Consider the following 71,779-nt stretch of genomic DNA (forward strand, 5'->3'; position numbering starts at 1 on the left):
TGTTTACATAATTAAATACCATGTGTTTATTTACATTATATACTATAAAATGCATATAAAATATATAATACTGTGCATACTATGTAGATTCATATGTAAAATATATAGTAGTATATTTAATACTATATATTTATACTACTATGTTTTATATAGTGTGTATAGTTTACATGTATATATGTCCTATATATACTATCTATAGGTTTGTATATAAAATCTATGATATGTATTACTATATATATGTGTGTGTGTATGTGTGTATAATATTATGCGTTAAAAATCAACTCAAAAAATTTTCTCTTTCCCTGTCACATTCAAGATCCTGGCATTCCCTGGCTAATCCGAGATTGGTAAGGCTACTTGAAAGTGGAGCACACAACTGAGCTGTTAGCGCAAAAGAATGGAAGGATACCGCAGGAATGGCCTTTAAAAGAAAAAGAAAGAAAGAAAGAAAAAAGAGTGGCAGGAAAGACTGCAGCTTTGGAGCCAGCACATTTGTTTTCAAAACAAATATACAACCCCCCCACCCCGGACACTATCTGGGTGACTGCAAAGTTCTCAGGCTTTCCAAGCTTTTAGTTTCTCCTCTGTAATGCTCCCCACCGACTCCCCGAGCCAGGAATATAGTGAGAATTAAATTAGGTATGATGTGTATAGTTCCTTCGGGGGGTGGTGGCGGATGCTAAGCACACAGTAACCTCTTATTCGAGGTTTATTTCCATTACATCCTAGCACCATGGGAGCCTCCTGTTTGGGGGTGACCCTAAGGAGCAGATACTCTTCTTAATTTGGGGGGATGAATGAGAATAGATAGACCCAGTCCACCAAGCTGGCTCACTCTTTCCAGTTATGTATGCTTCTGGAGCAGCTTCGCAACCGTCATAGGATGTAGAGCCTAACTCAAGGAAGACCTAGAGAAGAGATTCTAACAAGAAGAAAAGAAGCTTGACCATCAGAGAAGGGAGATGTGTGTGTGCACACACACGCATGTGTATATATGTTGGGGAGTGGTGGTTGATCAACACTGTCAGTCAAAATCTACGCCCTATATTGCTGTTCTTGGAGTTCACTCCTTGCTCAAAACTCAAAAGGAAAAGGTTATGATGACACTCACCACATCTGCATACTATCCCTCCCTGCATTCTGCATACTAAGTGTATGCATACTTTCAATGGCAGGCTGAAATAGCTGTCAGAGAGACCTGTGAGTTGTCAGTATTTAAGGTGGACCATTTTTTGCTACTTAAACTCACCTAAACCTTCTTAGGTCGAAAAAAATTTGGTTTGGATCAAATTCTTACAATGTTAGCCTGCCTAAGGCTTTGTAGCTATGCTTCAGGTCACACATAGATGTCTTAGCTAATGGTAGTTAACATTCATAGTTAATGGTAGTTAACATATTTTCGTATGTTAATGGTAGTTAACATATTTGCCCCTGAATTTTATAAAATAGTCCAGGAAAAAATACAGAGGAGGCATAGTATATTTATCAGAAAGACTGCCTTAGAATGCCTGAGTTCAAATTCAACTTTGTCGTTAGATAAGTTTATTACCTTCTCTATGTCTCTCAATTTTCTCATCTATAAAGTGGCAATAGGAGTTCCTGTTGCAGCGCAGTGGAAACGAATCCGACTAGTAACCATGAGGTTGCAGGTTTGATTCCTGGCCTCGCAAAGTGGGTTAAAGAGTCAGCGATGCCATGAGCTGTGGTGTAGGTCACAGATGCGGCTTGGTCTTGTGTGGCTGTGGCTGTGGCACAGGTCAGCAGCTATAATTGGACCCCTAGCCTGGTAATCTCCATATGACACAGGTGTGGCCCTTAAAAAAAAAAAAAAAAGCAAAAAGATAAATAAAGTGGCAATAATAGTACCTATTTTATAGGTTGCGATGAGAATTAATGATACTAATATTGTTCTTAGAAAACTAACTGCCATGTTGTAAATTCAAAAATTATATATATAATAATATATTTAAAATTATATATATATAATTTTAAAAGTTATACATATATTTTTTATCCACAGCATGGCACAATTTTGCAATTGTTTGAGCATCAATAATACTAATAAAGATAACACTTTCTATGCACCTGGCATTATAACAACCATTTTCACTCCATTTCACCACCATCCTATGACTACAATTACAATCATTATTACTTCAGCAATAAAGAAATGGAGATTGAGAATTGAGACTTTTCCTAGGACAGCCCTATAGACTGATTATAATATATGTGCCCTGAACACACATAGACACACACACACATGAAAATATCAATTGAACTAAAATCAAAGAGTTTTGTGTTCCTATACAGTGAATACAATTCAAATATGCCACCAAAGATTAATTATTTACTAGTATGTTTTATGAATTTTAGATAGAAAGAGTTTTCACTCTTGCAAATGATACTTTCTGGGTGAACTTCATACCTCTGGGGAAAAATCAAAAATGTTTACTATACACCTTGCTGTTCTGATAGGCACTAGATGGCGTGCTGAACCAACAAGCTCATTTTGGGGACTGGTATGTAACACTTTCTCCAGGCCCTTATGAAATTATTAACTTCTAGTTATAATTTAATAGTTTTCCAATCTTTTTTGGTGAACAGAAATTTATATTCTCCTTTCAAAGATGATGATCCTGAGGCCACTGGGAAGCCCTGAGACTTCAGCACATCTATAGGCAGGCAAGAACAAGGGAGGGACTCTTGTCTAAATAATCCAGAAGAAGCAGGCTGGATAATTCATACATTTCACAAAAAAATTAATTAAGCCCAGCTGGGTTTGAGGAAGAAGAAAGTAAATGAGACAGGCTCCATCCTTATAGTGGGATTTGGAGAAAGGGAACCTAGAAAAAGATTTGGCTGTGAAAAAAGGTTGGAATGGACATGGAAAGGAAGAAACACCCCAGGGGTGGAGGTTAGACATGGAGTCTTACAAAAGCAACCTTTTTTTTTAATAGTCGCACCCTCAGCATGTGGAAGTTCACGAGGCAGACTGAATCCCAGCCACAGCTGTGACCTGCACCACAGCTGTGGCAACTCTGATCCTTTAACCCACTGCATCCATCCACCTGGGAATGAAAACCTCACTTCTGCAGCGACCGGCCATTGCACTTGGATTCTCAACCCTCTGTGCCACAGGGGGAGCTCCCAAAGCAAACTTTTTTTTTTTTGGCTTTTTTAGGGCCACATGGAAGTTCCCAAGCTAGAGGGTTAAATCAGAGCTGCAGCTACTGGCCTACACCATAGCTACAGCAACAGTAGGATCTGAGTTTTATCTGCGACCTACACCACAGCTCACTGCAACTCCTGATATGTAGGATACTTAACCCACTGAGCAAGGTCAGGGATCAAATCCACATCCTTATGGTTACTAGTCAGGTTCATTACCGCTGAACCACAGTGGGAACTCTCCCAAAAGCAACTTTTAAAATAATAAATTAGGAATTCCCTTCATGACTCAGCAATTAACAAACCTGACTAGGATCCATGAGGATATGGGTTTGATACCTGGCCTCGCTCAGTGGGTTAAGGATCTGGCATTGCCATGAGCTGTGGTATAGGTCACAGACACTGCTGGGATCCCACGTTGCCGTAGCTGTGGTGTAGCCAGCAGGTGAGGCTCCAATTCGACCCCTAGCCTGGGAACTTTGTAATGCTTCGTAATGCTTTGGGTGCAACCCTAAAAAGCAAAAAAAAATAAATAAATAAAATACTAAACTACTTTTCTTTCCATTTTTAAAGTAAAAATGACCACAGTGAAAAGGAGGATGCCAGAGGATTATGCAAAGATAGTAAGTAACGCTGGGACTATCCTGGTTAGGCTATATGACTATATGGCAATGATGATACTAATCATTATAACACACTTATTAAATACTATGTGCAAATAGGGATAACATGATTTAAAGTGCTCATGACTTTGCAATGTGCTTAAGATCAACCCAGCACCTTCTTTGTAACACACATGCCCCAAACTGGGCCCCAAGAAGTGGACAGCACTGAAGTATAGATTGTATAAAAGTCCAATTAACAGTTTAATAAATGGATTTATCCTGGCCTCAACCCTTCCCTGCCCAGAGGCATTTACACTGGAGGATGTTGTTTTCACCCAACAGGTACTGGAAAACGCTCCAAATAACTGCCCTTGGGGGCATTGCTGGTGCTCCTGGTTGCCTGGGTAAGTAATCATTTACTTTGGGTTGACATGTCACTCAGAAGATTTCAAAACTCATTCACTTGCAGTATTTTGATGAACAGAAGTGATTATTACCTACAATTAACAGTGACAGTATTGAGAAGCTGTGAGACTAGTGTAAAGGCCTAGAGCAGTCATATACAAGACTGGCTACTAGGACCTTTGGAGTCAATACTCTTTATAAACTGTCAAAAAAACAAAAACAAAAACTAAAGAAAACAAAAACAGAACAAAACAAACAAACAAAACAAAGGAGTTCCTGTCATGGCACAGTGGTAACTAATCCAACTAGGAACCATGAGGTTGTGGGTTTGATCCCTAGCCTTGCTCAGTGGGTTAAGGATCCAGCATTGGCATGAGCTATGGTGTAGGTCGCAGATGTGGCTCAGATCTGGCGTTGCTTTGGCTGTGGTGTAGGCTGGCAGCTGTAGCTCCAATTTGAGCCCTAGCCAGGGAACCTCCATATGCTGCGGGTGTGGCCCCAAAAAAGAAAAAAAAAAAAAAAAAAACCTGTCAAATGGACAGGAAACTCGTGGTTCATTCATTCACTTCCCCAAACAATAAGCAGGAGAAACACAGATAACTACCTCATGGTGCTTACAATTTAGAAGAGGAAAAGACATGGGAAGAGAATGGACAGAAATGTTTTACGTCTGTCAGTATTGGGTACAGTAGACACCAAAGGAGGAGATAGCCAATTTTACCAAATCATGGGAGTTGAAACAGTCTAATGGAGAAGGTACTTCAATTGTGTCTTAAAGGTAAGAACAAATTAGGTAAAAGAAACCCAGAGACCTAGAGAGAGTAGATACATTTTATCTTTTTTTTTTTTTTTTTTTTTTGTCTTTTCGCTATTTCTTGGGCCGCTCCCGTGGCATATGGAGGTTCCCAGGCTAGGGGTTGAATCGGAGCTGTAGCCACCGGCCTATGCCAGAGCCACAGCAACGCAGGATCCGAGCCGCGTCTGCGACCCACACCACAGCTCACGGCAACACCGGATCGTTAACCCACTGAGCAAGGGCAGGGACCAAACCCCCAACCTCATGGTTCCTAGTCGGATTCGTTAACCACTGAGCCACGACGGGAACTCCACATTTTATCTTTTTAAATGACTATCATTTTAAAAAAAGATAACCGTAATATAGGCAATCTGTGAGAGGATGCTGACCTGACACCTGATTGGGAGCAGCATCCTCAGATTAAAAAAAGTCATTGCTAATATTAGTAAGTAATAATCATAAACGTAGTTTGGCTTGGATTCCATGCCAGGCACTGTGCTGAGAGCTTCATTTATCAATTTTTTATTCTTTTTCTTTTAATTCTAAATATTATTTTAGGAAATAGCTGTTATTTCCTCTTTTCAATGAGCAAATTGAAACAAAGAGTTTATTTAAGTGGCTTTGCAATAACTTTGCCTTGCAGATTGATTATAATCTGTGTGTCTTTAAAGAACACATATGTATACTCATCAGAAATGAGACATGACAGGGCAGTTTACAAAAACTCAGGTTATACTAAAGTAAGCAAGAGTAGACTCTGTTGTTTTCCTCATCAGTAATGACAAATATATATAGTGACAGTTTCCACTGGAAAATATTAAATACTGAGGACATTTTCTTCCTTAAAGTTTCTAAATCTCCTAAGAGAGCTGAACAATTGATAAAAGTAGTCTTGCATTGGCCTCAAGCTCTTCCCAAATGAAAGGGCATTTATAGCATGGTATGTCATTAGTTCTGGATGACAATTTATTTTTTTTCTTTCTTTCTTTTTTTTTTTTTTTTTTTTTGGCCGTACCTGCAGCATATGAAGTTCCTGGGCCAGGGGTCGAGCCAAAGCCACTGAAGAAGCAAGGCCAAGTAGTTATGTTATAAGCCACAAAGAAGTCCCTAGATGGCAATTTAAACCAAAATGTACTTTATAGAGTTTATTTTTAAACTGCCAGGTCTGTTATTATTACCTTCCAGGAGTGTTTATATATGTTAATAGTTGGAAGAATCATTTAGTGATCAGAAACTACTACCCCCATTTCAAAGATTTGCAGATTGAGGTTCATAGAGGCTAGAAGCACAGTTAAATGTTTGGAACAAGGAACCAAGTCTTTAGACTCATAATTAGAGAGATAACATTTGCTCTATGAAATGGAATTGTCAAGGGGGTTCCCTGGTGGCTCAGCAGGCTAGGGATTTGGTATTGTCACCACTTTGGCCCTGGTTCCTGCTGTGGCATGGGTTCGATCCCTGGCCCAGGAAGTTCTGCATGCTGTAGATGTGGGCCAGAAAATGGAACTGTCAAGAGAATCACAAGCTATGAAACTCCTCACCTTCTTCTATTACTCCTACTAGTTACAGATACAAGAAAATTCCACAGCACCATTCATTGGCTTTTTACTCAGGCACATCTCCTCAACTTGAATATAAGCTCCTTGACGGCAAGGTATTTTTGAAAATGAAATGAGATAGCATATACATAAGGTTTATCATGGTTCCTAGCAAATACAGTTTACTCTTGCCACTAATATATCTCATAATTACTATTTATTATTATTATTATTGTCTTTTTGGTGCTGCACCCACGGCATATGGAGGTTCCCAGGCTAGGGGTCGAATCAGAGCTCTTGCCACTGGCCTACACCACAGCCACAGCAACACCAGATCTGAGTCGCATCTGCAACCTACACCAAAGTTCATGGCAATGCCAAATCCTTAACCCACTTAGTGAGGCCAGAGATCAAACCTGCATCCTTATGGATGCTAGTCAGATTTGTTTCCGCTGAGCCACGAATTCCTCATTGCTTTTTTTTTGACGAAACCAACCCGCAGTCAGGCATGCTGAATGAAGACATGCCAGTCTCTTCTCCTTCTCCAAACCTCATTCAGTGACAGTAAAGAATTTTACAAAGGCATGAAAAGATGAAGAGAATGAGAGAAGGAACAATAACCCCTGGAAACAGAATTTTGGAAGTTGTACAGCAGAAGGAAGAATGCTATATGCCTCATCAGACTAGAGAAATCTATATCCACCACTTTCTGGGGGAAAAAACCAATAAGAAACGAATAAGCTCCCTGCCCAAAAAAACTCTAGAAAGACTTAGCTCTTTGAGACACCAGGTACCTCTGAGGTCAAGGTTATGGGCAGGAATGAAAACAGGCAGATTTGTTAGAAATCTATGGAAGGAGCATTTTGGTGCTCAGATCACCTCCCTGCACTAAACAGCCAGGTGACTGCTGGAGCCAAAATGAGCAGAAGACTGATGAGTTTCATTTGGCCACACTGAATCAGAGGGACCCTGGATTCAGGGGTCTCAGGTATAGCTGATGATGAGAATACAGTACAAAACTGAAAATAGGACTTTAAAAGAAAATCCATATCCTTAAAATTAAATTCTCCCAGTCCCTTTCCACATTTGTCTCCCAGAATACCAACACCCTGGCTTCTAATTCCCATCATTTCTTATTTCAACAATTTTTTATTGTGTCTACTGTATATAATACACTGAGCCAAGTACTATAAATGTATTAGTTTCCAAGGGCTGCTGTAACCAAGTACCACAAATTGTGTGGCTTAACCAACAGAAATGTCTTGTCTCATAGTTTTGGAGGATGGAAGTCTGAAGTCAAGATGTTGACACGTTTGGTTCTTTGTGAGGCAAGGATTTGAATGGGTACCTATACCTGGCAAGAGTGCTCCAAAAAACAGTACAAGGTCACTAAGCTCATTGTTTAGGAGGAATGTATTGTTTCTGGTTCTGTCTTTTTTTTGTCCGCGCCCCTGGCATGTGAAAGTTCCTGGACCAGGGATTGAACCTGCGCCACAGCCAAGACCCAAGCCACTGCAATGACAACACTGGATCCTTAATCCACTGAGCCACAAGAGAACTCTAGAAGGAGTTTAAAGGAAAGAGAAAAGGAAGAGAGTTCTTCCAGATCTCTCTCTTGTAGCTTCGGACATTTCCTAACTTGTGGACGCCCATCTTTTCCCATCACTCTTCATATTTTCCCTCTATGCCTGTCTATCTCTATCTACACTTCCCTCTTTTATGTGGACAACAGTCACATTGGTTTGGAGTCCACCCTATTGGCATCATTTTAACTTGATGACCTCTATAAAAACCCTATCTCCAAATAAGATCACATTCAGAGGTACTAGGGATTATACTCCAATGCATTTTTTTTTTAAGAGGGCACAATTCAATCCATAGCAATAACTATGCCTATGAATCCGACAAAAGCTTGCACAGAACTTACATTCTTGTAGAAGAGATACCAACAGTACCTTAAGATAGTTTGGCCTCAGCCCTGAAGTAAATGGCAGAGACATTTCCTAAGATTGCAAATGCAGATTTGGTTAGAAGATAGAAAAAAAATTCAGATTCTAGGATTTTTAATCCACTCTTCCAGTCTCTGCTTTTAATTTAGCTATTGAGATCATTTACATTTTTGACATGTTAGGCTTTTTCTACCATTTAAGTATTTGTTTTTTGTCTTCTCTTTTGTTTTACTTTGTTTCTCTGTTTTATTTTCTTTTCTATGAATTACTTGAACCTTTTTTTTTTTTAGATAATTCCATCTTGATTTATGTATTCTATATTTGAGTAAATTGCTTTGTATGATTTTCTCAGTGGTTACCCTGGGTCTTACAATGTATTTGACGTGTCATATTCTACTAAGATCTAGGTTTTATCCCCTTGAGTGAATCATGGATAGTCCATTTCCATCTAGAACACTTTATCTCTCCTATTTTGTCTTGAACATCAAATGATGTTTAATTTTTATTTCCATCATCAAATACAATTTAGAGAACTCATGAGAAAGATAATCTATGGTGTTTATCCAAATTTCTGGTCATTTCATTGTTCATTCTTCCTTTCTTTTCTGTTTCAAGAACTTTCTTTAGTCTGCTAGCGAAAAAAATCTTGTTGTTTTCCTTCTCTATCTACATTTTTTTATTTCCCTTTTATTTCTGAGAATGTCTTTTATTTCCCTTTTGTTGCTGAAGGTAGTGCCTAAAAAGTGTGTACCAGGTTTCCTGGTAACATAGAGAGCCAGGAAGTCTTTCTAAGTGGGTTGCAGTTGGCTTCACAATCTAATCTCGAACACTTTGTCACTCATTTATTCTATCCACACAAATTTATTGAGTGAGTATTTATACCAGGCAATAGCGTTCAACATGAAAGAGCAAGGTCACTATGCTCACTGCTTAGGAAGAGTTTAAAGGAATGACAAAAAGGAGAAAGGGGAAAGAGCTCTTCCAGGGAAGAGAAAGGCTTTGTGTAGATATAGACACACATATAGATATAGACATACGCATATGCATAGATATATCTAAATTGAATAACAAGATTGGCAAGGTGAACCTAGACTTTTTGAAAATGCATAATGAATTTTCAAGTTATTCAATATTTAGATATTAAATATTTAAATCAGGAAATCATTAAATATACCTCCCCCAATCAGCAACATCTCTGCATTTAAAGGAGTTCCCGTCGTGGCTCAGTGGTTAACGAGTCCGACTAGGAACCATGGGGTTGCAGGTTTGATCCCTGGCCTTGCTCAGTGGGTTGGGGATCCCGCATTGCCTTAAGCTGTGGTGTGGGTCGCAGACAGGGCTCGGATCCCGCTTTGCTGTGGGCTGGCGCAGGCCGGCAGCTGCGGCTCTGATTGGACCCCTAGCCTGGGAACCTCCGTGTGCCGCCGGAGCGGCCCTAGAAAAGACAAAAATAAATAAATAAAAAATAAATAAAAAATAAAAAGTAGAGGGAGAGGAGTTCTCTTGTGCACAGTGGGTTAAGGATCCACAGTTGTCACTGCAGTGAAGTGGCTTGGATACTGACCTGCAGTAGGTTCGAGCCCTGTCCTGGGAATTCCTATATGCCGTGGGCGCAGCCTAAAAAAATAAAAACCAAAGGGACAGTTGGGTCACAAGTGTTTCCTAAGCAGGTACTCTGAGCTGCAGGAGAGAGAGTTCAAGTACAGGCGATCCGTTTCTTTTCCCCACTGGCCCCGGAAAAGGATCTCACTGCCCAGGAAGTTTCATCTGGGATCCCCGCAGCCTTGGCAATGGCTCCAGGGTGACTTCTTGAGCCACCTCGGTTTCCCCGCCCCAGCCAAGCGGCCGAAAAGCACCTGGAAGCGCGGTCCGAGCCGGGAAATGGGCCCACAAGCCCGGCCGGCGCTTCTGCTCCTGATCCTCCTGCGGACCGTGGCCACGCAGGAGCGAGCGCCGCGTGAGTCCGGGGGCTGCGGGCCAGAGAGGGGCGCGGAAAAATCGAAAGTAGCTTTTCTTGGGGCTTTGGAATTTGCTGAATTCGGAGCGACTGCTCAGCCGGGTGCGCAGGCCCCTCCCCCAACTTTCCCCGGAGGGGACACCGGCCACTGGGGGTGCAGATGCGGTTCCCGGCCGGCCCCTCGCCCCCCGCATCTCGCCTCCCCCCACACCCTCGGCCCGCCCGCAGTCCCTGCTCTAAGAAGTGACACTCGGAACCACCCACTCCCTCCCCCGACCTTGACGCTTTTAGATGCAAATCTTTTCTGCTGGAGGCCGAGCTAAGATTAGGGGTCCTTGGAGTCGGGTCTCGGTTTTCTTGTATCTGTAGTTGGTTGTGTCGTTTCCCTTCTGATCATCCCCAAACAGGAAGTTCTTCTCACCCAGGGCGACCTTGGCCCGAGCGCCCCTTGGTGTTTCCACACCCGGGCGGGCTCAAAGGGCTGGAGACTTTGCGCTGACAGGACGCACGGCAGAAACAGCCGGTTTTCCACTTCAGAAACACTGGTGCTGGCAAGTGGGGGTGTGTGGCGGCTTGTGGGGGGATCTGAATCCTACCCCGACCCCACCCCTTCTGCTGAGACCAGGGGCGGAGGCCACCGCGGGGTAGGTAGGAGGCTATGGAGGGAGATTGCCCAGAGCCTTAATCTTGGCGATTGATTCTTCGTTTGCCTGGAAAAATGACATCTCGGTTATTTTTGAACTTTTTGAACTGAATCTAACAGTTCCCCTTTTCATCCAAGGGGTTGTTGAGTTGCACTGTTAACAGTATTGGATAATTAGGCAGCCTTTACTAAAAGATGCCAAAGTGATGGCAATTAACATGTAGGGAATGCCTCAGTTTTAAATCACCTTCATGTCAGTGATCTTGTTTGACTTGACTTTGCATTTGGGAGATTGGCGCTATTAACGTGTTGATTTTACCACTAATGACCTCAAGTTAAATCCTTTGCCCAGGTAACAAAAATTCTGTAAGCAGGCTCTTTTTCTGATGTTAATGAAGTATTAGCACTGGTTGTAACCTTAGCTGGCAGAGTTTGCTCTGTTGTCTGGCAAGGCTCCGGATGCTTTACACACTGTGTAGCCTCAGCACCACATTTGGAGGGTAGGCAGTATGTGTGTCCACACTTTATAGATGACTAGGATGAGATAAGACCTGCTTACCGGTAACTTTGTTCAATGTCACTCTGGCCTTTGAGGCCACTTCATAACTGTGATTCTTAAAAGACACACTACCTTAGAGGTTGAATTGTACAATTTGATGAACAGAAATATTCACTAGTCACCAGCAAAGAAGAAGCATCACCCATGCGCTGTGATCTTCTGGATCCAGGGGAGTGAGCAGGAAGCTGAGTCCTCTGATGTTTTGCTTGCAAGGAGGGGATGACAATACACAAAGGAACAAAAGGATATAGAGCATCAGGTAGCAGTGGGTGCCCTGAAGACCTGTGAAGCAGGCAGGTGGGGCAGGCCACTCTCCCTGGCTGGCTTCGGAGCAGGGATCTGGAGGAAATAAGGGTGATGCTGACTGGGAGCAGCGCTTCCAGGACAGGACAGGAGCACCAGGCAAGGATGTGAAACTTCAGCACCACTGATATTTTTTTGTTGTGAGGACTGTCATGTGCATTGTAGGACCTTGAGCAGTGTCCCTGTCCTTTACTCACTGGATGTGAGTATACTCTTCAGTTATGAAAACCAAAAATGTCTCCAGACATTGTCAAATGTCCCCCAGGAGATGAGCTATCCGGGTTAAGAATCACCAGACGAAGAAGAGCAAGAGCACAGGTGCAGCGGAGTTAGGGGTGGAGGGGCGGAGGCCAAGAACAGGTGATGGGCTCAGCACAGGAGCCTCAGGCAAGTCCCCAGGGGTCCCACAGGCGGCAGTGCCATTCTGACCAGGGAGTGACATCGCTGGCATGGCTGTTGAAAAGATTGCTCTGGCTGCTTTGGGGAAAGTAGAGTGAAGGGAGCAGCAATAAAAACAGGGTGAGCAGACAGACAGGAAATGATGGACTGGGCCAGATGGGAGCAGAGGTGGTGGTGAGAAATGCTTGTATTCTGGATACGTTTTGAAGGAAGTTGCTGAAGGATCTAAAAGGATCGCGTGATAGAAGGAGAGACGTCGAAGGTGATTCTATTATTTAATTACTTTATTTTACTGTATTTATTTTTATCGGCCCAAGCAATGGGGTGATAGATGATGCTATTGCTGAGATGGTGAAGGCAGAATAAAAAGCAGTCTGAGGGAAATCAAGAGTCTGGGTTTGAACTTGGTAAGTTTGAGATTATCCAACTGGTGGTATCACATAGGCAGTTAAGCAGTTGGAGTGTGTGAATCTAGAATTCGGGCCAGAGACAAAAATCTAAAAGTCAACATTTATTCATCTAACAAGTAGATATTAAGCACCTACTACATGCCAGACAGTTTAGGTAGCATTGTGGATGAAAACAGAGTACATAACCTTTTTTTTTTTTTTTTTTTTTTTTTTTTTTTTGGCTTTGTATGTGGAAGTTTCCAGGCCAGGGACTGAACTTGTGAACTTGTGTCGTAGCGGTGACCAGAGCTACTGCAGTGACAATGTGGGATCTTTAACCCACTGTGCCACAGGAGAACTTCAAAAACAATGGACATATCTTAAGTAAAAGATACTTTATTGCTAAAAATTGCTAACCATCATCTGAGCGTTCAGAGAATTGTAATCTTTTTATAATAGAAACATCGGAGATCAGTGATCAGAGACCACCATAACAAATTTAATAATAATGAAAAAGTTGGGTAGGAGCTCCCTGGTGGCCTGGTGGTTAAGGATTTTGTGTTTTCACTTCTATAGCTCAGGTTCAATCCCTAGCCCAGGAACATCTGCATGCCATGAGAGTGGCCAAAAAATAATAATGAAAAGTTGTAAATCTTGCAAGAATTACCAAACTCTGACACAGAGACACAAAGTGAGCAAAGGCAGTTGGAAAGATGATAGCAATAGACTTGCTTGAGGTAGGGTTGCCACAAACCTTCAATTTGTGAAATATACATGATCTGCAAACTGCAATAAAATGAGGTCTGCCTATACAAAGGAAAAGGTTTAGAGATGAAAATAGAGGGAAAAAAACCAACAGTAATTCCTTTGGACTTGGATCTAAGTAGCTCTGAGCACCAACTCCTGAGCTCAACTGCCCTAGAGAGACACATGATGGGATTTTCTAGAATCCATTGCCTCCAGGGGAGATTACGTGAGCACTGGGACTGAGGCTGGGGGCTACAGGGATGAGGTGGGCAGTGGGGGGGGGGGCATCCACACAGGATGGACAGAGAAGAGAGCAGATGGCCAGCCCTGGGGAGGGGAGGCAGGCACCAGCGCTCACTTTCACAGGGTGGGACCAGACACAGCTGGCATGAGTTAATTCAGAAGATGTGGAGACAGAGTTCCCATCATGGCTCAGCAGGTTATGAACTGGACTAGCATCCATAAGGACACAGGTTCCATCCCTCGCCATGCTCAGTGGGTTAAGGATCTGATGTTGCTGTGAGCTGTAGTGTAGGTCACAGATGTGGCTCAGTTCCAGCGTGGCTCTGGTGCAGGCCAGTGGCTACAGCCCCAATTACCCTAACCTGAGAACTTCCATACGTGGCAGGTGCAGCCTTAAAAAGCAAAAAAAATAGGAAGAAGACATGTGGAGGCTCTGCCTCTCAGCCCCTCTTGACCCACAGAGAAGGCCTATCACCCTCTCCCCAGGGCCACACTCCCTGCTCTTCCTCTTCATGGGCGCCTCGGAGCCAGATCTCGGGCTGCCCCTGTTTGAGGCCTTGGGCTACGTGGACGACCAGCTGTTTGTGTCCTACAATCACGAGAGTCGCCGTGCAGAGCCTCGCGCCCCCTGGCTCTCGGGTAAGGCCTCCAACCAACTGTGGCTGCAGCTAAGCCAGAGCCTGAAAGGGTGGGATCACATGTTCACCGTGGACTTCTGGACCATCATGGACAACCACAACTACAGCAAGAGTACGTGGAGTGGGGCCTCGCCTTGTCTCCTTGTTCTGGGGGGAGGCATCAGAGGGCCAGGAGCTTGAGAGCTTTGGGGTGGGGGGTGCAGGGAAGAGGGCTGGACTTTGCTTCCTGAGGTCATTCAGTCCCATCACAGTGGAAACAGGACCTGCTCCTTTGGTTTCAGTAACGAAGCTGGGAGTGTTGCCAGAGTCCCACACCCTGCAGGTGATCCTGGGCTGTGAAGTGCAAGCGGACAACAGCACCAGAGGGTTCTGGAAGTATGGGTACGATGGGCAGGACCACCTGGAGTTCCACCCTGAGACGCTGGACTGGGGGGCGGCAGAGCCCAGGGCCTGGGCCACCAAGCTGGAGTGGGAAGTCAGTAAGATCCGGGCCAAGCAGAACAGAGCCTACCTGGAGCGGGACTGCCCGGAGCAGCTGCGGCGCTTGCTGGAGCTGGGGAGAGGGGCTCTGGACCAGCAAGGTAAGGCAGGAGCACCCTCTGCTCCTCTTGTGACAGAGGGAAGGGGGATGCAGGGCACGGGATCTTGGGTGGGGTTTCAGACATGCCCAAGGTTGTGTGACACTCTGGCAAGGAGCCGAGGTCTGAGTTCCCCACCCTGAGCTTTCCAGCTTCCAACGGGGATAAAAGCCTATCATATGCTGTGGTTTTAATTTTTTTAATCCATGCATGTAGCGAAAGAACTATGATTTTTTTTTTCTCTTGATTTAACCAAGAACCCTACATGAATTTATAACCTTCAGGAATTCAGAAATGCTCATGCTCACATGAATACCAAGGCAAGAAATGAATGAGTGAGGCAACCCATCACAGTAGCAGAATCCTGACAGTTAAAGGTCATTCCCACTGAATATGGCTGTAGTCACTTGTCACACCTTGTAAGGTGGTCGCTGAAGGCTGGCTACCGAACAAGGCCCCCCCCCCTTTTTTTTCTTGGGCGGCTTCCGCGGCATATGGAGGTTCCCAGGCTAGGGGTCTAATCGGAGCCATAGCCACCGGCCTACGCCAGAGCCACAGCAACGCCGGATCCTTAGCCCACTGAGCAAGGCCAGGGATCGAACCTTCAACCTCATGGTTCTTAGTCGGATTCATTAACCACTGCGCCAAGACGGGAATTCCCAAGGCCCCTTCTTATAAGAATACTTATTGGGAACATTGAACATTGGGATTACCAGTAGTACATACTCAACCTTTTTTGATCCTCATAAGGAGCAATTTTATCTGATTCAACTTAATATATTAACAAAGCACATGGGATATGGGCAACAACTGTGCCTATTTACATGTGAGATCAGAGAACAAGTTGATATGACCTTGTCTGCTCTCCATGTGACACCACATTGGAACCAAATCCGGGAACATGTTTTAGGACACAAAATGGTCTGTCTCTCCTACACTTGCTTTGTCTGCACAGGGTAACGCCTTCCTCCATCCTGTAGAGAAAGGGAAGTGAAAGTTCTGGTCTTCCCAGCCAGGGTAGGAAGATTCCCCCTCCAGATCCTTCCTTCTTCCTCTCCAGCGCCTCCTTTGGTGAAGGTGACTCATCACGTGGCCTCTGCGGTGACCACTCTACGCTGTCAGGCTCTGAACTTCTACCCCCAGAACATCACCATGAGGTGGCTGAAGGACAGGCAGCCACTGGATGCCAAGGACATTGAGCCCAGGGATGTGCTGCCCAACGGGGATGGGACCTACCAGAGCTGGGTGGCTTTGGTGGTGCTCCCTGGGGAGGAGCAGAGATACAGCTGCCAGGTGGAGCACCCAGGCCTGGATCAGCCCCTCACTGCCCGCTGGGGTATGGATGAGAGCCAGGGGCTGGGAAAACCTGGTGTGGATGGGGTGGGAGTGGTTACCAAAGCAAGGGTCTGCCCTGGGCTGGGGCAGCGGTCACGGGCTCTCACTCGCTTTTGCTGTTTCAGAGCCCTCGCTGTCTGGCACCCTGGTCATTGGAATCATCAGTGGGATTGCTGTTTGTGTCATCATCTTTACTGGAATTTTGTTCAGAATCTTAAGGAGAAGGCAGGCTTTAAGTAAGTAGGAAAACAGAGGAAGCTTCCTGGTACCTTGGCTCCCAGGATGCACTAATTCTCCTCCAGGAGGTGGGGCAAAGGGAGGGCAAAGGGGTTTGGCATCTGAGAGAAGCCTTCTCTTTTTCTCTGGGAGCCTTGGCACCTCCCTGGGAGCAGGAATTAATAGGTTTCTTCGGAATGAAAGCTCCTAATTCAACAAATATCTCGTGAGTGCCTATTATTTTGCACGCTTCTGTAGTGCAGGTGTTTTGAGGCTGAGTCACTGCCGCTATTCTCAGAACCCAAGTTAGTAGGGAATGAAATCCGTAACACAGGTTGATGCAGTTTAAGAAGAGTCCCAAAGGTCCTAAGGCAGATAGGAGGCAAAGGCTTTGGGGTGTCAAGGGAAGGGGTGATCATATTCATTGTCTGGGAATCAAGAAAGGCTTCTGGATCTTGAAGAAGTAGAATATTTTCAGATGAAGTTGAGGAGGGGAGATTCATGCAGATGAAGCAAACATGAAAATGGGAGAATGTGAGGCATGCTGGGGGTGGGGGGGGAGGTGAGAAGCTATTATCATACCTCACCCTTGACTTTGCATACTTGCCAATCTGCATTTCTCCTCCCTAAGCATCCATGTTGCCCGGGAAAGGGGCAGACAGAAACCAGCTCCCTTAGAGCCCTGGGGGACTTTGGGGTGTCCGATGATGTTGTGAGCACTTGAGGGGGCTGGAAAAAGCAGGGACTTAAATAAGCAAGGAGGGACCCAATCTCTCTGGTCTGGAGAGTGAGTTGTTAGGAGGTGAGACTGGAGGCAAGGAGACCAGTTAGAAAGCTGCCCAGAACTTCCAGATGGAGTTGAAGGTCTCCGAAATCTAGGAGTCCCCTTGGGCAGGGAGTGGTCAGAGTTGAGATGAGTGGATGCCGGAGGAGCGAGATGGGGAGGAGACGAGAGACTTTCCCCAGTCTGTGATACCTCTTCCCTGGGTCTTATCTTTACAGGAGCAGCCTCGGGGGACTATGTCTTAGCCGAATGTGAATGAAGAGCATGCTGCCTGCAGATCTGGTGGGGAGGAGACCTAACTCTTTGAGACTCAAAGAGAGGGAGCTCTTGTGGCCTTCTTCATGTCAAAAGACAGCTGGACCTAAAAAATAAGAACTGTCTCAGGAACTCTCTGCTCTTAGCCTCTCCAGTTCCCTCTCAAAGAGCTTCCCCATTTAGGTTCCTGAGTTCCTGCCTGCCGAGGGGCCCCAGCTGTGACCTCTCCCCCAGAATCTGCTCTCCTGAATCCCAAGCTGCTTCTAGAGCCAGTCTTCATTTCCTGTGTCACCTCAGACTCCATATACCTACGTCATCTCATCTCCTAACCGTGGGAGGAGGCGTCTGAAATTTGAGGGATTCATGATTCCTTTAAACATCTGAGAAAAGCTTTGAACCTTCACCTCAGGACATACATTCTAATACACCTACCAGCATTTGACACACACATCCAGACATTTCCTGGACCCACTCAAGTTTCCTTTTAATTCTGTCTCTCTTATTCAAGAACTCACCTGTCACCAAGCTCTGTGGTTTCTTCCATCAGAGAGAGATCTGGGCAGTAGTACAGCTCTGAAGGCTGTGCACTGCACAACCCGAGGAGGCGCATTTTCCAGAAGAGGCATCATGCATGTTTGAGTGTAATATGAGAGTTTTCCAGAAAATGGGAGGGAAATGCTTGAGAAGGGATGTCGTTTTCTAGTTTGCACAAAGATGCCATATAGGTTTCCTTAGGTTAAGGATACTTGCATTTGCAATGGCTCTCGCTCCTATATGCCAGACTTGAAGTAGCACTGGACTTGGTCTCTGCTGATACCCTCTCCTTGTTCAGTTAATGAAAATGATAATAAAGATGATTATGACGATGATAAGGTGGCTGACACTTATTTTAAAAGTCCTTACTTGGTGCTAAACTTTGTTCTGAGAGCATACTTCCAGGCATTGTCTCATGTAGTTCTTAAAATAACTCTTTTTTTTTTTTTTTTTTTTTAGGGCCACAAGTATAGCATGTAGAAGTTCCCAGGCTAGGTGTTGAATTGGAGCTACAACTGCCCACCTATGCAATAGCCACAGCAACGTAGGATCTGAGTTGTGTCTGTGACCTATACCACAGCTCACAGCTATTATTAGCTCATGGCTGTTAATGTGAGCTTGACCCACTAAGCGAGGTCAGGGATCGAATCTGCATCTTCATGGATACTTAGTGGGGTTCATACCCACTGAGCCACAACAGGAACTCCTTCAATGTTTCGCTTTATGAAATATTTTCATTAAACCAGGGTAGCTGAATTATTTTTCTTCACTCTAGAGACATTATCATCTAAGTAACACATTGGTCATTTTACCTCCAAATCATGGTGGAAACTCACTGATAAAGTCTTACTCTTTAAATATCACCCTAGGAGTTCCCGTTGTGGCACAGTGAAAACGAATCCAACTAGGAACCCTGATGTTCTGGGTTCAATCCCTGGCCTTGCTTCATGGGTTAAGTATCCGGCATTGCTATGAGCTGTGGTGTTGGTTGCAGACACAGCTCGGATCCTACATTGCCTTGGCTGTGGTGCAGCCCAGCAGCTGTAGCTCCAACTGGACCCCTAGTCTGGGAACCTCCATATGCCTCGGGTGCGGCCCTAAAAAGCAAAATAAATAAATAAATATCCCATACTCGAAGTGTGACTAAGCAGGGCCCTGTGGGGCTCCTGGGCAAAAACGCTTTTCTGTGTCCTCCATTTCTTGTTTTTAGGAAATGAGCCTCATTTGGTCTCCTTGGCCTTCCCTGAGTTCCAAGCGGGCAGTTCCAATAGCTGCTGATCAGGGAGGGAAGGGAATGCCGAGACCAGGGAGGAACTGTCAAGCAACAATAGCACAGCCTTGGTGCAGAGTCCTGGTTCCCTCTCAAGGAATGCACTTAATGCTGTAGGCATCTTATACCTAAAACTTATATTCCTTAATGCTTCTTTTAGAAATGGGTACTTTAAAATTGAACAGCTTGGAGCCCTTCCTTGTGCTTCTCCCTCATTGGATTGCACCCTAAACACAAACCCATGTAAGCTGAAGATCAGGCACCCTGAGCACAATTGCCTGTGGGCTAAAGATTATTAGCACATGATTTTTTCAGAAAGTTTCCTAGTTTGTTCTAATCTCTCTGATTAACATACCCTTTTCGCAAATAGTTATTCTAAGCAATAACGCAGATGACCTCCATGAGGATCATGCCAGGATCGACTAAGATTTCCCCAAAGAGGAGTTCCCATCGTGGCGCAGTGGTTAACGAATCCGACTAGGAACCATGAGGTTGCGGGTTCGGTCCCTGCCCTTGCTCAGTGGGTCAAGGCTGTAGGTTGCAGACGCCGTTCGGATCTTGCGTTGCTGTGGCTCTGGCGTAGGGCCGGTGGCTACAGCTCCGATTCAACCCCTAGCTTGGGAACCTCCATATGCCGCGGGAGCGGCCCAAGAAATAGCAAAAAAAAAAAAAAAAAAAAGATTTCCCCAAAGAAAGAAGAATGTATGTTTGCCCCAATCCTGATTCTTGTCTGAAACCCTCTTTTTCTCCTTTTCGACTATAAAATTCCCTGCAATTCTTCCCCAAAGCAGGGCACAGTCTTTACGGCATTAGCCTGCTGTGGCCTCCTTTGCTTGGTAAAGCAATAAAACTTTTCTTTTTTCCTTTTACCCAAAACTCTGTCTCCTTGTTTCTCTTTGGCACCTGTGGACAGAGGTGTCGTTTCAGCCACAAAAGCAGACAAAAAGTTTCCTTAATCATAATGAGCTTCTTACCTCATGAAAGATATGTTACAGTTGGGCAATAGTTTTACGTTAGTTTTATTTCTCACAGGCTGCAATTTCAAGAAACACTCCACTCTCCCCCGGAGAACACAATTACCAGCCATCAGCAGCAGGGGCCTATTAATTTTTTAAACCGTCGTTATAAATCTCCATTTTCTTCCAGTGTTTCGTAATTTTTATGATCTTGTTCATCAATTCTTAACGCCCACTACATTCGAAAAATCAAGAGAACTATATTTAAAATTCTGTATCTTATTTTGCCTCTGGCAAAACCGCTTGCAAAGCGTGGGAGTAAGGAGAAGGCCGCCATCTGGTGGTCAAGACTAGAATTGTCACAGTGGTTGTGTAACTTTACAGAGGTGGGGAGGAGTGGGGGCGGGGGGAGAAGGAGGGAGGGGGGAGGAGGAGGGAGAGGGGAGGGAGTGTGCTGAAGGTCCTAAGGGGGAATGAACTAGACAGGGGGCCGGCCGCTGGGGGTCAATTTTGGAGAAAACCCCCTGAAAATTTGAGGGATCCGTGAAGAAACTATTCACCAGCTATTTGAATCGCTGGGCCCTGTTGAGCTACCTGAACAGAATAGAAGAATAGAAGGAAAGAGAGTAGAAGGAAAACAAACAAACGGTGATCTTTTGAGGCAACCTGCCGCTGTTGGTTAAGACCTGATGGGAGGTACAGGCAAAAATTCTTGCTCTGTTATAACGATATAGTCTTAGAGTGTTCTTAACGCATTCTTTTTTTTTTTTTTTTTTTTTTTCTTTTTAGGACCACACCCATGGCGTATGGAAGTTCCCAGGCTAGCAGGCTAGGAGTCGAATTGGAGCTGCAGCTGCCGGCCTACACCACCGCCACAGCAATGAAGAATCTGAGCTGTGACTGCAAACCACAAGGCAGCTCAGCAACGCTGGATACTTAACCTACTGAGCAGGGCCAGGGATGGAACCCAGGTGCTCACAGATCCTAGTCTGCTTTGCTACCGCTGAGCCACACTGGGAACTCCTAATGCATTCTTCATGTACCCACACAGGCTTAAAAACAAAAGATCTCTAAAATGCTGGACACTTCTTACAAGCTACATACTCTAATAAGGACTAGAATGGAAAAATGCATAACTTTAACCACTAAAATTTTTCACGTGTAGACAGGTATTTGTAATTTTGATTTCCTCTGTAGACTTTGAGTCATCATTTTTTTTCTTCTCTCTTTTCGAATCAGTGATTAACATGCAGAATATTAATACAATGTTAAATTATTTTGTGTAACAATTTTATTAAAAAGCCTGGGTTGCCTTGACATCCTGAATGCATTTTTTACTTCGTCTGGCATGCATGCTGGCATCTCACATATTCTGAGTAATTCTCTAAGGTATTTACTTATGTGTATGAGAGATACATAACAGTGTGTTTTAAGAAGATGCTTCTATAGCTTCTAATTCTTGGCTGCATCCTCAGTAAAGTCTTCTGTGGCATGAATATTTTCTAAAACGATTTTTGTCGGCTAATAATTATCGCATACTTAATTAGATGCCAGGTCCTTTTTGAAATACTAATTTAATATTTAATATTCATTTAATTCCTCTGAAGAATCCTGTGTGGTAGAAACCTTTTTTATTCTGTTATCCTTATTTTGCTGTATGGAAACCAAGGCACAGAGAGACGTTAATTAACTTGCTGAAGGTTATACAGATAGAAAATGTGTTTTGTTTTTTTTTTTTTTTTTTTTTTTTTTTTTGTAGCTATCCTTGCTCAGGGTCAAATTCATAACCATTCTTATAAAAACTGAAAAAAAATGTTTAAGAAAGAATAATGTCAGAAATTCTCTTGTCCAAATAATGTCTTCTTTAGTAGATCTCAATGTATTAAGAATACTTAGGGGAGAAAGCCCGCACAAGCAAAGCTGTCCTAGAAAGTGCAAGTGACCAAAAAACTTCTAGTAAGAGTGTGAACTGAAGAGAACCAGCTGGCACATTTTCCTAGACAAGAAAGGAAAGGAAGTGAGGAACATAGAGAGAGTGATAGTATATGTTATAGAGGTAAAAACATGCCAATGGGAATGACAGTTTAATTCAGAAAAAATGAATAAGAAAATGAATCGTACCAAAGTAAAGATTAGGTGGCTAGAAAAGAGAAATGCATTGAAGACTTAGATGGAAGGGATATAAAGCAGCCAGCTACTAGAGGAGCTGTCTGACCTAGACCAGGAGTGGTGTCCCCAAGTGCCTGGACATAACCATTGTAACATTATAAATCCCTGGCAAGCTAAATTGGGTGACACTGTACTTATGCATTTCCTCAACTATAATGTAGTTCCAAAATATTTCTACCTTGAGATTTCTTCTCACTAAAGTACAATTATATCCTGAAAAGTGTTGGAATATGCTGGTAGTTCTCAACCCTGGTCAAGTATGAAAATTGTTTGATAAATATATATTTTCCCTGGGATGTCATATAAATATATATATATATATATATATATATATATATACACACCTCATCTCTGATATTCTGACTGAGTCTGTGGAGGGTGGTTATGCACATTTTATATTTTTTATAAGGCTTTTGAATAACATCACAGATTTATTTGTTTGAATATTTCACGTGTCCAGTTAGCCACAGCTTGTTTGCAGGGTTTTTATTTCAAGGACTTGCACACATGTTGAATGAATGGGGTCTGTGAAGTCAGGCTCACTCTGAGGATGGGAGTTCCAGAGTGACTCACCCTTTCCCAAGGCCCAAGACTGAGTAATACCTGAATTCTTCCCAGAGTAGAAGGATCCATTTTTTATGCAAATCTCTATGTGCACACCTTTTAAATATTTGTTCTGACATTCGAGATTTTTGAGTCACTAGTCATTGAGAAAAATTTAGAAAAGAATTTAGAAGAAGAGAATAAGAAAAAAGGAAGCGGAGTTCCCGTCGTGGCGCAGTGGTTAACGAATCCGACTAGGAACCATGAGGTTGCGGGTTCGGTCCCTGCCCTTGCTCAGTGGGTTAACGATCTGGCGTTGCCGTGAGCTGTGGTGTAGGTTGCAGACGCGGCTCGGATCCCACGTTGCTGTGGCTCTGGCGTAGGCCGGTGGCTACAGCTCCGATTCAACCCCTAGCCTGGGAACCTCCATATGCAGTGGGAGCGGCCCAAGAAATAGCAACAAACAACAACAACAACAACAAAAGAGACAAAAAGACAAAAAAAAAAAGTCTTAAAAAAAAAAAAAGGAAGCACAGTGTATGCACTATTTTTAATTTATTTTCATGGATTAAAAAGCATGATGAGATTTCAGTTTTGTCTATGACCTGAGACCTTGCACATTTCCTCTGTAATGTCTGACATTTCTTCCCAGCTAAAAATCCTTGTATAAGGTGTGCATTTGTGGCAGGAGAGGGTAGTGAAAGTCAGGAGCCTAGAAACTCAATTTGGGGCAGAAGAAAGTAACCATTTATTTCATAGGTGATTAAAACCATATGGTATCCAGGGCTTTCCTGCCCACTCCTGGGTCTTTTCTCTCCATCCTTTGTGTCTCTTCTCCCTTTTTAGCTAAATCTCAGGTTATAATATGTGGTCTCTTTCAGGATGTAATCTCATTCTAAGTCTCCACAATAGGCATTTATTTATTAACCAGGATGAAGGAGAAGCTGCAGCTTTTTCGTTGCTGTTGGTTTTTAAACTAGAGTGACTCTCACCTTGAAAATTTTCAAAAGCTGCAACAGGAAGTTAAGGAGAAACTTTCTAATTTGAGAAATCCTTCTCTTCCAACCATATTCAGCTCTGTTCATTCTGCTTAAAACAAAACAAAACAAAACAAAACAAAAACAAAAACGGATTAGCCTGTTCAAAAACACCCATAATCTCATCAAAGACCTCCCCAGGGAGGTCCTGAAGGCTTTGTAATGACCTTAATCGAGTATTAGCCCTACCCTATGATTAATCCCAGACTCTACAAAATTTGTGTTCTGGTCTCTAAAACTGGAGAAAGATGAAGATTAATAAAAGAGGGAAGGGAGCTTTTAGGACTTGCAGACCAATCAGGCGCAGCCAGCCAGGAAGAGGTCCAGGGGCAACTGATTATCCAAACCTAGTTTTGTGTTACCTAATCTCAGACTTTTCAGAAAAAGGAGTCACCCATTAAGTGTTTGGAGAAACAGAAGAAAATAAAGAAATTTTAATATCCAATCGTTTATCCATCTTTTTGTCTTTCCAAACACAGGATTTTGAGGACCAGAGCCCCTTCATGGCCAGGCATGCTTTAGTCCAACAAAATGTGTCCTTTAAAATTTAAAGGTCCGAAAAGAGAAAGTCCCTTGACCTGTAAACCTATCTTCCTTTACACATTTTTACATTCCCCAAAGAACCATTATCTAATTTGTTCGTTACCAAGTAACCAAAAAGAAATACGGAGCAGAAGCCTTTGCTCAAGCCATCCTTCAGCTAAGAATACTCTGAATTTGCAAATAGGCACAGAAGAAAATAGCGCCAGGCTAGAGACGGAAAGATTTCCAGCGGATGGAAGGCCACCTCCCCTTTCCGGCTCGCCCAACGAAGAGCGAGATTTCCCGACCAATCAAAACACTAAAATGTTGATAATCCCACCTCCTTGTCCCACCCCCACCAGAGCATCGCTTTTTCAATCAGGTCCGCACAAATGCTATTTAACCGGCAAAGTCAAAGCTTTGGACGTTATAACCACAGCAACCATGTCTGGTCGTGGCAAGGGTGGTAAAGGCCTGGGAAAAGGGGGCGCCAAGCGCCACCGCAAGGTTCTTCGCGACAACATTCAGGGCATCACTAAACCTGCCATCCGGCGTTTGGCCCGGCGTGGCGGCGTCAAGCGCATCTCCGGCCTCATCTACGAGGAGACCCGCGGGGTGCTGAAGGTGTTCCTGGAGAACGTGATCCGGGACGCCGTCACCTACACCGAGCACGCCAAGCGCAAGACCGTCACCGCTATGGATGTGGTCTACGCGCTCAAGCGCCAGGGACGCACGCTCTATGGTTTTGGTGGCTGAGAGCACGTCATCTGTCTTATCTCTGCGTCACTTTTAATAAAGGCCCTTTTTAGGGCCGCCCCACAAATTCGTTAAAGAGCTGTTGTACACACTTTACATAATAGAGGCGGTAACTGCATCGTTTCAGCAGTGCAGCTTTATCATGTTTTCAGCATTAACGTTTAGCCCCAAGCCTTGGAAAAATTCGGCTTGGAAGTATTATAGAGGAAGTTTAGAAAATCGTTGTGAAAGCAATGAGACGAAGAAAGGTATTTTAATGCATTTTTAAACATTCAAAGAATGCTCCTTCAGCCTTTGAAGGGCTGGAGGTATCCATGGCACAAAGATTCACTATTGGTCCGCAAAATACACAGCTATGTAAATGAAGACTCCCGGGGAACAAGCTCTCATTGGACGATTTTCGGGTGGTGAAGAAACCTCTGTTAAATTGTGGAGTGTGGTGTTCTAGGGCTATTTTCCCATTGGCCAAAACGAGGTTTCATAGTGGTTACCCGGAACTTAAGGGTAAACCTTGATTGGTTAACTTTCTAACCCTTGTATGTCAGACGCTGCAGGGCTCGAGGGGCAAAGGCGTACAGTGAACAAACCGGTTCTACACACGTTAGGGTGTTAGAGGAGACCGTCAGTCGTCTGGGCGGGGTGAAGCCATCATCCCTTTGTGATGACTGGCGTCATTCCACTGCTGTGCATAGAGAAGGAGCTCACTGCCTTGCCTGGCAACTGAAGAGTTTTCCTGCACTATCCCAACCCAATCCTGAAAGGGAAAAACTGGCCACCTTATCCAAAGCACGGCTGTGGCTGATTCTACATAAAGCCATTTTATTTAGTCATTTTCCAAGTATAACGCAATTTTTCTTTAGAGACCTAAGTATACAAATGAATTCAGACAATGAAAGTGCTACAGTTAGAACATGTTTCTGTTTGAGACTGCATTACTTAGTTTTGTATTGGGCTTTGTTCAAAGTCACCCCAAATACCGAGACCCAAAATAAGATTATAAATTTAAGATATTTAAGAATGCTAAATCACTAAGTGAAAATAAGTTAATACTGTTTAAAGTGGGAAAAGATGCTTTAACTTGGACCCTAGTACAAGCGGATTTGTGAGTTTCACTTCGATCACACCATCATATCACACCTCACACCATCACATCACTTGCCTCCAACGTCTCCATATTTATGGTTAACATTTTTCCGCCTGTATAGCACAATCTTAAACTTATCAGTCTTCATAAATTATGATTTTTATTTTTTCCATTAGTTGTCTTCATAAATTTAGAATATTAGACTAATCTTATTAAAACAACCCGATTTTTGAGGTAACAATGTATGTACCATATATACACACGTATATAATCTGGTAACTACTTTCAAAGTAATGAACGGTATTTCAGTAAAATATCTAACACTTGCACAATCATTCATAAATCTTAAGATCCAGCAAGTGAAATTTTTGCCATTAATCCAAATTCAGACACTTCGATTTCCATGTCCCTGTGAAATCTGTGCACAGGGAATTCGGAAATTTTACTTTTATCTAGAATGACCCATTCAGGTACATACACGAGTAGCACAATTTGAAGAAAAAAAAAAAAAAAACTTAGGCACAGAGCTGACCTCCACGTCTTCCTAGACTTAAAATCTAGTACAGCACTTTCTTTCGAAGTATTTAAGAATTCACATACAAGAAACCTGCCCTATTTTAAGTTGTACAACCTTCCTGGATTTGGGCTATCTGCATAGTAAAGAATTTAAAGCTCTTCAGAAACTGTGTCTAACAAGAGATTTATCTCATCAACGAATTCGCCTAGCAAGTGACTTGGCTGACCAGACTTTCTTGCAGACTGACGGAAACTTCCAGTGTTACACCCTCTTAAGATCATTTGTGTGGCTCTTAAAAGAGCCTTTGGGTTCTACGAAAACTGGTCTTCTCAGAAATTTTACTTCCTGTTTGTTGCTTTCCTAGGATTAGTTTTCTGCTGGGTTAATTTAGGATTCCCAGCCTTGGGCTTCGCTGCTCTGGCCTTCGCTGGGCTTTTCCGTTGTTGCTTCACCTTGGCTTCTTTGGTCTTCCGGCCGCTCCTAGCAGCTTTCTGAGCTGCGGTTGTTCTCGACTTCTTAGCTCTCTTATTAGCCTTGGCGCTCTTGGGAGACTTGGAGTCTCTGGATAAGACCAGCTTCTTGGTCTTCGCAGAAGCTGGCTTTTTGACCTTGCCCTTTCTGGGCTCAGGAGCGGCTTTCTTGCTGAGTTTGAAAGAGCCTGATGCACCGGTGCCCCTGGTCTGCACCAGGATCCCCTTGCCCACCAGACTCTTGAGACCCAGCTTTATACGGCTATTGTTCTTCTCCACATCGTAGCCAGCAGCTGCCAGGGCCTTCTTCAACGCTGCCAGGGACATGCCAGCTCTCTCCTGAGAAACCGAAAGGGCCTCGGTTATCAACTTGGACACTGAAGCGCTAGGAGCCTTCCGACTTGTACCGGTCAAGCCAACCGGCTTCTTGCCCCGCTTCTTAGCTGGAGGTTTCTCCACGGAAGCAGGAACCGAATCGGCTGGAGCAGCAGGAGCTGTCTCGGCCATTGTCACAGAGGAAAGTAGGTGGTACCACCCAACAAGAAGCGTAAAATGCCGCGGGGCTTCAGGGCCTTATATAGGGCAGGGCGCGCTGTGATTGGTGCATCACTGAGGCACCGCCCCCGCCCCTTGGAGGAGGAGCGTCTGTGTTTGTTTCATACCCAAAAATTGAATCCAGCAAAAATCTTCTGCTTGGAATCGCCCTGGTTTCACTGCAGATTAAACCGTAGAGATACAGATTTCAGATACCCTTTCATCTTTTAATGGAAAATGACTCTGCATGCCAATACTTTTCAATAAAGCTCTCAAACTTCAGCAAAATTCATAGAGAAGAACAAAACTTCTCATTTTCCTTGTAAATATAAAAGTAATTTTTAACCAGAAATTTATCTTATCTGTCTTGAGTGCTTTTCCAAATGGTTGGCTTCCAATCAGTGGAGAAAAGAAAGTATTCACGCTCTGATTTTTATTGAAAATTATTTAGGTATATGAGGGAAGTAACACATATCTTAGATGTCTCACTGAAGACTTAGAAGATGCTTTTAGAATTGCCTAAAAACTTAACAGCATGAACTTATTGGAGCAAACAATCTAATAAACAATGAGCTACAGACATGTGGGTTTCTTGTGATTAAAACTACTTCTCTCAGCGTTCCTGTTGTGGCACAGCGGAAACCAATCCGACTAGTAGCCATGACTATGCGGATTTGACCCCTAGCCTTGCTCAGTGGGTTTGGGATCCGGTGTTGCCTTGAGCTGTGGTATAGGTCACAGACACAGCTGGGTTTCTGCATTGTTGTGGCTGTGGTGTAGGCCAGCAGCTGTAGCTCCAATTCGACCCCTAGCCTGGGAACTTACATACGCCGCGCACAGGTGCGGAACTAAAAAAAAGCATAGCTACTTCTCAATCCATACAGCTTAATAGAAGACTCTCAAGCATGGAGTAAGTAGCACAGGTCTCACACATGATATCTGCTAGTCAAAACCAGGCCCCCCTTGTGGCTGGCGTCCTCAACTGAGTTTTGCTTCTGGTTTTGTTAAACTTCATCCCTATGCCCGCCTCACCCCTTTGCCCTCCACCCTCAAAAACATACACAAGGAAAGAGACGCAATCCCTGCCCTTAGTTAATCATAAAATGTGAGGTAGGAAGCCTGGTCTCAGTGGAAACCACAGACCCAGACTTCTAATAGGACCTGGCTGGCAAGCTTGTCTGCAAAGCTATAGGAAAAAGTATATTAGAACAATGTCTAGGATGCTTCTCTGGGCTTGATCTAGGCCTCACTTGTCTGACAGGTATATGAGTTTCAAGGCTGGACCTTCCAGGAGGATCCTGAGGGGACAGTGTAGTGTAACAAGAGCCCAGGGTTTAGCAGAGGAAAATCCCACAAGGACTTTCTTGTGAAGATCCCCAAATGCCTATGTGAGAATTTTGGTAGGGTTCCACAGGCTGTGGAGCCACTGGAGGCTTTTAAGGAGAGTTTCTGTATTTTTGTTGTAGTTGTCTTGTTGTCTTGTTGTTGTAGTTGCCTTGACTTTAGGTTTTTCGAGCAAACAATTATTGAGAAGAGCCTAATGTCAGAGGTTGGTAGTCTGTTATAATAGTCTCAGAAGAAAACAAGGGCTTCGCCTGAGGAGATAGGGAAAAGAGCAAGCCTATATTTGAAACACTTCTGACGTGGAAATCAGATAATGAGACTTTCAAACTTCTGATGCAAAGTGAGGTGGAAAAGTCTCTTTTCATTCTCTCAGTCTCATACACACACACACACACACACACACACACACACACACACACACATGCACATACACATCCGAAACAAAAAATTCTGAAAACAATACTCATTTAAGTGCATTCTGATGCATTTTAATCTAGTTTTTGGGTGTTTTGTTTTGTTTTGTTTGCTTTTTTTTTTTTTTTTTTTTTTTAAGGGCTGCACCCAAGGCATATGGAAGTTCCCAGACTAAGAGTCACATCAGACCTACAGCCGCCAAATTACACCACAGCTCATGGCAATGCTGGATCCCTGACCCACTGAGCGAGGCCAGGGATTGAACTCACATCCTCGTGGATACCAGTCAAATTTGTTTCTGCTGCACCCAACGAGAACGCCTAGTTTATTTATTTATTTTTCTAAAATTCTGGTTGTGCATCGTGAGATTGATTTCACAGCCCACTAATGAATTGAGACCTTCGGTTTAAAAAATCTTTCTCCTTGGAGAAATATGTACTTGGTTTCTCTAAACCTCAGTGATCCCTGAGAGGTTGTGCCATTAAATGTCAGGGGCTTAAGGATCATATTATAGAGTCGACCGAGCCTTATACTTACAGGTGGACAGGGCATATCCACCTGTTTATTCATGGCTATAAACCTAACAACGAATTGGATAATTTTTAAAAATTCTCAGACTGCGTAATAAGTCCAGAGGGGAAAAAACCATGATTCATATTTTGCATTACAAATCTAAGATACCGCAAAAACAAGTACACATCTATGTATACAGTATATATGTGTCAGTCATTATCCCAAGTGTGCTCCCTTTAAAAAATTTTTAAAAAAATGTAGGAATTCATTTTATAAATGAGGAAATTGAGTCACAGAAAAGTCACAAAACTTGCCCGAGGTCTTAGAGCTAGGGTACAGGAAGGCTGGGATTTGATGTCCAGAAGTCTGGCTTCAAAAGGTTCTGCTTGGATCTGGGGTTGCTGTGGTGTAGATGGGCAGCTGAAGCTCTGATTTGACCCTAGCCTGGGAACTTCCATATGCCAGGAGAGCAGCCCTAAAAAGACCAAAACAATGTAAAAAGGCTCAGCTTCTTCCATCTCATTCTGAGTCTGCTCAGGCTACTCAAACAAAATACTCTAGTCTGAGCGGCTGTAATACTAGAAATTTATTTCCTCACAGCTCTGGACATGGGAGGTTAGGGTACCAGCATCATCAGGTTCTCATGAGACCTTTTTTCCTAGCCTACAGATGGCTGCCTTTTTGCTATGTCCTTGTGCGACCTTTCCTCAGTGCCTGCAAGCCAGGAGAGTGATGGTTTTCTTCCTCTTCTTATAAGGCCATGAATCCTATTGGATTAGGATAAGGACCCCATATTTACGACATCTTTAACCTAAATTACCTCCTAAAAGCCCTGTCTCCAAATATGGTCACATTGGGGGTTAGGGCTACAGCATATAAATTGGGGGTAAGAGGGGCATAAATCAATCCAGAGCAGATACTTTGCTCATGGAGTGGTTAGGAGGCTTATAAGAGACAATGTATGTAAAAGTAGTTTTAGTTACACATAACTAAACACAGTTCATTACTCCAGCACAGTCCTGGGCAGAGGAGACCCCTGATAATATTTGTTTTTCTGTCTTAACCTAAGATACTACTTATTCTTTACAAAGTGCTTTCCCTGGAATGGTTGCAATCATGTCCATCATTTTGCAGCAGTTTATTTCTTATGGGGTCATGGTTAATAAAAACAGTAAAAAACTATCTTCACTCATAGCGAAAGAAATTACTTTTTTTTTAATTTATCAGGTTAACAATGCTTTAAAAATATTTTCAGAGTGACTACTGTAAAACAGGAGTTTTCATATTATGGTAGAATTATAAATCGCTGCAGTCGTTCTGCATGGCAATTGGACGATGTACATATTAAGAGTCTCGAAAACTGTTTTTGCCTTGTGACTTAATATTTCTACTTCTAGAAGTCTATCCTAAGGAAATAATATTTAAAAATGTTTAAACAAAGATTTATGTAAACATAAGTGTGATCTGTATGATTTACAATGCATGAAAATGAAACCCTAAATAGCCAGTAACAGACAACTAATTACATAAATAACATTTTCATTAAAAAATGTATTCTCTAGGTATGTTACCTAGAAAGTTATTTACATGTATATATATATACAGCATGATACCTAAATTCATTTTATATGTGATATATATTTATTGTTGGTGTATTTCATATATATGTTCATAATCATATATATGTATCTTATATACATATAGAAAAGATACTAGGAATCATTTTATTATTCTGTTTTATATATTTCTCTTTTTACAAATTTCTACAATGAACATTTTTTTATACTTAAAATAAATGTTAGCCAAGTTCTTATTGATCCTTCCATGACTGTTAAAAATATTTTATCTTTCTAGGACCAGTCATTTTTCCTGACTTATTTGTGAGATGCAACAGTGTCCAGCAGTAAATGGAGGTGGGAAAATAGATTTCTAAAGTCCATTTGGTCCTCCTGTAAAAAGAGAAATTGATTGATTAATTCTCTTCTATAAGTCATCAAATATGATATTGTACTTGACTCTGAGGACAATAATAACAACGGTGATGGCTAATGTTCATTGGATATTTGCTCTGTGCCAGGCAGTGCCCTAAGCACATTATAGATACCAATGCATTTAATCTTGTAACAACCTTCTGAGGGACCTATGATGGTCCCACCAGCTTTATAGATGAGGAAATTCAGGCTCAGAGAGATTGAGTTTCCCAGGTTGCACGGTTATTGGACGGCGATTCCTTATAGTATACCCCTGCCCTCTAGCATTTGAGTTTACTTGTGCACCCCAAAATAAAAGATGAGTATGATCTAGTCAGTGTCCTGTAACTTATATTTGAGTTAAATCTTATAGGGTGAGTAAGAATTTTCCAGGTGAGGAAAAAGTATTAGGCATTTCACGATATATTTCACAAAGGAGATACAGTGACAGAGGCAAGGTGATTGGGGGTGAGCCTTGTGGAACTGCCTGTGAAGGATGAGGATACACATATTTAATGGCCACACCAAGCCAAGGATTGAATCTGAGCCACAGCTGCAACCTGCACTAGATCTTTTAACCCTGTGCACTGTGTGGGTTCGAATCTTGGCTCTTGCAGCAACCCAAGCTGCTGCAATCAGATTCTTAACCCAGTGAACCAATGGAAACACCAAAATGGCACATTTTAATCTTCAGTAGTTTTATATTCTGTCCTACAGCTGACTTTGGGCCGATTATAGTGGGGGGAGGGAAGTGGGGAAAAAAGTAAAGGAAAATGAAAGAAGGGAGAAGAGGAGGAGAAGAGGAAAAAAAGGTTTGTTCTTATTGCTTTTGAAGGCTTTTTGTTGTTGTTGTTTGTTTTTTTTTTTTAAACTGTCAGAGAACTTGATTTGGTCAGAAGGCAGTGAAGGGGTCAAGGTTTTACCCCAGTAATGCCTCTACTAAGTGCATTGGTCTCCTCATGGAAAGAGACAAGCACCATCATTTCTGTTCCTTCATCCTCTGAGCCTGAAGCTGGGAGATCTAATACCAAGGATAGCTTTTTCTATTAAGTACTAGACAAATTTCTTATTGGATGATAAGCTATGTAAACCTTTTTTTTTTTTTTTTTTTTTTTGTCTTTTTTAGGGCCCGCCCAAAACATATGAAGTTTCCCAACTAGGGGTCCAATCAGGGCTATAGCTGCTGGCATACATCACAGCCACAGTAATACCAGATCTGAGCCTCATCTGTGTCAGCTCACTGGAACGCTGGATCCTAAACCCACTGAACAAGGCCAGGGATTGAACCCACATCCTCATGGATGCTAGTAGGGTTTGTTAACCGCTGAGCCACAATAGGAACTCCCGCTATGTAAGTCTTTAAATGGGTCAACCAAAAGCTCACTTTCCTCCTCAGAACTGAGGTGGGACAGTAAGAAATTAGCTGAGCCTCCAAATTTACTCTTTTTTCCTAATTTATAATTAACCCATCATACCTGAAAATAGGTCAAGCTGATTTTCAGAGTCCAAAGAATTTAATCAGAGCCTAGAATGTCTTGCAGGCAAAGGTCACAGGCAGCTGTGTATCTGGCCTAATTTATTTTTATGCTTAGTCATCCAGGATTGCACAGGGTAAAAGTCCAGAAGAGCTAATTAATCTTTAATACCTTCTTAATTTAGTAGTGCTGGGACTCCCTGCAAAGCTGAATCTACACATCCTTTCAAATCTGGAAGATTCAAGACAAATGATAGCTATCATTCTCTATGTCCTTAGGTATATGCCTAGAGAGCTAAGGATAAGTGGGGGAAAAAATGGATTTTCTTTCAACCTGTTGGATCAAGGTAAATGCAATGCAAATCTGTTGGCAATCTTTCCATATCACTTGTGAAATTCCTACCATTTAGGAAAGACCAGCTCCTACCAAGGTTTTCAGCCATAAGCTGCCTTAGGTCCCTTTAAGGTATAAAGAAGATTATAAATGAAACATGTCAAACATCACACAAAAACTGAGCACCTTCTATTTGCCAGGCACTCTTCAAAGTGTGTTCTATGCCTTAAAGATCATTGATATTCCCAAATATCTAGAAGATTGGTGCTATTACCATCATCTTCAAGATATAGCAGAGGCACAGAAAGATGAATGACTTGGCTCAGTCTTACAATAGTTGGCAAGCTGGGAGTCAAACTTGGGATTTATCTCTAGAGGCTACACTTTTTTCATCAAGGAGCAATGCTAGGCAGCCATTTTAATGGCATGAGAACATTTCTAGACAAGTATTTTAAATTTGCTACTTCACTTAGTCCTCACCCATCTTCATGAGTAGGTAATTATTACCATCCCACAGGTTCAGAGAGGTAGGTCTGTCAAATGGCAACTCAAAGACGCTTAGTTAATTATTAGCAGCACATTGTTTACTTGTGTGTAAGGTATGCCAAGCAATAGATTTATTTCATCCAGCAAAGTCAAAAAACTTATGTAACAAAAGGAGGGAAACAAATGCCAGGGACTACCTAGGAATAGGATATCAGTTTGTTCATTATTTTGTGTAGAATAGAGTTCAAGGTGAACATTCTGTTCTTACATAGACCAATGAGGACTTTCAAAGAAAACAATTGGTGATCCTCTAGAAACTCAAGCTTGGCCATGAATCATGTATGACAGGTCACCTCTGTGAAATATAGTCCACTGACCCTCAATCAGCATTTCCATCTTAGGTAGGTCATATTTCATTTCTAGCATCAGAATCTCTCAACTTACCCACTTCAGTCAAGACTCTTATAAAGGCATAATGGCTTTTAGTCTCTTCTTTATAACATTTAGTCATCTGTGCATTAGACAGAGAAGGACAAAAAAGTTATGAGGGCAATCACAAATACAATAATGAGATATTTGAAATCTGTATTACCTCCAAGGACTTAATTGGACGTGTCTTAATAAGATCAGGTCTCAAAGATCATCTTGATGGATTTAAGTTAAATAAATGTTTTTTTCATAATTAGAGTTTTAATTTTAGTGGGAGCCATATTCAGAAATAAACTGTATAGCACATATTCTTTCGTTCAGGAAATTTTAGTCAAAACAGAAACAGCTAGGCTTTGAGGATTTTTTTTTTCCCCTAATACTTGGGAAGACCAAATCTGAAATCTAATCATTGGAAAGACTGATAATGGAGAAAAGGACAAAAGAGAGTAACAAAACAGGAAGGAGAAAGCTTCGCATCCTAGATCTCCACTTTTTTTAGAGTAATATTTAAAACACAACATAGAGTGATAGTAGCCAGCACTTTGAGGTGAACCACCTGTCAATGAATGAAATCTTGACAAGGCACAACAATTAATTAAAAATCCCATTTGAATCCTTAATTTTTCTCTTTCTTGGAGTGTTTTTTGTTTCCTTGTTTTTAAACCAAACCTAGTAAACATTACGTGCATCGTTTAGTATATGCAAAAAAAATCAGATATTTATATGATAAATTATTACGTGGTAAATTCAAAGCCTTTAACCGCAGCTCTATAATATATTTACCTTATCAGTATACATAATACAATACATATTTAATTGAATTTACTACATTAATGAACAGTATTAACTTCCTAATTAATAAACAGACCAGGAGCTCCCATCATGGCTCAGGGGTTAACAAATCTGACTAGGAACCATGAGGTTTTGGGTTCAATTCCTGGCCTCGCTCAGTGGGTAAAGGATCCAGTGTTGCTGTGTCTGTGGTGTAGGCCAGTGGCTACAGCTCCGATTTGACCCCTAGCCTGGGAACCTCCATATGCAGCAGGTGCAGCCCTAGAAAAGATAAAATAAATAAGTAAATAAATAAATAAACAGACCAAACAACCATTATTTGTGTACATATTTGGTTTTCTCTGTAGCTATCATACTCGGTAGAGTAAGAGCTGTTTGTGTTAACAACAGCCCTTAAAAAAGGCAGGCGATTGAGTTCCCTCACAGGCATAAGGAAACTGGGAGGCCATGCAAAACCTGACTGGTCCTCTGGGACGACATGTACAATTGACATTTCCCTTTAACGAATTTAATCAAAAACAAGCATATCTCTTTCCCTTTTCCTCAGGCATCTACGTATTTTCTAACCTGTTACTCTATGGTCATTCTTAACTGTGTACAAAATAAAAGACTTGCATAGATCTAATGATTGTTACTGGTAGGTATTTTGTACCCTTCAATTTAGAAAGTGTTCAGGTATGCAAAATTAGGCATTTATTTACTCATTATTCACCTAATTTCTTTAAGTTATCCATAGACTTTGAATTCGGTATTTAAACTGACACATTGAGCCCTTGTGATTTGTAACATTATAAAAATTAATTCCATTATATGAGTTCCCTGATGACTCATGGGTTAAGGATTTGGCATTGTCACTGCTGTGGCACTGGTTACTGCTGTGGCCTGGGTTCAGTTCCTGGCCCAAGAACTTCCACAAGTAAGGCCAAAAACAAATGAATAAAATTTTAAAATAAAATAAAAAAAGAATCCCAGAGTTCCGACTTGGCGCGGCAGAAACGAATCCGACCAGGAACCACGAGATTGTGGGTTTGATCCCTGGCCTTGCTCAGTGGGTTAAGGATCCGGCCTTGCTGTGAGCTGTGGTGTAGGTTGCAGATGCAGCTCAGATCCTGCGTTGCTGTGACTCTGGCGTAGGCTGGTGGCTACGGCTCCGATTGACCCCTAGCCTGGGAACCTCCATTTGCCGCGGGTGCAGCCCTAAAACAAACAAAAAAAACGAACAAACAAAATTCCTTTTTTAAAATTATGTTATTTACATTATCACCATCTTGTAATAATTTAGTACAATGTGTAATTTGTGTAATGTAAAATTTTAAGTAAAGTGGTTAACTGATCTAATCAGTATATTGAGTTGAAGAAATTAAGTAAATTTAAATTAGGTTTTTTGTTTAAGAGAAAATAACCCCTGTATTTGAGTAAACTAGAATATTTTACAAACATTATTTTTATAACTATATTATGACAGTAATAAAGAAAATGGAGTGTGGAGTTCCCATTGTGGTGCAGTGGAAACAAATCCGACTAGGAACCATGAGTTTTCGGGTTTGATCCCTGGCATCACTCAGTGGTTAAGGATCCGGCCTTGCAGTGAGCTGTGGTGTAGGTCGCAGACGGGGCTCTGATCTGGCATTGCTGTGGCTGTGGCGTAAGCCAGCAGCAACAGCTCTGATTAGACCCCTAGCCTGGGAACCTCCTTGTGCTGTGGGTGCAGCCCTAAAAAGACAAAAGACAAAAAAAAATAAAAGGAGTAGAGCCATTTTTTAAAGCAAAATTAAGTTATCAAATCATCCAAAAATTATCTTAATTAGAAATATGATTTTTTTTTTTTTTTTTTAGGGCCACAGCAGCATCTGGAAGTTCCGGACTAGGAGTAGAATCAGACCTACAGCCACTGGCCTAAGTCACAGCCACAGCAATGCCTGATCCCAGCGCATGTGCAACCCATACTTCAGCTCAAACAATGCTGGATCCTTTAACCCACTGAGCAAGGCCAGGGATAGAACCTGCATCCTCACAGATACTAGTCAGGTTGGTTTCCACTGAGCCACAAAGGGAACTCAAAAATGTGTGATTTTTTTTCCAACGAATGTATTAAATTTATTAATATTTAACCATGTATTAAAATGTTTAAGCTGTTAAAAAATGGAGTAGTCTTGTTTCTTATCTTGTAAGCTGTTACCTAAGACCACTATATAAATTCAATTAAACTTTCTTTTTTTGTCTTAGTTACAACTTAAAGAAGTAGCACATTTAAAGGATCAGGAGAAATATGATTTTGCTCTTATTTTAAATTGATGTGATTTTTCATCTTAGGTAAGCTATTTAAAATTCTAAGTTTACATGATAATATTTTAATTTCGCGCCGAGGTAGATCATTTGCTCAAAATTACTTGTATTCATAAAGCAGAAAATATTCTCAATCATCATATAAGTTGGAGGGGCTTATTGTGAAACTGGAACAGCATTTAAAGGTATTTAATTTAAAAACAAAGCCAGAGATTTAAGTGATGATCAGTTAAAGAAACAAAAGGGATTAAGACCAGAGATCCCTCAGGGAACATCATTACTGCAAATATGAGTAAATTCTCTGATACCTTTTTAAGTTTGGTAGGAAATTCTAATTTTCAGTGCCATAACTTCACGAATAACTCATTAGGGTTTATAAACTATTAAATGTTTATTTATAAAGGTATTAGTAGCCCTCTTTTTTTTTTCCTTGTTCAATAGTTCTATTTATAATGACACGTTTCTTCTTTCTGACCCAAAGATCCTGAAGGGACAGTAGTTTTTTGGAATTATTGAAGCATAAACTTTAAATGCTTCAGCCAATTGCATGCTGGAGTTTCCATTTCCTTGTTTTCTTTCTTGTCTCCAGTTAAGTCTAACATTTAAAAAGTTTTGGCAGTTACTTTAATTTCTTATTATCTTTGGAGCAGGACTGTTATTTTTACAGATACTGACAATTATTTGGATTCATATAGAGTAATCCCCAAAACAGAGTTTTGAAAGGAGGAAATAAACTTTGATTTTTAGTTAAAAGAACCCATAGTACATAGACACAAAAAGCCAAACAGAGTAGATTCCCTCAAAGGCCAGAAAGAAAAACACCAAATTCCTGACCCTGTGTTCTCAAATGCCAGAGCATATCAGAATTCTTAGACAAATACAAACAACCCAAAAAATTAGCAAGAAACCAAATTCCAAATACCCTGTCCGCTAACATCAACTAATCACTTAATGATCTGACCTAAAACCATTAATGTGTATCCAATCAACTGAGTACAGTCTAAGAACCAACATAAGAAACAAACTTAGGCAAAAAATAAATTTTAGTATGCAAGAGTCAAGGGAAGATGAACAGAAAACTCAGTAGCCAGGGCTGGCCAAGTTCCTGAACTTCTTTTGATTACTGTGGTAGGAGTCAGGTAAACAATGTCTTGGTGGAATCGTCAAAAAATAAATGGTAAAGGAATTAATGATTAGCCAGCCTGCTCTCGTACTGAAGAGAAATCAAGCAACAGAACTACTTCATCTAATAGAGACAAACCAGAATTTATTTATAAGGAAAAAAGGGAAGAGAAGAAAACAAACCAATCAACTTGCAGTCGTTCTGGGAATAGTGAATCTGTTTGGACATTTATGGTGTAAACAGATTGGCAGTGAGGAGACATTTGTCTGACTTGGGACAATTAAGTCCTTGGGCAGGCTCACTAGGGGCAGAGAAAAAAAATCTGTTTTAGTTGTTTAAGGACTTGGGGAATCTTAAAATTTGGCTGATCTCCTGTGACAAGCATCTGTCATTGTCCTATATATTTGCACTTCTGCCTTAATTGGGCCAGGGCTGCCCCTCATTTCTCAGGTAACTTCCAGGTTAGACAGCCAATGATGGTGAAGTCCTGCTCAAATTGTCTGTCTAGCACCAGACAGGCCTCAGTATTTTTCCAAGATGTCAAAAGAAAACAGCACATTTAAGATCACCGGGTCTTTATGTTAAGCAATCTAAATGATACGCTATCTTACCCCAAATCCTACCAAAAAAACACCAAAACAAATGAAAAAGCCTTGTTCTCTTTGTAGCCAATTTTACCTCCTGTATTGTCCCACTTTTTTACAAAAAAAGCAAATTTTACTCCTAGGTTCAGAAAATGTGTTCTAGACGAATAAAATAAAATGGAAAATGTGTTTCACTCACCTCAAAATCTTCCCTTAGAGCAAAAATGACCAAGTGCTTAAGGGAATGCGGAATTTCTCAGGAACCATCTCCCCCCGCCCAGGACTGCCAGGTAAGGAAGTTTCTCTATTAGACACTTTGTATTGCCAAGTTCCATCCACAGCGCCCCTGCTCTCTTCCCGCCTAGTTTCCCGAACTTACAGGAAGCTTTTGTCAAATTGCAAGCGTCCCTAAAGCATTCAATTCTGACTGTACTGGTTACACAAGGCACCAGAAACCTAAGCAGGTTTTTCATGTTCCAATCACCCCAGACCAACTGCAGCACACTGATCACTGCAACCCACAAAATAGAGTGGACTTTACACTTGGGGGCTAAGCCCTAAGGCAGAAAACAGTGATTAACACTTTGGCATGACCGTGTCAACAACACAGCAGCGGTTTTAATTGTGTAACACCTTACACCCAATTACAAAGTTACAAATAACTCTACCACTCACGCAATCACACAAAACCAAGTGTTAGAGATTGCAGCTCTCTTTGTGGACATGTGGGTGGCTCTGAAAAGAGCCTTTGGGGTAAGTGTAAAGATGCTTACTTGGCAATTTATTTCGAGCTGGTGTACTTGGTGACAGCCTTGGTGCCCTCGGACACGGCGTGCTTGGCCAGCTCCCCAGGCAGCAGCAGCGCACGGCCGTCTGGATCTCCCGGGACGTGATGGTCGAGCGCTTGTTGTAATGCGCCAGCCGCGAGGCCTCGCCGGCGATGCGCTCGAAAATGTCGTTGACAAAGGAGTTCATGATGCCCATGGCTTTGGACGAGATGCCGGTGTCCGGGTGGACCTGCTTCAGCACCTTGTACACGTACACGGAGTAGCTCTCCTTGCGGCTGCGCTTTCGCTTCTTACCGTCTTTTTCTGGGCCTTGGTAACCGCCTTCTTGGAGCCCTTCTTCGGAGCGGGAGCGGACTTCGCTGGCTCAGGCATTTTGAACCTGAAAAAAAACCAAGATCAAAATGAAAGCAGGAAGCGGATTTCTGGTACTTATAGGGCCTTTATGCTAATGAGGGATGCAGAGCGTGTCTTAGTTAATTGGAAGAAAAACAGCAAGGCTGTCATCTATGGGCAGAACTATGCAAATGAGGGATGGAAATAAAGCTTTTCTATTGGCTACTTGACTGTGTCTGGTTAATAGCCAATCAGGCAACAGAATTTACTCCCCAGGAAATGCCTATAAAAGCGGCTGTGTCTTACCTAGTTGTAGACTTGGTCTTCCATAACGACTGGTCTTGTCTTGTTTATTTTCTTTTTATTTTTTTCCTATGTCGGGACGTGGCAAACAAGGAGGAAAGGCTCGGGCCAAGGCCAAGTCTCGTTCCTCGCGCGCCGGACTCCAGTTCCCGGTGGGCCGAGTGCACCGCCTGCTTCGCAAAGGCAACTACGCCGAGCGGGTGGGCGCTGGCGCTCCGGTATATCTGGCGGCGGTGTTGGAGTATCTGACAGCTGAGATCCTGGAGTTGGCTGGCAACGCGGCTCGCGACAACAAGAAGACCCGCATTATCCCGCGCCACCTGCAGCTGGCCATCCGCAACGACGAAGAGCTCAATAAGCTACTGGGCCGCGTGACCATCGCTCAGGGCGGCGTCCTGCCCAACATCCAGGCCGTGCTGCTGCCCAAGAAGACCGAGAGCCACCACAAGGCCAAGGGCAAGTGATTAATTAGACCAGTACCAGGGTTTCCGGAAGTGCTTTCAAACCCAAAGGCTCTTTTCAGAGCCCCCCACTATTTCAAAAAAAAGAGCTAGTGACATTATAGATGAAAGGGGAAAGAAAAAGGCGAGGCAAAGGTAAGTTAATTTTTACCGGAGCTGGGATAATAAAAACTTTAGGTTTTTAGAAAAAGTTTGAGATGTAAATAGAAGTGTGCCTTTGCAGGAAATCTAATGATAAGCCAAGTTGCTACGTATTTAAGATAGTCGAGTGATGTGGTTTTGATCAGTAACTTGTGTGGCTTACCTGCAGAGGTATTTGGTGGTTCCTATAAACTTGACTAGCAAACTGGTTCGTGAGGGCAAAGGCCAAGTAAAATGACCAGGCTCTCTGGCGCCTCATCCTAAACTGCAAGCAATTAGACTTCTAATCCTGCAAGGAAGTTAAACTCACACTCAGTATTCGCGCTAACCTTCAAATACCATCTGGAACCAGAGCATTAAAAGGGCATCTGAATATTGCCTGGAGTTAAGGTGGTAGAACAGACTGAATCTAGATTGGAATTGTGCTTTCTCCATTTACAAATTGAGATTTGGGGCCAATTTCTAACCTGGTAACAGTCTTATATGTAAATTGGGGGTAGAGTGATGGTGTTTTTACTGATTTTTTTTTTTTTTTTTCCTGACAAACCACCTAATGTCCCTAGCCTAGATCAGTGCCTGACAGTCAGCAAACTAAAATTGACTTTATATAACGTGCTCAAGCCCCTAGGTTCTGGATGCAGCGGAAAAGGGATTAGAATAGGGTGACAGGCCTCCCCAAAACAGTTAACTACTAGGGATCTGGTAAATTAGCCAACCCAAACCAAAAGCGTCAATCTGGGTCTGTGCAAAAATCCTTAGGATCCTATTTTCCAGGGTTCAGTATCCAAGTGTTTCTTCTGGATGATGGTACTTGGATGGGGAATGATTAAGGAGGCTAAGTCAGCCAAAGAGTGGGACCTGGACCACCTAGGTAGACACACTCATTCGAATACTCCTGGAGCTTCAATGAAGCATTTTGCATGGAGTCATTCTTTGGAGCATTCAAATTCCAGTGTGCAAGGAGAGATAATCTAAACAAGCTGATTCCCCAGGATGTGCCTTCCTCTTTCTAATGTTAGCACAGATATCCCATAGTCTTGAGGTAGCTCCATCCTTCTTTTCAACTCCTGTGTTACCCCTCCATCACCACCAAACCCCCGCCCCCCTCCCCTCACCCCCTGAAACTACCTGTCAAAGAACTGACTAGAGTGAGTGTAGGGTGAAGGCAACATGGTAGAAGAAGTGATTACCTTAATGTTCATATGTTACAATTTCCAGAGGTTTTAACTGATAGCTGGACCAAAAATCACGGCATTTCAGGTAGGAGCCCTCAGGACCAGGTTTCTGCCCAGCATTTCTTGTATGTTGGAGATCTTGGATCCTTACATTGGAATTGCTTTATATAAGCCTTGGGATAGTTTTCATTGACTTGCCAGGTTGGCTGTGAACCCAGCTCCACACTCAACTAGGTGTGTGACCTCAGCTTTAGGTGCTCAACATCTCCCTGTGTCCATTTCTTCCCATATGCCTGCCTTTGTCTTGTGATGGAAAAAGTGGGCTCAGCAGCACGGGTTCTGAAGTAAGAACCTAGGGTGCTAAAAGGAACGGCCAACATTTACCAACACTAACATATGTCATGCGTGCAGCATGTTAATTTAGCCAAACAGTCTTGGAAATAAATAATGTTCCTATTGCAGTCTTATTTTTATTTATTTATTTTTTTTATATTTCTTTTTAGGGCATCGCCGTGGCATATAGAGTTTCCCAGGCTAGGGATCTAATCAGAGCTACAGCTGTCAGCCTACACCACAGCCGAAGCAACACCAGATCCAAGCCAAGTCTGCAAACTACTCCATAGCTCACGGCAACGCTGGATCCTTAACCCACTGAGTGAGGCCAGGGATCGAACACGCAACCTCACGGTTCCTAGTCGGATTTGTTTCTGCTACACCACAACGGAACTCCCCTATCTCAGTTTTAAAGATGAGGAAACAGGAAAAGAGCATAAACAACTTATGCAATTCCCAAGGTCAGGAAGCCAGTACTTCTAACCACTGGCTATAACCAACTGCTCCCTAAGAGATTGTCAGAATAATGAAATAAGTAAAAATTCAATACATAATGGGTTTACCTTTGCCCACATACCAGAATATTAGTAATTGTGTCATAAACTCTGCAAAAAAATTTAAGTGAAGGAGAAGCGATCTCTCTGAAATCTACATAGAGGAGATAAATCTTGACAGTGTATTAGTCACACATTTATGTGTTAGCTAATGTGCTTTAGATTTAGTATGTGACAAGCAAAACAGGGGACAAATGGGGAGATGGTTTGGTAAGGAGCCATAGGACTTGATAAACTTACTGTGGTGAGTGAAGAAAAGAGTTAAGAAGACTTGAATTGGAATTCTCTTGCCTGGGCTCCAAAAATAAAACTGTGACTACTTAAGAGTGTGATACAATGTGTTAAATTTGTTTATCAAGACCTCCTTAAGGTCAAGGCTCCATCTTGTTAAAGTGTTGATAGTCAGGATAGACCTTAGCATGTAAGAAGCACTTGGTAATTGGACGTTGAGTAAATGTTGAGCTGAGTCAGTGGCTGGGCCATCAGGAAGCACTTTGTTCTAGCAGGTCAGTTTATTTCCAGAGGAGACATTAATTATATACCAGACTAACAGGCTTCTAATAACATCTTCTCTTACCAGTAACAAATCCCGTCAGAAAATCCATTTTGCATTGGCAACTTATTTGGGGAGCTTCAAAGAAACACAGCAGGTGCCATTTGACCAGCTCTTACCTAAGAGGTACTTTTAAGAGGCTGTTCCCCAAGCAGAGAACATTTCTCGGAGCTCTGGCCTAGCTTTCCCCTCTCCAATATTGTTCTTTGCCTCTTACTTTGAAATGTCACTGTTTATATCCAAAAGCCCTAGTTACCATTTGGGAAAATTCTCTAGTGGGCAATAAACTCTCAGTAGCTTTTAGTTGGTTTCCAGCCATTGAGTAGGTCTTGATCTACCATCCTCAAAGGTCCTGGAGGGGCCTATTTATAGAGGGACAAGTTGATTGGAATGGTAAACCCAGGCCTTCTAATTACTGAAGACACCTGGGCACCAGGGAAAATAGGTTATCTCAGGGATTTATTGAGATGTGAGGCTGAGACAGATTCATTATTCAAGTACATAGACCATTCTAAACAATACAGATCAGTTTGACACAATATCACCAATTATAAAATCCCCTTTAAAATATCCAAATAATCTATGCAGCAATATCCTTTCCTTTACTCCATCCATATATCATCCATTCACTTCTCTCTTTTTTTTCTTTTCTTTTTTTTTTGGCCAAGCCTACAGTATGCGGAAGTTCCCGGGCCAGGAATCACACCCAAGACAGAGCAACAACCCGAGCTGCTGCAGTGACAACACCAGATCCTTAACCCACTGTGCCAAAAGGATCTTCACTTCCTATTTTTCAAATGTAGCATTTGAACTCTTTTTTACAAGTATGAGGTTTTATAATCTTTTTTTTAAAATATATGTACTTTAAGGTTAGAAGTAGATTACCTTCAAAGAACTTGTCATCAGTTAATCCTAAATTATAATTATAAATATAAATATTCCTGTAAAGTATAATGCACATGGATTATTAAATACATTAGGAACTTAATCGAGGATTCTCCATACATACTAAAATTAAGAATAAGGGCTCATATGTAGACCCAGAATTCTTTTGCTCTATTTTATTTTAATAACTCAATACTGTACCAAAGTAGGACTAGCATTATCAAGAGAATTACCAAAAAGCAGCTGTAATGTACATTTACACCCAGAAAACGCTATCATTAGTAAGTAGACAAATCTCTAGGAAAATACTAAGTATAACCATTATAACACCAAAAGAATTTGGAATATGACATGTATACTTTAAAATAAAATGAATTCTCTGACATATTAATGTAGTCATATTAAAAATATCAGAACTTCATTGGATTTAATCACATCACAATTGTTTAAGTTGTAGGATGAGCAAGGAAATAGAACCAACATCACTTAAGACTTAGGACTTCGGGGTGTTTCTTATAGTTGAGGTTCTTTCTGAAAGAAGCACGTGTACTATGCCTCAGGGTCTCTATTATGTTACTTGACTGCCAGCAGGAGCTTAAACTTTAACCACATTCCTCACTCTCAGAGCACAAGGCAGTGGCAGCTAAGCATGTCCATTTCTTTCTGGATTCAGTGAGCCAGAGCTGAAAGTACAGGACTTGACTTTACACCATGATAGATTGTCCTTGTATTAAAAATCTACCTCAAAATGGCCAGACCAGGAGTTCCCGTCGTGGCTCAGTGGAAATGAATCCAACTAGATCCATGAGGATGCAGGTTTGATCCCTGGCCTCACTCAGTGGGTTAAGGTTCAGGTATTGCCTTGAGCTGTGGTGTAGGTCGCAGATGCCGGCTCCGATCCTGCGTTGCTGTGGCTATGGTGTATGCGGGTAGCTGTAGCTCTGATTAGACCCCTAGCCTGGAAAACTCCATATGCTGCAGGTTCGGTTCTAAAAAGACAAAAACAAACAAACAAACAAACAAAACGGCCAGACCATCATGTGCTCAAAATTTTAGAAACCTGGAGCTTGGTATTATCCCCTATTTACTGTCTCTTTGATGATTTTATCAGTGCTGTGGTTTCAAAGGCTATCTACATGCCATGATTTATTTATTTATTTATTTATTTATTTATTTATTTATTTATTTTTTGGCCAGAGATGCAGCATGTGAAAGTTGCCAGGCTCGGGTTGAATGGGGGCTACATCTGACAGCCTATGCAACAGCCAGCAGTACCAGATCCAAGCTGCATCTGCGAGCTACACCATAGCTCATGGCAATACCAGATCCTTAAGCCACTGAGCAGGCCAGGGGTGGAATCTGCATCCTCATGGATATTGGTTGGGTTCATGACCGCTGTGCCACAATGGGAATTCCTATATGCAATAAACTTCTAATTGTACATCTCTGGCCTTGAGCTCATCCCTGAGATACAAAGGTGTGCAAACAAGTTTCTACCTTGGAACCCAAAAGGTCTCTCAACCTAAATACAGTCAAGATACAAGAGTTAAATGATGCTCCCTAAGGTTATTATTCCCACCAATCCTCCCCAGCTCAGTCAATGACATTACTGTAAATCCATGTCTTCACACAAAAATTCCAGGAGTGAGCCACACCTCACTTTCCTTCATCTCCACACATCCAGACTATATCTGTCATGTCACCTATACCTTTAATATGTATCTTAATTTATTCACCATGCTTTTTACCATGACCTGAGGGGTCATCCATGATCATCTCTGGCCTCTGTCCAGTTCCCTCACTTCATCTCCATCTCTCTGTCCAGCTACACTGGTCTCTTTTCCCACCTGTGAGGACCTTTGCTGCTTCAAGACATTTGTACATCCTCTGCAGTGTCTGTCCTCTATTTTTCCTCCGATAAGCTCATTCTCAGCTCTTCCTCAGTCAGGCCAATCTGAAATAGACCTACCCAGATGGATTGAAGATCCAAATATCAAATAACAATACTAGATGAAATTTTAGGGAACACTTTGTATGATGTTAGTTTTCTATGTGTGTGTCTTTTTTTTTTTTTTTTTTTTTTTTTTGTCTTTTTGCCATTCTAAGGCCGCTTCCTGCGGCATATGGAGGTTCCCAGGCTAGGGGTCGAATCAACCTGTAGCCACTGGCCTACACCAGAGCCGCAGCAACGCAGGACCCGAGCTGAGTCTGCAACGTACACCACAGCTCACAGCAACGCCGGATCCTTAACCCACTGAGCAAGGCCAGGGATCGAACCTGAAACATCATGGTTCCCAGTTGGATTCATTAATCACTGCACCACGAGGGGAACTCTTCTATGTGTGTGTGTTTTTTTGTTTTGGGGGGTTTTCTTTGTTTTTTTTGGGTTTTTTTGTTTTTTGTTTTTGTTTTTTGCTTTTTTAGGACCACGTTTGAAGTTCCCAAGCTAGGGTCAAATTGGAGCAATAGCTGCTGGTCTACACCCACAGCAGAATGGGATCCAAACTATGTCTGTGACCTATACCACAGCTCACAGCAATGCTGGGTCCTTATACTACTAAGCAAGACCAGGGATTGAACCCGAATCCTCATGGATATTAGTTGGATTTGTTACCTCTGAGCCACAATGGGAACTCCACTATGTGTATGTGTTGAGGGGGAAGTGTAAGTGTCATTATTAAGCAGCACAGGAAAGACAAATGCCATATAGGAAGGGGGACATAAACCACATAGGCCAAAAATAAATTTACCATAGAGTGTATAACAAAGAGTGAATTGTCATGAAGGATTTGCAAAACATTATTCACAAAAGGTTAATGGCTTTAATTTACATGGAAGACCAACAGACTGCTAGGAAAAGGAAACAATAACAGAAAAATACTAAATAGGATATTTTATACCTTTTATTAGATTCAAATAGATAATACATATGAACAAACAAACATGTACAATAGTTCACCTTCCTAGAAGTTAGTTTATGCATATGACAGGAAAAAAGAAATAGCATTTCTCACTTACAGATGGACAACTACTAAAATCAACAATACTTAGGATACTGAGGATGAAGAAGGATTGCCACAGTTGCACAATCTTTTAAGAAAATTTCCTGGCAAAATATGTTAAAATTTATTAATAGACTCTTGACCTTTTGCAAAGCAAAGTAGTATTAGATAAATAAATAAAGAGGAAAAAAATAGGAAGTAAGGAAGAGAATGTCTTTACCATCTAAAAATAAAAGCTCCATTATATGAGATTATATAAGGAGAGATTGTTAACCTGTATAAACATCTGTGTGTAAAATGTTAAAAGAAGACTTAGGAGTTCCCATTGTGACTTAGTGGGTTAAAGACTCAATGTTGTCTCTAGGAGGATGCAGTTCATCCCTGGCTTAGCCCGGTGGGTTAAGGATCCTGCATTCTGGCAATTTGCCACATAGGCAGTAGATAAGGCTCAGATCCAGTGTTGCAGTGTAGATGGCAGCTGCAGCTCCAATTCAACCCCAGCCCTAGAACTTCCATATGCCACAGGTGAGGCCTTAAAAAAGAAAAGAAAAAAAAAAAAAAAAGAGTGGGTAGGGGTATGCATCTAGGAATTCCCTGGTGGCAGAGAAAGTTAAGGATCTGGTATTATCATTGATATGGCACAGGTTCGATCCCTAGCCCTGGAAATTTCACTTGCCACCAAAAAACAAAAACACAAACAAACAAACAAACAAAAAGAACTGTTAACTTTGTAACAAAGTATAAAAAGTAAAATAGAAAGGTAACCTCCTTTTGCTCACTTCTCACTCCAAGTTACTTTGTAGTAATCATTCTGTTTAGATTCTTTAAAAATCTGTCTAAGATTTTATTTATCAGATCCCTTGTTGTTTGCCTCTCTCTATGAAACTCTCTGCTCCATGAGGTGGGACCTGTTCTGTCTACACAATGTGACATCTCAGCATCTAACAGAAGGCCTAGGACTCAACTCTCTGGTGAATGAGCCAAGAAATGTCTATTGTAGTCCAGAAAGCATATGGTTATCTACATATCTGTATAAAAGTGTCTGGCCACTAACCATTGTTAATACATTGCCTATTGTCCTACACAGCTACCAGGACTGTGGTGAAATTTGGAAGTACCATGTGCTCCATTTGTTTTCCACACTCTACCTTTCTAGACCAACCTCGCCAAACTTAATGTCTCCTGATAATCCTCAGTGGCCTAGGAAGTCCTATTTCCTTCAAGAGCCTCTTCTCTGCCAGCAGATAACATGCATAAAAGAATCCCCTTTAATACCCTCCTGGGTCTGGGGTTACTAAATGTTTGCTTAGAATAATGGAAACAAAAGGGTCACACAGCTGGTGCGTGTGACCAAATCCATGCTGTTTCATCCACTTACAATGCATGCTCTGCACAGAAAGCCACTTTGCTGCCCTTTTACATTCTAATGCAGGGATTAGCCAGTTAACATGATCATTACAGGGTGACTCTGTTGAAAAATTCTATCATGTATCTCCATACCCTGGCATGTCACAGCCTCCCCAGATAGTAGATCTTCAGTAAATACTCAGAATGAATATGCAGAATTAATGTGTTGGCAACAAAACTTACATCTGCACAGAAATGAAATAAGCACTAAGCTGCAGGGATTTGTGAGTTTATTCCTGGGTGATGGACCTTTTTTAGTCACCACTTGGTTTCAAATTCCAGTTGCTAAATGTGGAGGGAGATACATGACTAGTTCTAAAGCCACTCTGTCCAATATAGGCCAATGGCCACATGTGACATTTTAAATTTAAATAATATTAAATTAAAAAGTCATTCGTTATGCTAACCAATTTCAAGTTGTTGGTGGCTTCTGCATTGGACAGCAGAGGTAGAGACCATGTCTTTCAGTGTAGAATGTTCTACCAGCAGCACCAGGCTAGGCACTTCTTGTCCCTCTGGGCTAACGTATTCAAGTGCACTAAACCAGCTCCAGGTAGCATCTGAAGATACGGTTGCCAGAGAAAATATAGGAAGTTCAATTCAATTTGAATTTCAGGTAAGAAACGAATAATTACTTTAGTATAAGTATCCCCCCAATATATTACATGAGACACACTACACTACAACAAAAATTGTTCTCTATCTGAAATTCAGATTTAACTAGACATCTTATATTTTTATTGGCCAAATCTGCAACCCTATCTAAAGAGTGAAATTAGATCACCTTCCCTGGAGACAGGGTCCTCTTACCGTGAGTAGTTTTTAATGTGAATAAGTGAAAAGGGCTGATACCCAGAAAGAAGCAGACACTTTATGAGGAAACAGGTTTGTCAGTTTTTCTGCATGTGTTGAGTATGGCTAAGAAAGAAGCTCCCAAATACATTTACATTGGTTTCTTCTCGTGCCTTAGGTTTCAAAACCTGCTGACTCCAAAGAGATGTGTGGATCCAGAGCATCCCATCAAATTCATCAATTCTCAGAAATAAATGCATTGGCACCGGTGTTCTGACGTCATTGACTGATCCTGCACCTGCAAAATTTTCCCTATTAAAAACTTTCTCTGGGTTTCTTTCTTTGTGTGTACTGTGTATTTTGGGGATAAGGAGAGTAAAAGGGGAGGGGTGGGAAGTACTACTTCGGAGAAGCTCTCTTTAGTACAAAATGTACTTTCTTGAGTAAGTAACACATCGGAGAGTTCAATCCAACCCAAATAACAAGGTATACACTGAGAATCTAGCTTCTTGGCTGGATTACTCCACTGCTACCTAGATAACACAGTTTTTCTGGTGTGGCTGCCCTCTGTTAGTTCATGCTGATGTGAGTCAAGAATGAAAGCATGCGGAGTTCCCATGGTGGAGCAGCAGTAACGAACCCCACTAGTATCCAGGCAGACAAGGGTTTGATCCCTGGCCTTGCTAAGTGGGTTGAGGATCTGGCATTGCTATGAGCTCTGGTGCAGTTTGAAGATGCTGCACAGATCTGGTATTGCTGTGGCTGTGGCATAGGCCAACACTACTCTCTGATTTGACCTCTAGTCTGGGTACTTCCACATGCCATGGGTGTGACCCTAAAAAGACAAAAAAAATAAAATAAAATAAATGCATGTTTTATCTCCCTAGCCCCTAACTTTCATTCTTAAAAGATAGTAGACATATACACTTGCTGTTGTCTATAAATATATATCTTGGAAAGCTTTCCAGATGTGAACATGAAGGATTCACATTATTGGAGTGTGTGGAGGCATCACAGTTTATATAGCTGTCCCCTGTTGGTAGACACAGAAAACAACAAACCCTGAGTTATAGCAAAATGGAAATTGTTCTAATACACTACTGGGATGGTGGAAAATGAATAGAAATTCAAGTCATTCTTGGGTTGGTCTCAGGGTTTTCTCCTTAAAAACTGTGGCCTTAGCCAACTTAATAGAGCTTTTTTGTTTGGTTGGTTAGTTTTTGGTTTGGGGATTTTTTTTCCAACATCACCCATGGCATATGGAAGTTCCTGAACCACGGATCGAATCTGAGACTAACTGGCACCTCCAAAGAGAAAAGCAGGATCATTAACCCACTGTGCCACAATAGGAACTACCCCAAATTAATCATTTTGAACCTCAGTTTCTTCATCTGTAAAATGGAGGTAATACATACCTTCAGTAACTATGAGAATGAAAAAAAAATTGGGGACTCTAAAAAACAACACAAAATTATTCAACTTTTCGACTCCATTTCTTTTGCGAGAGTTATATAAAATAGATTGTAATAGCAGCAGTCTCCCCACATTCTAGCCTGGAATGAGGAAATGAATGATGGCACAGAGAAGGAAGAAGACAGTTTCATTAGTTACTTGGTTGATGGCCATTTTCTCACGTGGGAGTTAGAAGCCATGCCTTCCCAATCTGCCTGCCCCTTTTGCCCCTTCTACTCTCTCCTCCACTGTCAAGGTCACTTGTTTTAAAATTTATTTTACTGAAATAGTTAAGAATGTCTCAGTACTCTAAAATCTATGTGTTGGGGGCTAGAGGCCTGGATGGTTGATTGCACTACTGCCAGCTCTCTGGTATGTACTAGTCACTCCAGAAATAGCTGATGAAGTCATAAGGCTGGGTTGTAAGGACACAATCAACTTAATTGTAATAAATACCAATAATAACAAGTCTCTACGAAGTGGTTTGGGTGGGTGTGCATACACACATATAGATATGCATGTACTCCTGGCACAGACATGTGGTGAGACATACTGGAAAGACATGGAAATCTGGAACAAAAATCTTTGGGTTTGTATTCCAGCCCTGCCATTTACCAAGAGTCAGACTGGGGTGAGTTACTCACCATCCCTGAAAAAATCAGGTTTTTCCTTTGTAAAATGGGATGATAGCACATCCCAGAATTTTGAAAAACCAGTCAAACAAGATGGCACCTGAGAGAGGACTTGGTGCCTCATAAAAGCTAATAAAATGTGTACAAGATTATATAAAGTCAGAGAAAGAGGAGTTCCCATTGTGGAGCAGAGTAAATGAACCTGATGAGTAACCATGAGGTTTCAGGTTCAATCTCTGGCCTCGCTCAGTGGGTTAAGGATCTGGTGTTATCCTAAGCTGTAGTGTAGGTCGAAGATGTGACTTGGATCCCGAGTTGCTATGGCTGTGGTATAGGCCAGCCACTGTAGCTCCAATTTGACCCCTAGCGGGGGAGCCTCCATATGCTGAGGGTGGGGCCCTAAAAAAAAGCAAAAATAAATAAATAATTTTTAAAAAGTAAAGTCTGGAAAAGAAATAGAAATTATCTATCTATTGATCCATCAACACATATGGAAAGTAGGAGAGGATGTTGGGATTCCATGTTGGTATTGCTCGGTTCCAGACTCAGAGATTGGAATGACTGCAGTTGTGAGAAGAACTGTCCGCTTCTGGCAGCATCTCCCCCGAGGCAGAGGAAGCCTCCAGAGGAGAGGGCCTGGCAGTCAATACACCCTTACCTGCCACCAGGTCTCCACCGGGTACAGAAGCAGCAGTCCCAGTGGACTGGGTGTGCCTACACCAGAGATCATGGCAACACTGGATCCTTAACCCACTGAGCTAGGGAAGGGATCGAACCCACGTCCTCATGGATACTGGTCAATTTCATTTCAGCTGAGCCATGACAGGAAGTCCTGGGTGGGTGTTTCAGACTCAGCTGAGTCCCTTTCCAAGAGCACAGACTCCCAAGAAAGGGATTCTGCAAACAAACAGGGATGCTCCAAACTGCCTACTCCATTTTTGGCTCAACTTGATGGCCCAGATATGGAGAATCATTCCTACTGGGTACCTGAACTACTTTGGCAGAGAAAAGAAAATGTGAAATGCCGTTAAGGAAAAGGGCCTTAAACACAATAGCTCTGTCAGAGGAAAGAATAAATGAAAGGGAAACTACAGAAGGAAACTTCTATTTCCTTTAGCTCAGTCCCTTCAGGCTGTGTATGAAGAGAGGGGCCCTGAATCAGTTGGTATTTACAGAGTCACAAAACAGGTCAGTGGTTTGTCCATGTCCACACACTGAGTTATAATTCTTCCCTGGCCATCTTCAGCCTCTCAGGCCTCCGGTGGAAAATCTGCATGTCATTTTGAATGTTTCTTCCTTTCTTTCTATTCTATGTCCAGTGTAGCATCAGAATTGGCCATGGTGGGAATATTTACATGCTGAGAAGTAACAAACACAACAAATCTGGATTTGGAGGGATTTCCTGGAGAAACAATGGTTAAACATTTACCAGCAAACAACTGCATGAAACACCCTTTGTTTCTGCTCCACAGGGGTACTCCCCGATCTCTCGCCCTCTCTGTCTGCCAGGCACACACCTTGACTCACACTATTGTGCCAATTTCCTACCTAAAAGGGTTTTGACTCACCTCCCAAGTGAGTCCCATGTTTCTAGACTGATTTAATTCCCATACGCCTGTGATCTGCACCTACTGTGGATATTTCTGCATTATTTCTTATCTGCTGTCTTCTCGTATCAACTTCCCAATTTTTTTTTCTTTTTTTTTTTTTTTTTTTTTTTTTTTTTTGTCTTTCTGGGGTCACACATGCGGCATATAGAAGTTCCCAGGTTAGAGGTTGAATTAGAGCAGCAGCTGCCGACCTACGCCACAGCCACAGCAACACCGGATTTGAGCTGTGTCTGTGACACACATCATGGCAATGCCAGATCCTTAACCCACTGACCCAGGCTAGGAATCAAACCCACAACCTCATGGATACTAGTCAGATTCTTAACCTGCTGAGCCATAACAGGAACTCCACAACTTTCCAAATTTTATGAGGAACCCAGGAATGCTCTCCTCACTGACTCTCACCTGCATCACCCCACACTTCCTTCAGGTTTTGCTCAAATGTCAACTGCTCAGTGAGACCCTTCCTAACCTTCCTTCTATTCCCAGAGGGGATGAGACACCTGCTGGGAGGGATGGGGAAGCTGGGAGTGTGGACTCTCAGGACAGCATGGCTAGGAGGGCCAAGAGCAAAGGCATTGCTGGTACACAAGCAGGACTGTTTAACCAGTGACCCCAGGGACTTCCTCTGAGTTGCCTGGCAATGAATTGGGAACAATGGCTGTTTCTCTCCCTGTGGGAGGATCAGCCAATGTTCCCAGGTGCTGGGAGGCTGGCACTCCCAGCTGACACCCACGCAGAAAATGTTTCTTCTCATTCAAGTCAGCTCTCATGCTTTCTCTATGAGGAGGAACAGCAGAGGCACTGGCTTCCCTTCTGGAGCACAGCCCCTTTGTGCACCAGGCTGTCACCTTCTCTAGTACGTGACTCAGAGCTGCATGAGAACAGCCACTGCATATCTCCTGACTTCTGCCCATGAGTCCCAGCAGACACAAGTGACACTGTGCCTGCCAACCAATTCTTAAGGGCTGAGATCAAATGTTTTAATCATCATTCTAATCACTTTGTATCTCATCTTCTCAAATACTCTTAATGAAGACTACAAATTAGCAGTTCTTTTGGAAAATTTCACTTATCCCTTTGACTGCCCCCTTTCTTTTGTTCGTTCTTTCCCTCGTTCTCTTTCCTCTCTACTTAGCATCAAGATTTTTAAGGAGTACTTTAAAAAGATCTTTCTTAGGTTCCCATCCTGGCTCAGCGGTTAACGAATCTGACTGGGAACCATGAGGTTGCGGGTTCGATCCCTTGCCTTGCTTAGTGGGTTAAGGATCCAGTATTGCCGTGAGCTGTGGTCTAGATCTCAGGCATGGCTCGGATCCCGCGTTGCTGTGGCACTGGCGTAGGCTGGCAGCTGTAGCTCCAATTGGACCCCTAGCCTGGGAACCTCCATGTGCCTCATGTGCAGCTCCAGAAAAAGGAAAAAAGACCAAAACAAACAAACAAACAAAAAACAAAAAAACCTTTCTTGTTCTCACACAAGTGGTCAGTGTTGAAATACATGGAGACCCCACCACCGCTGCAACCTGCAGATGCCCCAGTGGGACACAGTCAAGCCAGACCTACAGGCTCAGCTCAGGTTTCTGCTGCCACCATCTGTATTGTGGAGTCTCAGAATGGTCCTCTGGCTCCATCAATAGGAACCAAACTGCTCAGATTTCACCTGTGACTCAGATACTATGCCTCAGAATCAGAAAAATATTCCTTGTCATCCAAATTCACTGCTCTCCAAACTAGAATTAGATTGGGAAGAATGTGGTTACTACCTCTTTATTTATTTATTTATTTTTTTAGGGCTGCACCCACAGCAAATGGAAAGTCCCAGGCTAGAGGTCGAATCAGACCTACAGCTGCCGCCTATACCACAGCCACAGCTACGCCAGATCCGAGCTTCGTCTGTGACCTACACCACAGCTCACAGCAACATTGGATCCTTAACCCAGTAAGCAAGGCCGGGATGGAACCCTCATCCTCATGGATACTAGTCGGATTCACTTCTGCTGAACCATGATGGGAACTCCTACCTCAATTTATTAATTAAATTATAACGTTTACTCTGTGCCAAGCAACAACTTAATTTATTTAGTCTCCATAATGAGTGTATGAGGTAAGTGCTACTATTGTCCAATTTGTAGATTGGGAGACCAAGGCACAGAGAGATCATCTAACTTGCCCAGGCCATGTACCTATGACAATGGATGGATGGACTAGGTGTGCAGATGACAATAAGATTCAGGAAATCAGCTTCATAGTGTCACTGGGAAGGCAAGTGAGGTCATATCCTTAAAGACCTCAGAAGAGCACCAAATTGAAGGGGAAACCTTGATAAATGCTAGCTGTTGTTTGCTGCTTTTTTTTTTTTTTTTTTTTTTTTTTTGGTCTTTTTTCCATTTCTTGGGCCGCTTCCGCAGCATATGGAGGTTCCCAGACTAGGGGTCGAATCGGAGCTGTAGCCACCAGCCTACACCACAGCCACAGCAACGCGGAATCCGAGCCGTGTCTGTGACCTATACCACAGCTCATGGCAACGCCAGATCCTTAACCCACTGAGCAAGGCCAGGGATCGAACCCGCAACCTCATGGTTCCTAGTCGGATTCGTTAACCACTGTGCCACGACGGGAACTCCGGCTGCTTTTATTATCATAATAATAACTATGTAATCACACAATGAAACCAGAGATCTAGTAGCCCAAGGAGCTAAAAACTGTCTCATCTTCGCAAATACCCTTCATGAAAGCTACAGGAAGAGTTTTGCTTTTGTCTGGTTTGATTTGGTTGTTTGCTGTTCCAATTTCATATTGTTCTCTGTACTTTGGTCTTTAACTAAGAAACATTGGGTATAAGGCCCTTCTCCTTTTTTTTTTTTTTTTTTTTTTTTTTTTAATATTTAGGTGGGTTAAGATACCCTGGGAGAGAAAGAAATGGAGATGCAATTTTTAAAACGTAAAAAGGCATTTGATTTTAAACAATTTACTCTTTTTTTGTGTGCCCAACCCAAATGAAGGGACAGCAAATTTGAAGACTGATTGCTTTGAATTCGGGGACAGTGTGAGATAATTAAAATAACACAGGTTTAGCCATCCATCAGACCCTCATTTCCAACACAATTCAACCTTCAGCAAATTATTTTCACTTTTCATCCTCTGTTTCCTTGTCTGAAAAATGGAATCAATGATGTTCACCAACTCAGAGGTAGATATTAAGATTAAGTGGGGATAATGTGTTTGGCACATAATAGCTACTGAAAACCATGGCCTCTCTTCCCTTTTTTCCCCCTTATATATGTCTTTTGTTTCTCTCTGGGTGTAGTTGTATATTTATTGCTGTATCACAAATCATCCCCAAACCTAGCAACTTCAGGATCTAAGCTCCTCAAGCTGGGTTCTCTGCATCTCTTGCAAGGCTGCTTTTAAGATGTGGCCAGGCCCAGTCATCTCAAAGCTCAATGGGGGATTATCTTCCAAACCCACATACACTGTTGTTGGCCAGACTCAGTTCCTCATATGCTGTTAGACTGAAGTCCTGCTGGTTGTTTCTCATCATGTGGGTAGCTCATTACATGGCAGCTGGCTTTCTTCTGAGGAAACAAACAAGTGAAAGAGTGCAAATGGGAGCCCAAACAGAAGTCACAACTGTTTGCAAACTAATCTCAAAAGCAACACATCATAGCTTTTGACATATTCTATTTCTTAGAAGCAAGTCACAAAGTACAGCACAGACTCAAGAAAAGGGATATGAACCCTCAGAGGCAGGGATCATTTGGGTTCTGTCAGAGGGTCCCCACCACACCGGATATAGCACAACCTGATTAAAAGAAGGTGAATTGTCTTCTTGATCCAGAGATCAAGATGGAAGTTTATCTCTGGCTGAGTGCAATTACAAGGTCTTATATTCAGGCATCATATTTGCAGAAATATTTGACAAAGTGTTTCTGTCATTTGCCTCTTTACTCTAAAGCTGTTGTATGTCTCTGGGAACTACATTGCCCAGGATCCCTTGCACTCAAACTTTCAGTAGATTTGACCAATGGGAGGCACCAGTGGAACACCTTGGGGAGACCCCTCCCTCCTTTGCTTCCTTGGGTTTCTCCAGCCTCACGGATACTTTTTGGCTCCAGTCTCACTAGCTAGCTAACCTCTTGGAGAACTCAGCTCCTGTCTTATCAGTGTGTTGTTCCAGCTTCACTGGGGGTGTCCAGCCTCAAACCTCTAGATGATAGTAGCACCTCTTTTTCCCTTTGTCCCTCAAGCCCTTGGAGAAGTGGCAGCTTCTTGCTGCTGCTTATATTTGGTTTCTCCTCATCTCTCCTTTTGCTTCTTAACTCTATCATTATCTGTTTATCTAGTTACCTCTGTTAAATTGCTTCTATATAAAATCTCCAGAGCCGTGTTTTTAACTGGACTATATTAATACACTGACAAACAGTGGGACTGAATCCAACTAATAAACATTGGTCTTTCCTGAGCAACTCCCGTACAGAGCAGTGTTGCAATACTAAATATCTGCCCCAGTCCTCACGCTGCTGGAAGTCCAGAGGGTGGTGGCTTCTTTGGCATGGATCTTCACCAGTCTGGGCTCATGTTTCCTATTTTATATAGTGAGAGGCTTTGTGATATCTGTGGCCTCTTAAATCCAGAATATTAGGGGCTCCAGAATGCCTCCATAGGGAAAATTTAGGAACCACTATTTTGGTTGGGAAGTGGGTGGAAGCACTTTACATGAGACCAAAATGAGTGGGAAAGGGAAGCAAAGAAGACAAGCAAAAACCCCTAACCCTGAGCTTTCTGCCTTACAGAAGAGGGGGGTCACTGGTGGTGACGATGCGGGAAACTAATGTGGACAGTGCTATGACTTCATAAACAGATTGCTTCCTGTTTCCTCCTCCACCACTTGCTTTCTACCCCACCCCAAATCAAAACATAAGGCTTAGAAATAAAGTTTCAAAATGGGAGAATGTGGAGTTCCCATTGTGGCTCAGCCATAATGAACCTAACTAGTATCCATGAGGATGCGGGTCAATCCCTGGCCCTGCTCAGTGGGTTAAGGATCTGGCATTGCCATGAGCTGTGGTGCAGGTCAGCAGCTGCAACTCTGATTCAGCCCCTAGCCTGGGAACTTCCATAGGCCTCAGGTGCAGCCCTAAAAAAACAAAAGCAAAAAGACAGTGAGAATAAAGTTTCACTGTACTTGGTAATTATAAATAATAATTTATAAAGGATGGTAGAATTGGTCACTGGAATACTCTTACGAAGAGAAGATACAGTATGCCAGGAAGTACACTCACTTCTGATACTTTTTTTTTTTTGTCTTTTTAGGGCCCCACTCTCGGCATATGGAAGTCCCAGGCCAGGGGTAATAGCAGAGCTACAACTGCTGGCCTACGCAAGATCTGAGCTGTGTCTACAACCTACACCACAGCTCAAGGCAACACCAATCCTTAACCCGCTGAGTGAGGCCAGGGATCAAACCCGCATCGTCATGGATCCTACTCGGGTTTGTTACCACTGAGCCATGATGGAACTCCCCTGATACTAGTAATTCAATAAATCTCTTATAAATTATTATTATTATAAATTATAACTGGCTTATAAACTCAGTTCATGTGAACTTAGGTTTGCATAATCATAGCAAAAAGTACATAACAAGCCCCAAATCTTGTAGATGAAACTAGCAAGGGTTATTTCAGGCTCACACACATTTTTTTTGTAGATCATCTGTGGCTTTGCTCCACATTTTCTCAATGGAGGGACCGAGACTAAAGGAACATGACCTAAAGAGATCTAATTTCTTGTAAAGATTCTGCTGGAAAGGGCATACACCTCACTTCTACTCACATTTTATCAACCAAACGTACTCCCATGGCAATGACGAATGTTGATGTGGTGGGGAAGTGTGCTCCTCAAAAAGGAAGGCATATTATAAATCCATATCAATGGGCAGGAATAAATGATCCTCCCCAAGAGCAGGAAAAAATTAGGAGTAAAGGTAAAATCTACCATACTATTCACATCCAAATTTTAGACATGAGGAACTTGGAAAATAGAGTTTAGTAAATTTCTTAAAGTTGCAAGCTTAGTAAGTGATAGAATTGGGATCTGAGATGGATTTGTTTGTCTCCAGAACTGTGATAGCCAGACTCCAACATGGCCCTGGAATTGTCATCTTCTGATATGCCAGCCCTTGGGTACATGCACAAAGTAGGACTGACCTACGGAACTAATAGAGCACTGCGATTTCTGAAGTAACATCATAAAAGATATTGTGAGTTCTCTTTTGCTCCCTCTTGGATCACTTATTCTTGGAGATGCCAGCTGTGATGTAGTGACAGGTACACATGCTAGGGAACCGAGGCCATCTGCCAATAGCCAACACTGACTTGCCAGCCATGTGAGCCATAGGAGCCACCTGGGAATTGGATATGCTATTATTAGTCAGGTTTTCAGATGATTACAGCCACAGTAATATCTTGACTCCAATCTTATCAGAGATCTCAAGTCAAAATCACCTAGTTAAGTTAAGCCTGACCACGGCAACTGTGTGAGATAATAAATTTTTCTTATTATTTCAAGCCAGTAAATTCTGGGATAAAGAGTTCTGTCATGGCTCAGCAGTAATGAACCCGATTGGTATCCATGAGGATGCAGGTTCAAACCCTTGCCTCGATAAGTGGGTTAAGGATCTGGCATTGTCATAGCTGTGGTGTAGGTCGCAGAATCAGTTTGGATCCTGGCTTGCTGTGGCAGTGGCATAGGCCAGAAACTGTAGCTCTGTTAAGATCCCTAGCCGCATGTACAGCCCTAAACCTCCCCCCCAAAAAAAACTATGTAAATGAATAGACCTCTTATCTACCAACATACAAATTCATATAATGGAGAGGGAAATGATGAGAAATAACAAGAAATATGATAGACAAAGAGAGAATAGTAAAGAAAGAGAAATGTTACAAAACCCAAATGCAATCTGTTCTTGTTCATTGAACCGTCTCTTCTGAAGACACCAGCAATATCCGTGAATAAATAGATGATGAAGAGATTGATTAGGAAAATGATTATGAATTCAATATTAAAGTCAGTGGAAAAGTAGTCAGCATCACCAAAGTCATTGTTTCTCATGGGGCCCACTTTCTAGACAGAAGAGAATATTTCTCCAGCTCTAGCCAAGATTAAGGGATCTGTGTTTTGACTCTTAAGAGTATATTCCAGGGAGTTCCTGTTGTGACTCAGTGGTTAACAAACCCGACTAATATCCATGAGGATGCAGTTTCAATCCCTGGCCTCTCTTAGTGGGTTAAGGATCCGGCGTTGTCATGAGCTGTGGTGCAGTTTGCAGACATGACTCGGATCCTGCATTGCTATGGCTGTGGCATAGGCTGGCAGCTGCAGCTCCAGTTTGACCCCTAGCCTGGGACCTTCCATATGCTACTGGTGCAGCCCTAAAGAGACAAAAAGAGTTTCCACTGTGACTCAGTGGATTAAGACCTGGACTAGGATCCATAAGGATACATGTTCCACCCTGGCCTTGCTCACTGGGTTAAGGGATCCAGCTTTGCCTCAAGCTGCCAGGTAGGTAGTGGATGCAATTTGGATCCAACATTGCTGTGGCTGTGGGCTCAGGCCAGCAGCTCTGGCTCTGATTTGACCCCTGGCCTGGGAATATGCATATGCCATTGGTACAGCCCTAAAAAGAAAAATAACAATAAAATTTTTAAAGAAAAGACGCAGTATTGCTGCGAGCTGTGGAGTAGTTCGCAAATGCGGCTCAGATCCCCTGTTTCTATGGCTGTGGACTCAGGCCAGCAACTGCAGCTCTGATTCAACCCCCAGCCTGGGAACCACCTTATGCCATGGGGGCAGACCTAAAAAGATGTGTTATATATATATATATATATATATATATATATATATATATATATGTTTTATATTGTTAAGCTCTTCCGGGCCAAGAAAGAATATCCAATCCACACCTCATCCCCAGATCCAAACGACTCTCCAGCTGCACGTTCTGCAATGTCCCTTCTTACTGCCAGATTTCATAGTATTGTCTTCCTGGCAGCCCAGAAGACAAGGCACTAACTTCTCTCAGGCTTTCATTTTAAAACACTAATGGGTTCTTAGGGTCTCTATATGCTTCAACATCCAAATTACGTTTAGAATCATTTATTAGATTTACTCTTTTCACATTTTTGGTTTGGGTCTTATTGATCTCTTTAGCCTCAGGCCAATGTAACATGATTTAACTCTGAGTTTATATTTTCTTCTCTCTCTTTTTTCTTTTTCTTTTTTTCCTTTTTTTTTTTTTTTTTTTTTTTTTTTTTGTTAACGCCTGTACTTGTGGTATATGGAAGTTCCCGGGCTATGGGTTGAATCAGAGCTACAGCTGCTGACTTATGATGTAAAATATGCCACAGCTACAGAAACATCAGATTGAACCACATCTGTGATCTACCAACAGGTCACAGCAATGCGGGATCCTTAACCCACTGAGCCAGGCTAGGGATTAAACCATATCCTCACGGACACTGTGTCAGGTTCTTAACCTGCTGATCCAAAACATGAACTCCTAACTCTGTGTGTAAAGCTTAAAATATGTGTGGGTTTATGTATAGTTTAAAATATGTGATATAAAATTTTTATACATACTACGTGAAATATAAAGTGAAGAGATTAAGCTACAGCCCAGGACACTGTTCCTTCAATGTGCTGATTGAGACCTATCATTTATGAAACCAATTTATTTGGTTGTGAACAGCTTTAGTGAAATTAAATAGAGAGTAAAGAGATGAGAAAGGAAGAGAAGAGAAGAAGAAATAGCAGAGCAAATAGTGTTTAAAAGAAATGATGATTAGTTCCTCAAATTTTGCTTCACTTGAGGGATGCAGGAGTGTATGTGGGTATGAGTGTACAATGTAAAATATTTTTCTCTTTTTCATTTTTAAAATTTTATTGAAGTATAGCTGATTTACAATGTTGGTTGGGCTTTTTTTTGGAGTTTCCCTTGTGGCGCAGCAGAAACGAATCCGACTACTAGTAACCATGAGGTTGCGGTTTGATCCCTGCCCCCCCCCCCCCCCGCAGTGGGTTAAGCGTCTGGCATTGCCATAAGGTGTAGTGTAGGTCACAGACATGGCTCGGATCTGATGTGGCTACGGCTGTGGCATAGACCAGCAGCTGTGGCTCCCACTAGCGATTAGACCCCTAGCCTGGGAAACTCCACATGCCTCGGGTGTGGCCCTCAAAAGTAAAAAAAAAAAAAAAAAAAAAAAAAAAAAAAAATTAATGTAGGAAATAGTAACAAAAGAGTTCTTAACAAAACAGGAGTTCCCACCCTGGTACAGTGGGTTAAGAATTCAGCTGTCGAGGTTCAGGTCCTTGCCGATGTGGGGGTTCGATCCCCTACCCAGCACAGTGGGTTAAAGGATCCAGTGTTGCCACAACTGTGGCAGAAGTCACAGCTGAGGATTGGATTCAGTCCCTGGCCAAAAGTACATAAATAACTGACCGCTAATAAATAAACCAGCTAATTTCAGTTTGACAATAAACCAAAACCATTACTGTTTAGGCTCCAAAGCACACAAAACTCAGTGGCTTAAAACAACAACCATTTTATGATACCTTTAGATTCTTTGAATCAGAATTTCAGGTAGAGCAGAGCAGAGTTGGCTTGTCTCTATGTTGTGATGTTTTGGACTTCAGTTGAAAAGGCTTGACTACTGGAAGCTAGAATCCGCTGGAGACTCCTTCTCTCACATTTCTGCTCAAAGGCTGAATGCAGACACGATCTCTATAGGCAGCTTGGCTTTCTCACAACACGGTGGCTTCAGAATGATAGAAATGTCTATGAGATAGACAGTCTATCTATCTCAAAGTCTCAGTTCTAGCATATGCGGCAAAAGTTGCATTGTTTTCTAATCAGAGCTGCAACTGCTGGCCTACACCACACCCACAGCCACTCAGGATCCAGGCTGTGTCTAGGACCTACATCACAGCTCACAGCAGCACCAGATCCTTAATCTACGGAGCAAGGCCAGGGATCGAACCCACATCCTCATGGTTATGTGTTGTGTTACCACCGCTGAGCCACAACTGGAACACCTGCATTGCTTTTTAAGACTTGACCTTGAAAGAAGCACAGCTTCTCTGCCTCCACACTGTATTGGTGCAAGCTGTCACAAGGTCACTCAGAGTCAGTGGGACCCAAATTCAATTTGATGGGGAATGACAAGACATATTGGAGAAGGAAATGTGGGTCAGGAACATTGTTGTGACCATTTTTGGGAAATTAAATTTTCCATACCATGGATGAGCCTGTCTATGAGTGGTAGACAACATAAGTGGATACACTGGGCCATACTTATAAATGGAATATTAAACTGCAGTATAAATCAACAAACTAGAGCTCTCTGCATCAATATAATACAGAGGAATGGATCTTGTTCAGAGGACAAAAGCAAGACAAAAATTGAAAACACTAATTTCACATATATACATTTCAAAATAGAACAGACTAAACCACAATGTTTATTGATTCATATATAAGTGAAAAATCTATAAATACAAAAACAAGAATATAATTTCAGTGAAAGTTCAGATAAAGAGTAGAAGGAGGGAATAGATTGTATCTAGATGTCTGAGAAACTCAGCACCCCTTTTTTTTAAAATAAGCTTTATCGTATTTTAAAGAGAAACATGTTTGCTAATTATGAAAAAATCAGTGCTTATGGCAGAAACTTTGAAAAAACATTAATGTTTGGGAGTTCCATTCGTGGTCGGGTTAACAAACCCATCTAGGATCCATGAGGATATGGGTTCAATCCCTGGCCTTGCTCAGTGGGTTAAGGATCTGGAGTTGTGTAAGTCGTGGTGTCAGTCACAGACACAGCTCAGATCTGTCATTGCTGTGGCTGTGGCATTGCCCGGCAGCTGCAGCATCGATTCGACCCCTAGCCTGGGAACCTCCATACACCACAGATGCAGCCTTAAAAAACAAAAAATAAAACAAAAAAATTTAATGTTTGGGCATGAGAATAAAAATCAAATCAACTATAGTCAAAAAAAAAAAAAGGTATAAAAATCATCTACATTTCTACCACTCTGGCAAATCTATGTCACATTTAGGTATATTTCCCCCTTCTATGAAAACTGTTGTTAACATAGTGAGATATAAAGAGAAACTTTTTTATGAAAATTTTTATTTTGAACTAATTTTTGATTTATAGGAAAGTTTCAAAAGTAATCTAAAAAGTGTCCTTAGAACCCTCAACTAGCTTCCCCTAATGTCGGAGTCTTACATAACCACTGTCAGCTGTAGAGAAGAGGAAGTGAACACTAGTATGATGTTTAACTAAATTTTAGACTTTATTCAAATTTCACAAACGTTTTCTCCAAGTCCTTTCTCTGTTCCCAGATCTAATTCAGGATCCCACACTGAATTCACTTTACGTATTCCTGTAGTCTCTTCCAGTCTATGATATTTCATTAATCTGTCCTTTCCCTTCATGATCTTCACCTTTTGAAGAGCATTGATCAGTAATTTTTTAAAAATATTCCTTGACTTGCATTTGTCTGATGCTTTCTCATCACTGGAGTGACTTTATTCATTTTGCCAGGAGAGATCACAAAAATGATGAAGTGTCTTTCTCAATGTAAGGAGTTCATGACGTTGAGAGTCTTACTATTTGTGAGGTTTACTTTGCTCACTTAGCTAATTTTCTCCACTCTAAACGTCTTACCTTTCTGTAGTAAAGAGACATCCTGGGGAAGATGCTTTGAGACTACGCGAAACCCAATTTTTCTTAAAATTACATTCAGCAATTTCAATATCCACCAGTGGATTTTATCTGCATCAGGGAAGAGTTTTTTTCTTATGAATGTATGTATTTATTTATGAATATATACTTTATGAGATAAAATTCAAATTATCAATTTTTATTTTATTGCTCAAATGGGTACAGCTTTCGCCAATAGTAGCTCTTGAGCCAGGCTTGTATGATTTTTCAACAAATTTTCATTTTGTTTCTAGCATCTTTTTTTCCTCACCCTACAAGATATTCCAGCATCACCCTGTAATTCTGATACTCCAGCCTTCGAGTCAATCACTTCTCCAAGGAGCTTGTTCCTTTGATTGGAGGATAATGCTTAAAAAACAAAAATTGTGGGAGTTCCCTGATGGCTCAGCAGGTTAAGAATCTGGTGTTATCACCCCTATGGCTCCTGTTATTGCTGTGATATGCATTCAATCCCTGTACCAAAATCTTCCCTCTGCAGGCTGCAGGTGTGGAAGAAACACATACACACAACACACACGCACACACACATGTGCCAGGTGTGTTAATTGCTACTAGAGTAGCATATATCGATTAACCCATGCACACATCTGTTTCCTTATCTATAAAACTGTAGATATATTTTAAAATATGAGTTTATATTAGTACTTCTGATTCTAACTCAGAACTGCAAGGTTTGTTCTAGCCAAATACGTCTTTTTCCGCTAGTGAGAACACTGGATCTCATTCTTTACATCGTGTTTACTTCTTAGTTCAATTTTTGTAGGCGCATAGCTAGTTTCAGAATTGTTAACCCATATCCCTTAGAGAAACACTTTAATTAGCCTAAAACATTTTTGTATAGTTACTGTTGTCCTTAACCTTATAATATCCCATCCAGATAGTGTTTTCTACAGTTACTTAAATTGACTTTTATCTTCCTCAATCCCCTTAGTGTTATTATATTATTAATTTAATATAGTTAATCTCATTTGTTTCTGGTTGTATTCCATTTTGATTTCCCCTATCCTGATTGCTTTTAATAGTGTGTTTATTTTGCTGGTATATGAAAATGACTATAGATGTAAGAGTCAGAGTTACACAAATACACATCCTCGGAAATCTCGCACTCCCTCCTCTTTCCTTTGACTCTAGTGACGCCCATTCTTCCCTTATTTCCACTCCTTTCTACCCTACCCCCCGCTGATAGCAAATCTCCTTCATTTTTGGTTTATTCCTTCTGCATATCTTTTGCACAAATGAGCAAAAAAAAAAAAGAAAGTGCTTTCTTATATCCCGATCTTTCTCTTACAGAGGGTATCATACTTTAGATACTCTTTTGCATCTGGCTCTTTCACTGTCCTTTATCACGGAATTCATTCCTTATTAGCCTATAGAGACCTTCCTTATTCATTTTTGTAGCTGCATGTTACTCAATTGTTCAAGTTTATTCAAGCTCTTTTATATGTGGATATTAAAGTCCTTTCCAGTATTTTACAGTTCCAAACAATGCTGCAATGAATAACTTTAGGTATACACACCACAGTTTTATTTCTGGAATTAAATAAAAAGAATAACAATTTCTAAAATAACATATAGCCCATTGTACGAAAAAAAAATTCCAGCAATGCTTTATACCCAAGATAGAGTGCCTTTCAAAGGCAGGGGCTAATGCAAAAATCTCCCCTTCCCCAAACTCTGTCTTCAACAATGTAATCATAGTAACTTATTGAAATAGAAAAGTCCAGAATCAAGCGGTGGAGCACCAAAATTTTGAAGTAAAAGGAACCAAGTAGAAAACTCTCTTTCCTTGTAGCTTTTTTACAAACCACGTCATTTTCCTTAGAAGTGTTGCTATTGTGTTCAAAATGGAAATGCTCCAGATTGCTCCCCAATTTTTATGACTCAGTGTCTCTTAGAGGCTTAAAAAAGTCAATAAAACGAGTTACTTTTTAGCTCATTAGAGATGAATACACTTGAGAATATTTCATGGTTATAAAAGTTCAAAAAACTGCACAAAGACGTCTCCTCCCACTCTAGCCATGAGCGCCTACTCTAAAAAAGTACATTTTACTCCAGGGCACACAGCATAGTCAAAAAGCTGTGTCCCTAACTGAAACTACAAGCACTGGGCTCTGATATTTTATATTCTATTCTAGTTCATTAAAAAGGAAACATTTTAACCTTGTGCTACAAAATTGACTTCACAACTTTTAATGATTGTTCAGACCTGCAGCCTGAAAAACACTTTATTACAAGCACATGCTTTGAAGTCAAGCAAATGTGAGCTGGAATCTTGGATGCACCTCTTATCACAGTCTCCTCAGGAAAATTCCTTAATGAGTGTAAGCCTATTCCCTCCTATGTAATATGGGGTACTCTCTATAGCAAGATAAGAAGATAGCTAAATCATACTTATTGACTAAGTTAAAATGCATGTAGTACAGCAGCCAGTACATGGAAAGGGTAATTTTTATTAAGAATGACAAAAATGGGGCAAGAAATAGGGATGCTGTACTAGGGAATTCCGGGTGTCCCCAGGCAACCAAGGTCCAATCCACCCTCCGTAATGAAAGATAAAGCAGAGGAACCTTTATAATTATTCTCTTTCCTCCTTCTCCAGCCCACACTAGTGTCCAGTCAGGTGTGAATCCAAGAAAGTCAAGATTAGATAGCTCCCAACCTGTGGTTATATCCAGCATGGACCTCTGTTCAAAGGTGTCATAGGCAAGTCAGAAATCCATGGGAACACTCACGTGACAGGAAACTCTTTTGAACTGTTAGTTACTTCCAAGAAGGAATGGCAGTGGCTCTCAGACTGGGCTGGGCATCAGGGGAACCTAAGGAACTGGTTAAATATTCAGATCGTGAGACCAGCTAAAGCTACCAGTTCAGAATTACCTGGGGCAAGACTTTGGAAGCTATATTTAAAACACATGTACAACACACACACATAAACACTCATATAAACATCCTAGGTAGTTCTGATATAACTGACAGAACAATAGGAAAATGGAGCATTTTGATGTGACTTTTATTTCAAATGAATGCTTGAGGTAAGAGTGGCAGATCCTCAATGTTTTCTTTAAGTCTACCAAATAGTTTGATTTACAGAAAAGACACTGCACTATAAGAGATGAACATAGGTGAGTTAAACAATCACAGAATTTAAAGAACTTTAAGTACCTCCAAGTCAAAAGTGGTAAAGGCTACATAGAATAAAGTTTGGCATTTGAATGAAAACTTCAGTGTGTTATGCAAATTTCAACTATTTAGGGGAGTGGTTTTGCTTGTCTTGAAATGGAGTATAACTCCACAGCTCTGGGCTCAAATACCCATAAAGTCGATTTCCCTAGTAACCATCAATAGGTCTGTTTTAGAACTTAATCCTCTCCCTTTATATTTTAATATATAACAAAGGGCATATTTACTTTTCACTAGCATGCACGAATTACACTGCAAATGTTTACACATTAAGGCTTTAAAAATATTGATAATTTACATGTCTTTTATACCAGATTCAACATTAATTTAAAAAGATTGTTTTGAAACATTTCATTAGTGTTCTGCCAAAAATCTGTATTCTCTCCTATTTCAATAGTAGAATCCGTTGTGTGTGGAGAAAATTGGGGGCAATGGAACTAAATATTCATACGATGTCCAGTGACCTGTTACAACCAGGCACACCCACAGAATTATATATTATAACCTTATAACACTGGCCAAATTTTCAACCTTTTCAAATATCTGGCTTACAATTTTTAAAGACAATTCCGTCCAGACCATTTTTCAGGAATAATTCCTTTTGCTGGATTTGTATTGCCAACATGCACTCTGTTAATTCCCAACAAGTACTACCTAAAAAAACCACTTTTTTAGTGATCTTGAAAGGATGTCTTCAGAGGACAAGAACTTAACTTGGATGGTGCCTAAAAGCTCTGCTTCCAAGATGGAAATCTGAACTTGTCATTCAATCCTATATGTAACTTGTTTTCCTTTTTTATTGAACTCTGGGAAGCACAGGACAATAATCTCCGAGACTGAAGCCATGTTTGCTGTGTGGACTAGTCATTCATTAGCTATTCAGTGACAACAGGGTCTGAGTTTCTCCAGTATTGGGAATAGACATGTTGTAACCTACACTTCCCATTTAGTTGCTGTTAGGATCTATGCTTGGATATCAATTCTAATAAGTATATTATGGCTTGATCCTGAAGCATCCGCCAAAAGAACTCAGCCAGACTGCAGACAAATTCTTCAAAGTGCACCTCCACTTCCAGTGACTATATGGATAACTGCGTGTTATTTGAAAGTTACTCCTTTTCTACCTGTGTACCCTGACTATGTTTTGGACTCCCTTTTCTTTCCAAATATCCTGAATTCAAGGTATCTAAACACATGAGCAGTTGTCCAGAGGAAGAGAAGCAACAGCCCCGCCCCCAACCCTTGGGAGCAGAAAGGAAAAGAATTATCCTAAGTAATTGTTTAAAAACCCAGATGCAGCAGATAGAAATAAAACCATGGCTGCATAGGTTGATGTCCCAGGGGTCCAAAATTTAACTCCATATGAGCAATAATTTGTTTAACATTAAACTAAACCAGTTTGATGAACTCAAATGCCCTCGGCTCAATAGGCAGGACTCTCCGAGGAGCCTGTGTTACTTCCCTCACTTAAGCGCAGATTTATAATAAAAATCTTAATGCCAGTGACATGGTTTTTGGACATATAAGAAGCTAACCACTTGGAGAATCATACTTGAGAGGTCAAAAAACTCCACAGTTAAAGATCAGTTTATAATTTACGAAGAAAATAGAAAGTTTTGTTTCTCTGAGTTGAAATTTGACGAGCACGGTGGGAAATATTGCTGGGTTTTGGCATAAGGTTTTGTGCTTTCCTCATAATTTGAGACTTGCGTGAAGCCTGAGGCTTCGGGGATCATTTTCTGAGAAAAATTGGGCAATTCGGTCGAGAGAATTTTGATATTTTTGGCATTTTTTGAGGTGTAACAAACACAACTCGGGATCCGAGAGGACACTCTGCGGCTGCCAGCGAGGCGGGCTGGACAGCGCACCAATCACGGCGCAGCTCCGCCCTATATAAACGGGCGGGCGCAGCGGCGCGGCCCGAGTCCCGGCCAGTGCCTCTGTTTCCGGCTCGAATTGCTCTCCCACGCCCGCCTTCAACATGTCCGAGACTGCGCCTGCCGCGCCGGCTGCTCCGGCCCCTGCGGAGAAGACGCCAGTGAAAAAGAAGGCCCGCAAGTCTGCAGGTGCTGCGAAGCGCAAGGCGTCTGGACCTCCCGTGTCCGAGCTCATCACTAAGGCTGTCGCCGCCTCCAAGGAGCGCAGCGGCGTGTCCTTGGCTGCGCTCAAAAAGGCGCTGGCGGCCGCTGGCTACGATGTGGAGAAGAACAACAGCCGTATCAAGTTGGGTCTGAAGAGTTTGGTGAGCAAGGGCACCCTGGTGCAAACCAAGGGCACTGGCGCCTCCGGCTCTTTCAAGCTCAACAAGAAGGCGGCCACCGGGGAAGCGAAACCCAAAGCCAAGAAAACGGGCGCGGCTAAGCCCAAAAAGCCCGCGGGAGCGGCTAAGAAGCCCAAGAAGGCGACGGGGACGGCCACCCCGAAGAAGAGCGCCAAAAAGACTCCAAAGAAGGCGAAGAAGCCTGCCGCGGCTGCAGGAGCCAAAAAAGCAAAGAGCCCCAAAAAAGCGAGAGCCGCCAAGCCTAAGAAGGCGCCCAAGAGCCCAGCGAAGGCCAAAGCGGTGAAACCTAAGGCGGCTAAACCAAAGACCGCCAAGCCCAAGGCAGCCAAGCCAAAGAAGGCGGCAGCCAAGAAGAAATAGGAAGTCCCTTTGGCCAACGGCTTACAAGCTCTACACAACCCAAAGGCTCTTTTCAGAGCCACCCACAGATCTCCGGAAAAGAGCTGTTGCACACTCTTAAGGGGGC

At 42.0% G+C, this 71,779-nt stretch overlaps 4 protein-coding genes and 1 pseudogene across 7 annotated transcripts; 3 read left to right on the forward strand and 2 right to left on the reverse strand.

Moving 5' to 3' along the window:
* HFE (hemochromatosis) lies at positions 9,979-18,379 on the forward strand. 4 transcript variants are annotated; one of them, XM_021098426.1, is made up of 6 exons: positions 10,004-10,418; positions 14,188-14,451; positions 14,621-14,920; positions 15,978-16,253; positions 16,378-16,488; positions 17,471-18,379. In XM_021098426.1, the coding sequence occupies exons 1-6, from the start codon at positions 10,343-10,345 to the stop codon at positions 17,509-17,511; spliced, it is 1,068 nt and encodes a 355-aa protein (XP_020954085.1). In that variant the 5' UTR covers positions 10,004-10,342; the 3' UTR covers positions 17,512-18,379. The 4 variants fall into 4 exon arrangements, with proteins under 4 accessions (XP_020954083.1, XP_020954085.1, XP_020954084.1 ...); XM_021098427.1 differs by lacking the exon at positions 10,004-10,418 and adding an exon at positions 10,817-11,062; XM_021098424.1 differs by having other exon boundaries at positions 9,979-10,418; positions 15,978-16,488.
* On the forward strand, positions 24,954-25,361 carry LOC110261477 (histone H4). The gene has a single exon (XM_021098428.1). It carries the CDS (start codon positions 24,983-24,985, stop codon positions 25,292-25,294), a length of 312 nt encoding a protein of 103 aa, XP_020954087.1. The 5' UTR covers positions 24,954-24,982; the 3' UTR covers positions 25,295-25,361.
* Positions 25,510-28,619, reverse strand: LOC110261479 (histone H1t). The gene has a single exon (XM_021098430.1). It carries the CDS (start codon positions 27,870-27,872, stop codon positions 27,234-27,236), a length of 639 nt encoding a protein of 212 aa, XP_020954089.1. The 5' UTR covers positions 27,873-28,619; the 3' UTR covers positions 25,510-27,233.
* On the reverse strand, positions 29,771-40,898 carry LOC110261485 (annotated as a pseudogene).
* Positions 40,525-50,712, forward strand: LOC110261482 (histone H2A type 1-C). The gene is made up of 2 exons (XM_021098432.1): positions 40,525-41,668; positions 50,554-50,712. Exon 1 carries the CDS (start codon positions 41,144-41,146, stop codon positions 41,534-41,536), a length of 393 nt encoding a protein of 130 aa, XP_020954091.1. The 5' UTR covers positions 40,525-41,143; the 3' UTR covers positions 41,537-41,668; positions 50,554-50,712.

This window comes from Sus scrofa, chromosome 7 (genome assembly GCF_000003025.6).
Source record: "Sus scrofa isolate TJ Tabasco breed Duroc chromosome 7, Sscrofa11.1, whole genome shotgun sequence".
NCBI lineage: Eukaryota > Metazoa > Chordata > Mammalia > Artiodactyla > Suidae > Sus > Sus scrofa.

Excerpts from the sequence above, each read along its gene's own strand:
- LOC110261479 (XM_021098430.1), bottom strand. The coding sequence starts at position 27,872 with ATGGCCGAGACAGCTCCTGCTGCTCCAGCCGATTCGGTTCCTGCTTCC.
- LOC110261482 (XM_021098432.1), top strand. The coding sequence starts at position 41,144 with ATGTCGGGACGTGGCAAACAAGGAGGAAAGGCTCGGGCCAAGGCCAAG.
- LOC110261477 (XM_021098428.1), top strand. The coding sequence starts at position 24,983 with ATGTCTGGTCGTGGCAAGGGTGGTAAAGGCCTGGGAAAAGGGGGCGCC.
- HFE (XM_021098424.1), top strand. The coding sequence starts at position 10,343 with ATGGGCCCACAAGCCCGGCCGGCGCTTCTGCTCCTGATCCTCCTGCGG. Across the intron at positions 10,419-14,187 it reads CACGCAGGAGCGAGCGCCGC|GGCCACACTCCCTGCTCTTC; the intron begins GTGAGTCCGGGG and ends CCCTCTCCCCAG. Across the intron at positions 16,489-17,470 it reads AAGGAGAAGGCAGGCTTTAA|GAGCAGCCTCGGGGGACTAT; the intron begins GTAAGTAGGAAA and ends TTATCTTTACAG.